Raw genomic sequence first — 72089 nt, 5'->3', positions numbered from 1 at the left:
GTGAATGTGCTTGACGCATCATTTGGGGCCAGCTGCAAGAACCAGGATGAGACAGCCGGTCCCCTGATGACATAAGAAGGGAAGATGGTGGCAGAAAGCCTGGCATGTGACAACGCTGGACTCGCTAGGAGAAAGTATGGTTTCTGAGGACAACCCAGTGGACAAGAAATAGGAAAAAGAAATACACTATATTGTCTGAAGTATTGGGATGCCTGACTTTACATGCACATGAACTTTAATGGCATCCCAGCCTCAGTCCGTAGGGTTCAATATTGAGTTGGCCCACCCTTTGCAGCTATAACAGCTTCAACTCTTCTGGGAAGGCTGTCCACAAGGTTTAGGAGTGTGTCTATGGGAATGTTTGACCATTCTTCCAGAAGTACATTTGTGAGGTCAGGCACTGATGTTGGATGAGAAGGCCTGGCTCGCAGTCTCCACTCTAATTCATCCCAAAGGTGTTCTATCGGGTTGAGGTCAGGACTCTGTGCAGGATAGTCTTATAGACTTTATGGACCTTGCTTTGTGCACTGGTCCAAATCATTTAGTAGAGGGGGGATTATAGTGTGGGATTGTTTTTCAGGGGTTGGTCTTGGTCCCTTAGTTCCAGTAAAGGGAACTCTGAAGGCGCCAGCATACCAAGACATTTTGGACAATTTCATGCTCCCAACTTTGTGGGAACGGTTTGGGGATGGCCCCTTCCTGTTCCAACATGACTGGTCACCAGTGCACAAAGCAAGGTCCCTAAAGACATGGATGAGGGAGTTTGGGGGGACCCTGTCACTATTGTAACAACAATGTTCATTTAATGCCAAGGCAGTGCATTACATATCAGTGATATTACTCATGAATAGGATTTTGCAATACACCTCATGACAAAATGAGATCTATTTTACTCAATATAGGCATCTGTAGGTGTAGTTTTGAACAGTAGATTCATTTTTATATTTACATATATTGTTGACAGGCCTGTCTGCCATGTTTCTACACCTGTTACTGAGGTGGCCATCTTGCTATACCCAATTAGAACGTGATAATGCTGTCTCGTGGAGAGATGTCCGCCATCTTGGTACTCCTCTACAGTAGCATACGCTCACGTAAAGCCTGGGAGCCTATCTCCTCCATCTTAGTACTCCCTCAAATCCATATGCACCATATACTATACAGTAGCTTCGCCATCTTGATACACCCTTGCGGTGATTCAGCTCGCCAGGCACCCGCCATCTTGCTCCTCCTGCGCCCTCGAGTTACTTGCCGCTTAGACCCCTCCTCCTGAAGGCAGACACTAGAATCATGGCGGCGATGAAGATGCTGAATCCTGGGGTCTTGGGTCTAACCGGAGGACAGCCCGCTGAAATGGACTGGATGAACCGGGAGGTCACCACCGGGGTGAGTCCGACCGGAAGTGCCGTGGCGGGCGCTTGGTGGGGGCTACGCGATACCGGGGAAAGCCTGACAGCTAGGCCGCTGGTGGTGGAACCTGTGTGCATTGATTACTAAGGGGACGGCAGGAGGGGGCAGAGGAAGGACAACATATCCCAATCATTGTGTTATATATAGGATAATATACAAAATGTATACTATTTTAATTAAATATATATGATAATATCTAAACTTTTTTTTTTATAGGAAACTATATATAAAAAGTAACGTTTTAATATTTATTTTATATAGTATAATATAAAAAGAATTATAAAATATAATTATATATACAAAATATTTTAATAATTCAATAGGATGATATTCTATATATTTTTTTTTTGTATATTATCCTGTTTAAAACAGTAAAAATTTTATTTTTATGTATATTTTATAAAACCTATGTTATTTGTCTTATATTAATATATAAATATATATATATATATATATATATATATATATATATATATATATATATATATTTTTATATACTTATTTTATTCCAAAGTATATTAAATTATCCTTTGGGAATATATCATATTAAAATATTGTCATCATAATTATACTAAAATTTTAATATAGAAAATGTTTTTAAATATGTGCATATTTGATAATCATCTAATATATAAAAATTATAAAATGTTTATATACAGGATTAAAAAAAATATATATATATATATTGGATGACTGATACACGTATAGATAGATTTGATATGTATTTTTTTTTATACCCCTTGAAGTGTCATGTTTTCCTCTGTGTCATTAGTGAGGTTTACATGAAATGGTATTGATCATCGAGGGAATACACCTACACAGTTTGGGGGGGTTTGTCCAGCCATAGATTAAATTGCATTATCTATGGCCTGCCTTAGAATATAATCTGCCAGAGAGAAGTCCGCTCTATGAAAACCTTGAATACTAGACAGATGGTGATTTGTTCTTCAGCCTAGGAAAAGGAAAGATATATATATATATTTTAGACTGGCTTCTAGCAGGTCTAGTGGACCTTCACCCTCCCCACCCCCACTGTCCATCATTCCACTCCTACCCCTAGTCTCCCTCTCTATTACCGGCACTATTTTCATTGTTTGTCTTAATGTGACTTTTTTTTTGTCTTTTTCTCCACAGACCACAATTATGGCGGTAGAGTTTGATGGCGGAGTTGTTCTTGGTGCTGATTCACGGACTACAACCGGGTAGGTTATGGCGTTGGTAGGGTTGTGGATTTATTTCAGCAGATCGGTATTGGCTCAGATGTGGAGGGTACAGAAGGTGCTCTGGCAGTAGCTCCTGTGTGGGTTCCCCGTCCCCCCTCCTGTGGGTCGTCCCGCGCGGGGTTCCCCGTCCCCCCTCCTGTGGGTCGTCCCGCGCGGGGTTCCCCGTCCCCCCTCCTGTGGGTCGTCCCGCGCGGGGTTCCCCGTCCCCCCTCCTGTGGGTCGTCCCGCGCGGGGTTCCCCGTCCCCCCCTCCTGTGGGTCGTCCCGCGCGGGGTTCCCCGTCCCCCCCTCCTGTGGGTCGTCCCGCGCGGGGTTCACCGTCCCCCCCCTCCTGTGGGTCGTCCCGCGCGGGGTTCCCCGTCCCCCCCTCCTGTGGGTCGTCCCGCGCGGGGTTCCCCGTCCCCCCCTCCTGTGGGTCGTCCCGCGCGGGGTTCCCCGTCCCCCCCTCCTGTGGGTCGTCCCGCGCGGGGTTCCCCGTCCCCCCCTCCTGTGGGTCGTCCCGCGCGGGGTTCCCCGTCCCCCCCTCCTGTGGGTCGTCCCGCGCGGGGTTTCCCGTCCCCCCCTCCTGCCCAGGTCAATTTTCAGCTTTCAGAGCTGTCACACTTTGAATAACAATTGCTCAGTCATACAACACTGTACACATGACATTTTTTTTCGCACAAATAGAGCTTTCTCTGGGTGGTATTTGATCTCCTCTGCGGTTTTTATTTTTTACGCTGTAAACAAAAGAAGAGCGACAATTTTAAAAAAACAAAAAAACAATCATTTCTACTTTCTGCTATAAAACATATCCAATTAAAAAAAAAAAGTAAAAAATCTAATTTCTTCTTAAATTTAGGCCAATATGTATTCTGCTACATGTCTTTGGTAAAAAAAAAAAAAAAAAGTAGTAGTGTCTATTGATTGGTTTGCGCAAAAGTTAAAGCGTCCACAAGCTATGGGTTGTATACTGGAGGTTTTTTTTTTTTTTTTTTTTTTTTTTTTTTTTTTTATACTAGTAATGGCGGCGATCAACAACTTATAGTGGGAATGCGATATTGCGGTGGACACCTTGCTGACACTTTACGGGACCAGTGACCCTAATACAGTGATTAGTACTAAAAATATGCACTGTCACTGTACTAATGACACTGGCTGGGAAGGGGTTAACATCAGGGGGTGATTAAAAAGTTAAATGTGTGCCTAGCCAGTGTTTTTTGTGTGTACTGAGTGTGCTTCTTTCCCAAAGGGATGTTAACCCCTTCCCAGCCAGTATCATTAGTACAGTGACAGTGCATATTTTTAGCACTGATTACTGTATTAGTGTCACTGGTTCCCACGAAGTGTCGAAAGTGCCAGATTGTCCGCCACAATATCACAGTCACTGTCAGGACGGAACTGTGCATTGTTTACATAGGCAGAGCTCCGTCCAGCCCCTCTCCTTGACGATCAGCGGGTACCGGCAGACATCCATTGGACCGGCACCCACTGATTGGCTTCTGCTGTGATCAATAATCACATGCCGCCTACCCAGAAGAGCAGAATCGGGTATATATATATACGTGACTCTGCACAGAACGGCTGCCCTGCAGTAGTAAATCTGCTAAGGGGGCGATCGTTAAGTTGTTATTATAGCTCTGGGACTGACCATGTGACTGCAGTAAGGCTGTGCATGTGAAACAGTCACCCGATTGGTCTGTTTATGTCAGCTGCCCAATGGGCTCATGTGATTTCCATTGTCCACCTCTCTCCTGGGAGCCGTCTGCTTATCTCTTCATTCTCTGTCCATCCATAAGTGTACACATGATGAGCCATTCACTGGGTTCATGTCTAGATCTGACCTCCGATTTAAAGGGAGATATTAAAAACAGATTTTTTTTTTTTTTTAAATTATTGTGTGTGTTTAACCCCCTTCCCGCCCGCCATATAACAGAATGACGTGCGCAAAGTGGTTAAGTTATTCTGACTGGACGTCTAGCACAATAAGCTACGATCGCGTGCAACACGGCGATCGGTGGTGTACTATTTCACTCTGATACACCGCAACTTCGATCGTGGTAAAGAGCCTATGACGTAGGTTCTTTACCACGTGATCAGCTGTGACCAATCACAGCGTGTAACCAGGAGGTGCCGGTAAATGGCTTTCCTCGGCTTGTACTGACAGGAGAGCCGATCGGGGGCCTCTCCTATCGGGGGGGGGGGGGGGGGGTCTGCGCTGATAATCGGCACATTGATTATCAGCTCAGCCCCCATCAGAGGTGCCCACCACATCTGCCAATCAGTGCCCATCAGTAACGGCTGTCAGTACCTCATCATCAGCGCTGCCCATCAGTAATGACTGTCAGTGCCCTTTACAGATACCATTCAGTGTCCATCAGTAATGACTGTCAGTACCTCATCATCAGTGCCACCTATCGGTTCCCATCAGTGCCCATCAATTCTACATATTAGTACCTCCTCATCAGTACTGCCTAATCAGTGCCCATCGGTGAAGGAGAAAACAACATTTTATAACAGAAACGAAGAGAAACTTTTTTTTTTTTCTTTTTTTTTTTTTTAATTCAGTCTTTTTCAAATACCACCAGAAAAAAGCTCTATTTGTGGAAAGAAAACTATAAAAATGTTAGTTTGGGTACAGTGTTGTATGACCGCGCAATTGTCATTCAAATGTGACAGCTCTGAAAGCTGAAAATTGTCCTGGGCAGGAAGGGGGGGGGGAAGTGCCCGGTATTGAAGTGGTTAATATATAACATGTTCTACTTACCTGCTCTATGCAGTGGCTTTACACAGAGCAGTCCCCAATTCTCTTCTTGATTCCCCAGCCGGCGCTCCTGGCCCCTCCCTCCTGCCTAGTGCCCCCCCCCCCCCCCCCCCCCCCCCCCCCATAGCATGCTGCTTGCAATGGGGGCACCCGAGCTGCTGCTGCTGTGTGTCCATTCCCACGCGGAGCTGTAGCTTGGTCCCGCCCCCACTCTCTCTTCTTTTTGGCTGTGATTGACAGTAGCGTGAGTCAATGGCTACTGCTGCTGTCTCAGGCATTGAAGAGGGAGAGACCTGGGATAGCCGAGGCTCCAGTGCACATCTCTGGATCGGGCTCATGTAAGTATTAGGAGTAGGGGGAGGCTGGGTGGGCCTGCTGCGTGCGCACACAAGTGTTTTTTTTTTTTACCTTACTGCATTAAAAACCTTGAGCCTTTAGACCCACTTTAAGTCTGTCACCATATTTTACATTGCGCTCTGTCACCTGGTATGTTCATGGCAGAGAGGGAGTCTATCTGGTGGAAGGTTCACTTACAGAGCTCTTGTCCTTCTCTTGTAGTTCATACATCGCTAACAGAGTAACAGACAAGCTGACTCCGGTACACGATCGTATCTTCTGTTGTCGCTCTGGCAGTGCCGCCGACACACAAGCCATCGCAGACGCCGTCACCTACCAGCTCGGTTTCCACAGGTGAGAATCCAACACGTACTTCATTGTATCACAGGGAAGGTATGGGCTTTGTGAAACATCCATTCTCGCCTCTCTGCTTTAGCATTGGTGTGATGTTGTAGTAGTCCCACATCAGCTCTAAGCCCGAGAATATAGTTTTTATTACAAATAAATTAAAGTGCAAATTAAAATTCTAGCAATGAATTTGCTAATCAGAGATCACATAAACATCACCAGAACCACCAATAGACGCCAATGTGGCCCTTGATAGACGCCAATGTGGCCCTTGATAGACGCCAATGTGGCCCTAGATAGACGCCAATGTGGCCCTAGATAGACGCCAATGTGGCCCTAGATAGACGCCAATGTGGCCCTAGATAGACGCCAATGTGGCCCTAGATAGACGCCAATGTGGCCCTAGATAGACGCCAATGTGGCCCTAGATAGACGCCAATGTGGCCCTAGATAGACGCCAATGTGGCCCTAGATAGACGCCAATGTGGCCCTAGATAGACGCCAATGTGGCCCTAGATAGACGCCAATGTGGCCCTAGATAGACGCCAATGTGGCCCTAGATAGACGCCAATGTGGCCCTAGATAGACGCCAATGTGGCCCTAGATAGACGCCAATGTGGCCCTAGATAGACGCCAATGTGGCCCTAGATAGACGCCAATGTGGCCCTAGATAGACGCCAATGTGGCCCTAGATAGACGCCAATGTGGCCCTAGATAGACGCCAATGTGGCCCTAGATAGACGCCAATGTGGCCCTAGATAGACGCCAATGTGGCCCTAGATAGACGCCAATGTGGCCCTAGATAGACGCCAATGTGGCCCTAGATAGACGCCAATGTGGCCCTAGATAGACGCCAATGTGGCCCTAGATAGACGCCAATGTGGCCCTAGATAGACGCCAATGTGGCCCTAGATAGACGCCAATGTGGCCCTAGATAGACGCCAATGTGGCCCTAGATAGACGCCAATGTGGCCCTAGATAGACGCCAATGTGGCCCTAGATAGACGCCAATGTGGCCCTAGATAGACGTGAACGTGGGCCTAGATATGGCCCTAGATAGACGCCAATGTGGCCCTAGATATGGCCCTAGGTAGATGCCAATATGGCCCTAGATAGACGCCAATATGGCCCTAGATAGGCGCCACTGTGGCCCTAGATATGGCCCTAGATAGACGCCAATGTGGCCCTAGATAGACGCCAATGTGGCCCTAGATAGATGCCAATGTGGCCCTAGATATGGCCCTAGATAGACGCCAATATGGCCCTAGATAGACGCCAATGTGGCCCTAGATAGACGCCAATGTGGCCCTAGATAGACGCCAATGTGGCCCTAGATAGACGCCAATGTGGCCCTAGATAGACGCCACTGTGGCCCTAGATATGGCCCTAGATAGACGCCAATGTGGCCCTAGATAGACGCCACTGTAGCCCTAGATAGACGCCACTGTGGCCCTAGATATGGCCCTAGATAGACGCCAATGTGGCCCTAGATAGACGCCACTGTAGCCCTAGATAGACGCCACTGTGGCCCTAGATATGGCCCTAGATAGACGCCACTGTAGCCCTAGATAGACGCCACTGTGGCCCTAGATATGGCCCTAGATAGACGCCACTGTAGCCCTAGATAGACGCCACTGTAGCCCTAGATAGACGCCAATGTGGCCCTAGATATGGCCCTAGATAGACGCCACTGTGGCCCTAGATATGGCCCTAGATAGACGCCAATGAATTGCAGTCATTAATGTCTAAGTGGGCCTGGTGTAGGTTGATGTATGGGATAGGGAAGCTCGAAGCTCTACATCAGGGGTCCTCAAACTTTTTAAACAGGGGGCCAGTTCACGGCCCCTCAGACTGTTGGGGGGCCGGACTATAGTTTGAAAAAAATATGAACAAATTCCCTGCACATATCTTATTTGTAGGGCAAAAAAAAACCCCAGAAAAAACAATACAATATTTTAAAATAAAGAATAATTTTAATTAACATAAACTTATTAGTATGTCACAGACTCCTCTTTCCACTTCTATACATGTGTATAGAGAATATATTCAACATTTAAATCAAACATATAGCAGCATAAATGACGTGATGAACATCCTGTGAAAAAGCGTGACAAAACAAGCTGGAAGATCCAACAAGTCTGTGTCAGAATACAAAGTAATAAGTGACAAATCCAATAAAAGTCCGTATCTGATATAAAAGATAAATCCCACCACCAATGGCAAATGAGTGCTGAAAAAAAAACACACAGATCTTCAGCGATGACACCTGTGTATCTGCAAGCCGCTCACCTTCCTGCCGCAAGGTATACAGCATTGATAAGTCACAGGTGCAATGTTCAATGATTCCCTCCTGGTTTAGATAGTTTTGATCCTTCTTGAATGGTCTCAGTAGCAGATTAAGGCATAAAGGAAACATAAAACTCATAGCATAATTCCGTAAAATAAACAAGGGTCCCCCTTGTTTATTTTACGGAATTATGCTATGAGTTTTATGGATGAAAAGCAGACCCAAAAGTGATACTCACTTTTTAAATAAGAAGCCTAGACATCAATCCACGAACGCCGAGTTCATAAGCCCCTGAGTATAGTCCTGGTACTGCCTTTGATCCAGAGCCCTTCTGGTGTAAACTCCTCGGTATGTTTGTTTTTTTAAGGATGGGAAAGAGAGATGCCCGTAGCTTGATCCATGTAATTAAGGATTAGTCTTGAACTATACTCTCTTCAACAAATATCCCCCTCTCCTCCGTCACTTTCAATCAGTCGTCCATCATGAAGCCAGTAAATGTCACTAGTGCTTTTCATGTATGTATCACTACAATGAAAAGGGAGGCGATCCCCATGGAAAACAATCTGCTGCGACGGAATTATTTAAAACGAGGGCAATGCCAATGGTCTATCATGGCTCTCTCGTAGGGCATGAAATTCGAGTCCCCGGACGTTAATCGGGTGTTCAGACAGTGTCCTCACTGATACGAACCGATGAAGATGCCGCCCATTTCAAGATCCATTTAATGTTACAGACACAGATGAGGGATTCACTACCGAAGAATGTTTCTCTGTTCTGAACAGAATGGCCCAGTCAAAGTCCAGACCTAAATCCAGTAGAGAATCTGTGGCAAGACTTGAAAATTGCTGTTCACAGACGCTCTCCATCCAATCTGACAGAGCTTGAGATATGTTGCAAAGAAAAATGGGCAAAAATGTCCCTCTCTAGATGTGCAAAGCTGGTAGAGACATCCCCAAAAAGACTTGCAGCTGTAATTGCAGGGAAAGGAGGTTCTACAAAGTATTGACTCAGGGGGGCTGAATACAAATGTAACCCACACTTTTCACATATTTATTTGTAAAAAATTTAGAAAAACATTTATCATTTTCCTTCCACTTCACAGTTATGTGCCGCTTTGTGTTGGTCTATCACGTAAAATCCCAATAAAATACATTTACGTTTTTGGTTGTAACATGAGAAAATGTGGAAAATTTCAAGGGGTATGAATACTTTTCAAGGTACTGTTGGGTTTTTGTGACAAATTGAAAAGGATTTTGAGGAAAGTTCTGGAAGTGTGATAATAATAATAATAGTGCCCTTTCCTGTTCCTGATAGCATTGAGCTGGGTGCCGCCCCCCTCGTACACACCGCCGCCAGTCTCTTCAAGGACATGTGCTACAGGTACCGGGAAGATCTGATGGCCGGGATCATCGTAGCTGGATGGGATTCCAGAAAAGGTGGACAGGTGAGAGAAGACACGGCATGGACACCAAAAATAAAAGCCAAATGCAATCAGCGCAACCCATACCAATGAGTGTAGAAATGATTACAGAATGAAAATATAAAATAAAACAATCCTATTAGTGAATTGTTGCTCACTCACTGCGCAGGTGACTCTACAACACCTCCAAAAAATCTTGTATCTCTCATAGAGTAGCACAATGGCTCTCAACCCTGTCCTCAAGAACGCCCAACAGGCCATGTTTGCAGGTTTTCCTTTATTTTACACAGGTGCTTTAAATCAGAGTCAATGGCTTGGTATTTTGGACAGCTATTTTATCTAAGGGAAGTTCCCAAAACATGACCTGTTGGGGGTGCTTCAGGACAGGGTTGCGAAACAATTAAATTGCTGTGCATCAAATATCATAACAAAAACCCCCCACAAATTCTCCATTCAGTCCTGAGTAACTGTGATATACCAAACGCCGCAGTGCAATTGGTGACACACAAATCTTCAATCTCCCTCCTGTGTCATGTCTGCCTCCACCAATAGGTAGAAAACCTGATCACCTCCTTCTAAGACCTCTCAATGGGTCAAGATGGGCTCATCACACCAAATCTAAAGATCACTTGTGTCCGATAGGAAACCTCCTTCTCCGAGGGGGTATTGTGCTTGTGACAAACTAGGAGCGCAGGGAGAGAGAGCTCACGGAGGCCAATCACACGGAACCCGACACACTGCGTTTATTGGGGAACTCGGGGTACAGGCAGGAGGGGAACTAGTCCACTAGTCCACAGAACAACCAGAAGATGCAGCAATGAAGAGTGATCCGCGGGACGGCAATAGGGGACAGCAAAGGGGAGGTGGTCCACAGGGAAAACAAGGCACAGCAGGGGTTGGAGTCCTTGGCACATTGACAGAGCAGTGTGTGGTGCAGCAGTAGTTAAAGTCCTGGGCACATGGGCAGAGCAGGGTTGTCACAGCAGGGATTTGAGTCCTCAGCACAGGCAGGGCACAGGGGGGAGTCCTGGGCATGCAGAGCAGTGTTTGGTACAGCAGGGATTTGAGTCATCCGCACAGGGGTGGGGGAAGTCCTGGGCACAAAAAACAGTGTTTGTTACAGCAAGGGTCAAGGTCCTGGGCACACGGGCAGAGCAGGGTTGGCACAGCAGGGCTTTGAGTCCTCAGCACAAGCAAGGCACAGGGGGGAGTCCTGGGTATGCAGAGCAGTGTTTGGTACAGCAAGGGCTAAAGTCCTGGGCACATTGGCAGAGCAGGGTTGCCACAGCAGGGGTTTGAGTCCTCAGCACAGGCAGGGCACAGGGGGGAGTCCTGGGCATGCAGAGCAGTGTTTGGTACAGCAGGGGTAAAGTCCTGGGCACATGGGCAGAGCAGGGTTGGCACAGCAGTGATTTCAGTCCTTGGCATAGGCAGGGCACAGGGGAGAGTCCTGGGCACGCAGAGCAGTGTTTGGTACAGCAGGGATTTGAGTCATCCGCACAAGGGTGGGGGAAGTCCTGGGCACAAAAAACAGTGTTTGTTACAGCAAGGGTCAAAGTCATGGGCACACGGGCAGAGCAGGGTTGGCACAGCAGGGCTTTGAGTCCTTGGCACAAGCAAGGCACAGGGGGGAGTCCTGGGTATGCAGAGCAGTGTTTGGTACAGCAAGGGCTAAAGTCCTGGGCACATTGGCAGAGCAGGGTTGCCACAGCAGGGGTTTGAGTACTCAGCACAGGCAGGGCACAGGGGGGAGTCCTGGGCATGCAGAGCAGTGTTTGGTACAGCAAGGGTTAAATTCCTGGGCACATTGGCAGAGCAGGGTTGACACAGAAGGGATTTGAGTCCTCGGCACAGGGGGGGAGTCCTGGGCATGCAGAGCAGGGATTCGACTCATCTGCACAGGCAGGGCACAGGGAGGAGGCAGACCTCTGGCACAGCAATGGTTAAGGACTAGCCAGCAGCAGCAGCGGTGTATCCAGGCGTGTGGGGCTCCAGGACTGATAGGGAGGCAGCTCAGGCAGGGCTCTCCAGGATTTCACTGGATCTGAGACAACGGGGTCCGTGGAGGTCTGGCCGCAGCTTAAGACCACCCACAGCACAGAGAGGGAGGGGGAGAGAAAGCGGGAACCATTTGCCGGTGCCACGCTTCGGCATTGATTGCTGGAGTCGAGCGCGCTCCTGTCTCTAGGTAACTCAATGCATGGCGTTGGGTTACCTGGGCAAAGCGCTACACCCCCCACCTCTGCTCCGGGTCCCGCCTAGGGAGCGCGCTCTTTTGTCTTCGGCGGGCATCGAGCGTGGGAACAGCGGGGGCTGCGCCATGCCCACAAAGACAGGAGAAGGGGAGCGTGCAGTGACAGGCTTGTAGCCTGTGTGTGGGGAATCCACAGGCACAGCTGGGCGAGCCTGGCACTCTGCCCGGGGGGGAACAAAGGGAAGTCCTCTGCAGGGGGCTCCTGGAACGGAGACTAGTTGGTTTGGGCACAGGATGGCAGTAGAGACCATATGACGGGGGTCGGTGCTGCAGAAAGCAGGGAAGCGTCCTTCCATCGTTAGTGCATTTTGCTCATCAGCACAATACCCCCTCGGAGAAGGAGGTTTCCTATTGGACACGAGTGATCTATATAATAGATTTGGTGTGATGAGCCCATCTTGACCCATTGAGAGGTCTTAGAAGGTGGTGATCAGGTTTTCTACCTATTGGTGGAGGCAGACATGACACAGGAGGGAGATTGAAGATTTATGTGTCAATAATTGCACTGCGGTGTTTGATTTATCAGTTACTAAGGACTGAATGGAGACGTTTTGTGTGTTTTTTTGTTATGATATTTGATGCACAGCAATGTAATTGTTACGCTATGCTAATTGAGAGATACCCCATAGCCCCCCCTATCTGTACTCCGTAGTGTTCACACTCCCTGATATCCTGTTTTTCTCACACAGGTTTATACTGTGCCTATGGGGGGTATGATGGTCCACCAGCCATTCTCCATAGGAGGCTCCGGGAGTTCATATATCTACGGCTTTGTGGATTCTACATACAAGACAGGAATGACCAAGGAGGAGTGCATGACCTTTACAGCCAACGGTGAGATCAATGTGACCCTGAGATATGTCTGTCCTCCTCCTGCAGGGTGACATTCACTTCACTTTATTAGGTACACCTTTCTAGTAGTGGGTTGGACCCCTTCAGAAATATCTTCATTCTTCATGGCATAGATCAGGGATCCTCAAACTACGGCCCTCCAGCTGTTGCGGAACTACACATCCCATGAGGCATTGTTAAACTCTGACATTCACAGACATGGCTAGGCATGATGGGAATTGTAGTTCTTGAACAACTGGTGGGCCATAGTTTGAAGACCCTTGGCATAGATACAACAAGGTGTTGAAGACATTCCTGATTTTGGTCCATAGTGACATGGTAGTGTCATGCAGTTGTTGCAGATTTGTCGGCTGCACATCCATGATGAGAATCTCCCGTTCCAACACATCCCAAAGATGCTCTATTGGATGAGATGTGGTGACTGTGGAGGCCATTGGAGTGCAGTGACATCATTGTCCAGTGGTGAGATGATTGGAGCTTTGTGATATGGTGCATTATCCTGCTGGAAGGAGCCATCAGAAGATGGGTACACTGCAGTCATAAAGGGATGGACATGGTCAGCAACAATACTCAGGTAGGCCGTGGTGTTCAAATGATGCTCAGTTGGTACTAAGGGGCCCAAAGTGTGCCAAGAAAATATCCCCCACACCACCACACCACCACCAGCCTGAACTATTGATACAAGGCAGGATGGATCCATGTGCCAAATTCTGAATGCCGCAGCTGAAATTGGGACTCGTCAGACCAGGCAACATTTTTCCAATCTTCTATTGTCCAATTTTGGTGATCCTGTGCGAATTGTAGCCTCAGTTTCCTGTTCTTAGCAGACCGGACTGGCACCCGGTGTGGTCTTCTGCTGCTGTAGTCCATCTGCTTCAAAGTTGGATGTGTTGTGCGTTCAGAGATGGTATTCTGCACACCTTGGTTATAACGAGGGGTTATTTTGGTTACTGTTACCTTTCTATCATCTGGAATCAGTCTGCCCCATTCTCCTCTGACCTCTGACAACAAGTAAGGATGAGCTCAGGCGTGTTCACAACTCCACCTGCCCAAGCCCGTCGGGAAGCTGACACTCCGCAGCGCTAATCGCAGGCAGTGAGACATTTCCGGATCCGCGGCTGCACAGATCTTTAAATGTCTCACTGCCTGCGATTAGCGCTGAGGAGTGTCAGCTTCTTGGCGGGCAGCTGGAGTTGTGAACACGCCTGAGCTCATCCTTATCAAAAAGGCATTTTCCTCCACACAGCTGCAGCTCACTGCATATTCTTTCTTTCGCACCATTCTCTGTAAACCCGAGAGATGGTTGTGTGTGAAAATCCCAGTAGATCAGCAGTTTTGCCACGTTTAAAGTCGCTTAAATCCCCTTCTTGATGCTCGGTTTGAACTTCAGCAAGTCGTCTTCACCACGTCTAGATGCCTAAATGCATTGAGTTGCTGCCATGTGATTGGCTGATTTAGCAATTTGTGTTACCAAGAAATTGAACAGGTGTACCTAATAAAGTGTCCGGTGAGTGTATAACCTCACATGTCAGGGACTATTATACCGTCTTCTGTTTACATGAATGTTTTTCTCTCTCTCTTTGTCTTTCAGCTTTGGCATTGGCGATGGAACGGGACGGGTCCAGCGGTGGGGTTATTCGTCTTGCCGCCATCACAGAGTCGGGGGTGGAGCGGAAGGTTATTCTGGGTAACGAGCTCCCCAAGTTCCAAGTCTCCTAATGTCCATCATCCAGTTCCCTGTCTCTGTAGACTGTTAGCTCTTATGTTTTGTTACTATAATGTTGTGAAACAGAATAAAATATGATTTGTCATCCTCACCGGACTCAGTCATTTCCTTCTCTGTAATGAAAACCAGAAATACGCCAACTGTGTTCACTAAGTTTTCAGGGTACATGTGTTAGCTCTGTCCTCTGTATACATTCACTATTCTGGATGTACTCATTTGTGTCACAGAAGCCAGCAGAGCCTTGAGATCAGAGCATGGTGGGTGTGCTGTGCAGACCCCCCCCCCCCCCCCCCCCCCCCAGTGTATCCCCCGCTCTCAGCTCTGTAGGAGGTATGAACCTGAATGAGGAGGAAGAGGGAGGATTACAGGAGGGAGAGGAGGAAGAGGGAGGACTACAGGAGGAAGAGGGAGGACTACAGGAGGAAGAGGGAGGACTACAGGAGGGAGAGGAGGAAGAGGGAGGACTACAGGAGGAAGAGGGAGGACTACAGGAGGGAGAGGAGGAAGAGGGAGGACTACAGGAGGGAGAGGAGGAAGAGGGAGGATTACAGGAGGGAGAGGAGGAAGAGGGAGGATTACAGTAGGGAGAGGAGGAAGAGGGAGGACTACAGGAGGGAGAGGAGGAAGAGGGAGGATTACAGGAGGGAGAGGAGGAAGAGGGAGGATTACAGGAGGGAGAGGAGGAAGAGGGAGGACTACAGGAGGAAGAGGGAGGATTACAGGAGGGAGAGGAGGAAGAGGGAGGATTACAGGAGGGAGAGGAGGAAGAGGGAGGATTACAGGAGGGAGAGGAGGAAGAGGGAGGATTACAGGAGGGAGAGGAGGAAGAGGGAGGACTACAGGAGGAAGAGGGAGGATTACAGGAGGGAGAGGAAGAAGAGGGAGGACTACAGGAGGGAGAGGAGGAAGAGGGAGGACTACAGGAGGGAGAGGAGGAAGAGGGAGGACTACAGGAGGGAGAGGAGTAAGAGGGAGGACTACAGGAGAGGATTACAGGATGGAGAGGAGGAAGAGGGAGGACTACAGGAGGGAGAGGAGGAAGAGGGAGGACTACAGGAGGAGAGGAGGAAGAGGGAGAACTACAGGAGGGAGAGGAGGAAGAGGGAGGACTACAGGAGGGAGAGGAGGAAGAGGGAGGACTACAGGAGAGGATTACAGGAGGGAGAGGAGGAAGAGGGAGGACTACAGGAGGGAGAGGAGGAAGAGGGAGAACTACAGGAGGGAGAGGAGGAAGAGGGAGGACTACAGGAGGGAGAGGAGGAAGAGGGAGGACTACAGGAGGAAGAGGGAGGACTACAGGAGGGAGAGGAGGAAGAGGGAGGACTACAGGAGGGAGAGGAAGAAGAGGGAGGACTACAGGAGGGAGAGGAGGAAGAGGGAGGACTACAGGAGGGAGAGGAGGAAGAGGGAGGATTACAGGAGGGAGAGGAGGAAGAGGGAGGATTACAGGAGGGAGAGGAGGAAGAGGGAGAACTACAGGAGGGAGAGGAGGAAGAGGGAGGACTACAGGAGGGAGAGGAGGAAGAGGGAGGATTACAGGAGGGAGAGGAGGAAGAGGGAGGATTACAGGAGGGAGAGGAGGAAGAGGGAGGACTACAGGAGGGAGAGGAGGAAGAGGGAGGACTACAGGAGGAAGAGGGAGGACTACAGGAGGGAGAGGAGGAAGAGGGAGAACTACAGGAGGGAGAGGAGGAAGAGGGAGGACTACAGGAGGGAGAGGAGGAAGAGGGAGGACTACAGGAGGGAGAGGAGGAAGAGGGAGGACTACAGGAGGGAGAGGAGGAAGAGGGAGGACTACAGGAGGGAGAGGAGGAAGAGGGAGGTCTACAGGAGGAAGAGGGAGGACTACAGGAGGGAGAGGAGGAGGAAGAGGGAGGACTACAGGAGGAAGAGGGAGGACTACAGGAGGGAGAGGAGGAGGACGGACTACAGAAGGGAGAGGAGGAGGACGGACTACAGGAGGGAGAGGAGGAGGAGGACGGACTACAGGAGGGAGAGGAGGAGGAGGACGGACTACAGGAGGGAGAGGAGGAGGATGGACTACAGGAGGGAGGAGAGGAGGAGGAGGAGGACGGACTACAGGAGGGAGGAGAGGAGGAGGAGGACGGACTACAGGAGGGAGAGGAGCAGGACGGACTACAGGGAGGAGAGGAGGAGGAGGACGGACTACAGGAGGGAGAGGAGGAGGACGGACTACAGGAGGGAGAGGAGGAGGACGGACTACAGGGAGGAAAAGGGGAGGGAGGACTACAGGAGAGAAAGAGGGGAGGACGGACTACAAGGTCTACTTCTTTATGGACCTTGCTTTGTGCACTGGTCCAAACCATTTGGTGGAGGGGGGATTATGGTGTGGGGGTTGTTTTTCAGGGGTTGGGCTTGGCCCCTTAATTCCAGTGAAGATAACTCTTAAGGCGTCAGCATACCAAGACATTTTGGACAATTTCATGCTCCCAACTTTGTGGGAACCGTTTGGGAATGGCCAGTCATGACATGACTGCACACCAGTGCACAAAGCAAGGTCCATAAAGACATGGATGAGTGAGTTTGGGTTGGAGGAACTTGACTGGCCTGCACAGAGTCCTGACCTTAACCCGATAGAACACCTTTGGGATGAATTAGAGCGGAGACTGCGAGCCAGGCCTTCTCGTCCAACATCAGTGCCTGACCTCACAAATGCCCTTCTGGAAGAATGGTCAAACATTCCCATAGACACACTCCTAAACCTTGTGGACAGCCTTCCCAGAAGAGTTGAGGCTGCTATAGCTGCAAAGGGTGGGCCAACTCAATATTGATCCCTACAGAAGAAGACTGGGATGCCATTAAAGTTCATGTGTGTGTAAAGGCAGGCGTGCCAATACTTTTGGTAATATAGTGTATATGTTACTGCTTGCAAGTGGTTACCTGGGATTATGGCTGAAGCCATCAGCCATAACCCCCCCCCCCCTATTTTTTTTTTAGCCGCCAATTTGGCTTTCTCATGAAAGTGTTCTGAGCAGCTAACTAACTGCTGGATCGCTTTCAGAAGTGGCGGGGAGGGGTTGTCCTCCCCCAGTGCCCCCTTCTCCCTGCTCGCCAAGTTTTTCTCGGGTTTACTGTGCTTATCGGCTAGCCCAGAAAACGATCCCACAGTTTGTGCGGCTGGCCATAGAGGTGAACAGAGAGCAGATAGTTTCTGATCACCTCAATGTTCTTGGAGGACCAGAGCGAAGTCATGACATCACTTCCGGTTTAGGGCAGAAGTAAACAATTTTCTTTCTTTCTTTTTTTTTTTTAAAGCAAAAGATCAACTTTTTTTTTTCGATCTTTTGCTTTAAAATGTAGAAGAGAGATTTTGGGGTCTTATAGATCCCCAGATCACCCCATAAAGAGGACCTGTCATACCTTATCTCTATTACATGAGGTGTTAGTAAAAAAATAAAATTAATTAAAGAGACGGTGTAAAAATAAAATTAATAAAAAAGTGTAAAGCGCCCCCATCCCTCAGCACAAGCAAACGCGTATGTAAGTCGCGCACGCCTATGTAAACGGTATTCGCACCACACATGTCAGATATCACTGCGAATCATATAGTGAGAGCAATAATTCTAGCCCTAGATCTCCTTTGTAACCCTAAACAGGTAACCTGTAAAAAATCTATATATATATATTAGTGTTTTTTTACATTAAAATTCATTAAAGTGTATTTTTTTTTTTTTAAATTGCGTTTGAAAAACTGCTGCACAAATACGGTGTGACATAACAAATTGCAAAATATATATATATATAAAATGTAATGGTCTTCTACAGGGAGTACAGGAAGGTAACGAATGTCTCACTTTTCGATCTCGGGGTGTAGGGGGAGGGGAGGTCATACCTTACTCCTGGCTCTATCAGGCTTCCTCAGTCCATAGAACTGGTCTCTCACCGCAGGATCCGGTGTACTCCATGCTTGCTCGCCTCCTCCAGTACAATGCAAGGTAATAAGCTTTGTGGGATGAAACCAAGAGGCTTTGGAACAGCGCTGGAGCCTACCAGAGCCAGGGATATAGGGTAAGTAATACCCAACCCTTGCACCCCTAAATGGGTAACCCTCCCAGAGTGGGGGAGGGGGGGGGGGAGACAGGCGCCCCAAGAAGTTGTTCTACACAATGGCCGGGGGCTGCAGTGTGCGGGACTGAAAGCTTTCATGATGTGCACCAATGTCTCGCTAACCTCATAGTGGTAGAAGGGTTCTGGTTGGTTATATAGAGTGAAAATAATACCTTAATAATAAAGGAATATTCAACATTTCTGTATTAGAAGTTTTTTTTTTTTTTATTGGATATAACTAAACAAATATACCATATATGCCAAACCAATAAAAACAATCTAAAACACACAAACTTATCTAAAACACAATTCATTTATAACAACCAAAAGAAAAAAAATATATATATATATGAAAAAGAGAGCGTAAGTAAGTAACACCTCCACCTCCCCGATTATTGCAAAGTATTCTGCCGTATCCAGTGGACAGCTTTATGCTCAATGCCAGGACAGCAGGATGATAGAAGGACATGGCTGAAAAACAGATCCTTCTATCATCCACCCTGCCGGATGATAGAAGGACATGGCTGAAAAACAGATTTAGGGGATTCATGTTCTCCGGCAATACTGAGTCTGACCACCGGGTGTCGCTATTTGCTTACTAATTGCTAAAACATTATAAAGACAACTTTCTGGATCTTTTCAATGGAGGTCTGAGATAAAACATCAGAACCTGGTTATGTTCAACTATATTGTTGCATATTGAAAAAAAAAAAAAATGTGGCAAAATCTAGCGACAGGATGGGGGCATCACTATCCTGGTAGAAGGGTATGTCAACACATACCCTTCTACCAGGTTAGCGATGCCCCCATCCTGTCGCTAGATTTTGCCACTTTTTTTTTTTTTCCTGACAATGTTTAGTTGTAATGATAGAGCCACGTTTTTGCCTAATTGTTTTCTCTAAAATTCTGCAATATGTTGGAGTTAAAATGTCAGGTCAGTACAATACTGACATCTGCTGGTGGGTACAGTGTACTGCATTTTCCAATCTGTAACTTACAGATCAATACAATACTGACATCTGCTGGTGGGTACAGAGTATTGCACTTTCCAATCTGTAACTGTCAGATCAATACAATACTGACATCTGCTGGTGGGTACAGAGTACTGCATTTTCCAATCTGTAACTGTCAGGTCAGTACAATACTGACATCTGCTGGTGGGTAGAGAGTACTACACTCTTCATACTGTTTCTGTTAGGCCAGTACAATGCTGACATGTGATGGTGGGTAGAGAGTACTACACTCTTCATACTGTAACTGTTAGGCCAGTACAATACTGACATCTGCTGGTGGGTAGAGAGTACTACACTCTTCATACTGTAACTGATAGGCCAGTACAATGCTGACATGTGATGGTGGGCATAAGTACTGCATCATGTTAAAGTGGGGTTCCACCCAAAAAAACAAAAATACCTGAAAAATTCTAAAAAAAAACCAAACATTTGGATATTTTTTTTTTTACTTACCTCTAAATGCCTGTTGCTAGGTGGTCCCTCGTAGTCTGCCTCTTCCTTTGCCTGGGCCGGTGACATCACTTCCCCCTCGGCACAGGAAGGGCTCCGCTCTGCTCCCTCCCTCCTGTCAATCATCTGGGACCCATTACAGGTCCCAGGTGATTGAGCGGCCAATCACGTCGCGCGGCACCGCTCACGCATGCGCAGTGCATGCCAGGCTGTGAAGCCACAGCCCGGCGCCCACAGTTGAAATGCCAGCGCCGACGAGCGGAGGGGGGGGACGAGCGGGGCTTCGATCCCCCGCATCGCTGGACCCAGGGACAGGTAAGTGTCCAATTAAAAGTCAGCAGCTGCAGTATTTGTACCTGCTGACTTTTAATTTTTTTTTTTTTAATGGACCCCCTGGGTGGAACTCCTCTTTAAGCTGTGGCTATTAGATCAGTACCATGCTGACATCTGCTGGTAGGTGGAATGTACTGCATGATGGGAATTGTAACTGTTAGGTCAGTACAATGCTGACATCTGCTGGTGTGTATGAGTACTGAATCACTTTTAGCTGCAACTATTAGATCAGTACAATACTGACATCTGCTGGTTGGTATAATGTACTGCATATTCCAAGCTGTAACTGTTGGATTAGTACAATACTGTCTGCTGACAGTTAGTGGTAAGTAATGCAAGCTGTAATTGCGAATTCAGTACAATATTGACATCTGCTGGTGGAAAGTGAGTATTGCACCCTCTAAGTTTCTCAATGCGAGTTTAGTACAATATTGACATCTGCTGGTGGGAAGTGAGTTTTGCACCCTCTAAGTCTCTCAATGCCAGTTTAGTACAATACTGACATCTGCTGGTGGAAAGTGAGTATTGCACCCTCTAAGTCTCTCAATGCCAGTTTAGTACAATACTGACATCTGCTGGTGGAAAGTGAGTATTGCACCCTCTAAGTCTCTCAATGCCAGTTTAGTACAATACTGACATCTGCTGGTGGGTATGTCGTACCGCATGCTTTAAGCTGTTCATCTCAAATCAGTGTAACTGTGATATCTGCTGGTTTTTAGCGTGTACTACAGTTTACAAGCTTGTAATTGGCATTGACGTATTCTAAAATGTATGCAAGCAAAGCCTACAAAAGGACAGAGGGTATTACGTGGTCCAGTGCTTGCATAGAGTAATGCTGACATCTGCTGGAGGAAGGTAAGTCTTATATCCATAAAAAGCATGCAATCACCACTTTAGCTCCCTGCTGCCACCTTCTGGTAGGTAGAAGGCACTGCGTCTTCCAAGCTTATAATTGTATACATGATGCAAGTTATAGGATAGTTCCACTTGTCTGCTTGCTCCGCACATGTAATCCAACCTCCTTTATTGTCCCTTATGTAAAGGGCCACCAAATATCCTTGTCCGCCTATATAAATCTAGTGTACGGTGAGAGCTGTCAATAGCGTCCTTCCTTCTTCTGCTCAGTAGGTGGAGTCAATGGCGTTCATGGTGGAGTCCATTTCATGGCGGAAGGACACCCTGGCTTTCCCGCTGAAGTAGGCCCGGTTTGGTTGTGAGTCCGTATCGCTGCCCACGGAGTTGGTGGAGCGGAGCCTAGGCTTCTCCTCCACGGGAGACGGGGTAGGTGGCTCTGTGGGGGAGGAGAGGTAAAAAAAAAAAATTAGGAAGAGCTTTGGATAGAGTGGGTGAGGAATAATGAGCCTGCAATGTCCACTTCTCTTCATACACCAGGTAGGGTGTTGTGGGCACTACAGACAGTTCTCGTTTCACAATGATGCCCCACTGCGCCCCATGAGCACTCACCTTCCTGAGTCTTGCTCTTCTTCCTCTCTTTCCTCCTTCCGTACCAAGGGAAACACTGCAGAGCCTTCACCCCCATACTGAGCTGAAAGAGAAATATAGATTATCATTATATATAGATATAACATGGGGGTCCAGGCACCAAATGATCACACAGAGGACCCCTGTACAGATATAGGGGGTCTCAGCACTGAATTATCCTACAGATTACCCCAATACAGATATAATATGGGGGTCCCGGCACTGAATTATTCTAAGTTGACCCCTATACAGATAGAATATGGGGGTCCAATCACTGAATTATCACTAGATGACCCCTATAGAGGTATAATATGGGGGTCTAGGTGCTGAATTATACAGATGACCTGTATACAGATATAATATGGGGGTCCCGGCACTGAGTCATTGTACAGATGACCCCTAAACAGATTGGAGGGGGGGGTCTCGGCCCTTAATTATCCTAAGATGATCCCTATACAGATATAATATGGGGGTCCTATCACTGATTTATCATAAGATGACCCCTATACAGGTATAATATGGGGGTCTGGGTGCTAAATTATTGTACAGATGACCCCTATACAGATATAATATGGGTGTCCTATCACTGAATTATACAGCTGACCCCTATAAGGTATACTATGGGGGCCCCAGCACTGAATTATCCTACAGGTGACCCCTATACAGATATGACATGAGGGTCCTGGCCCTAAATTATCATACACATGACCCCTATACAGATATAATATGGGGGTCCCCACACTGAATTAGCCTATAGATGACTCCTATATAGATATAATATGGGGGGTCCTATCATTGAATTATACAGATGACCCCTATACAGGTATACTATGGGGGTCCTGGTACTGAATTATCCTACAGAACACCCCTACACAGATATAATATGGGGGTCCCAGGACTGAATTATTCTAAGACGACCCCCTATACAGATATAATATGGGGGTCCTATCATTGAATTATACAGATGACCCCCTATACAGGTATACTATGGGGGTCCCAGCACTGAATTACCCTACAGATGGCCCCTATACAGATATAATATGGGGGACCTGGCACTGAATTATCCTATAGATGACCCCTATACAGATATAATATGGGGGTCCTATAATTGAATTATACAGATGACCCCTATACAGATATAATACGGGGGTCCTATCATTGAATTATAAAGATGACCCCTATACAGATATAATACGGGGGGTCCTATCATTGAATTATACAGATATAATACGGGGGTCCTATCATTGAATTATACAGATATAATACGGGGGTCCTATCATTGAATTATACAGATATAATACGGGGGTCCTATCATTGAATTATACAGATATAATACGGGGGTCCTATCATTGAATTATACAGATATAATACGGGGGTCCTATCATTGAATTATACAGATATAATATGGGGGTCCCGGTCCTGTGCTCACCTCCCCGGGTCCTGTGAGTTTCTCTCCTGTAGATACTTGTATATTATGACAGATCTGTGTATACAGAGACATACTTCTCATACCACACATACCTCCTGTCACTCACACTCATTATACGGACGTACAACACCCTATTCCCCTCCCCCCATACTGACACCCCCCCCCCCAGGGCAGCCTCGCCCCACTTGGATCAATAACCAACCACGGCGCCTCTACAGGAAACAAAAACCAAAAAAAATGGAAGAAAAGGATTTAAAACTTAAGAAGTGCCGTGCAACCATTGCTGGGGGGGAAAGTAGAAGGGAAGTGGCTGCAAAGAGGCTGCATGAGATCAGCATCACAGAGAAGAACAAAGTATCAAGGTGAAAACTTACTTACATGCAAGCAGAATAAGTACCTGACCTGGTATCAGACTATTCCAGCCCCTGTACATCAGAGCTCAGACTGGGAGAGGCCGATTAAGTATCAAGAACCAATCTGGTGTGTTGCAGTGAAAGGAGCATGCTGATAGGATGCGCTTGCAAAGTGCCCCAGAGATAAGAGCATGGTGACAGCGAGATGAGCTCATCACTGTGCTGCTTCTCCTTTCACTGTCAAGTCACAGGCTGGGGGGGGAAGCAGGTTGAATGAAGCCGGTCATCACACTGAGGACCTCTAGTGGCAGACAAAGATGACTGCAGGGAAGACCTCTGGATTGAAGGCAAAGCTGATTCTTGTGAGTTCTGCTTGAACTTTCCTGGAGTTCTGCTTTAAGGTCTGATTGGCAAAGGCTCGGTGCAGCAAAAAAAAAGCGGTATTCAACTCCAAACCAAGAATGGGATATATTACAGCTTACCAATCATTAGAGGTGGTGGCTGCTTTAGTTTTCTTTTTTTGTAGGCTTCCCCTGTTCTCACCTGGTGATGTGACCTGTAACACACCTCCTGTATTAGAGCCCCCCCCCCCACACTCTGGGTGAAGGAGCACAGAGGGGGGGCAGACAGCTGCATTGTCAGTCAGGGGGGGGGTTGGTGTTAGTAGATTTAAATACACTAACAAATTGAAGCTGATTTCCAGCTCATTAATCAAACAGTTGTTTTAATTTTTCGGGATGAAGGTTTTATACTAATAAATAAAAGCCGATCATTGTAAGCACCCCCTGTCAGTTCTAAATGGTTTGCCTCATCTCTGTAACTGCTGGAGAGCTTGTTCTTTTGAAAAAAAAAAAAAACACTGGACTGGCTGGATCGCCAGATGAAAACAGAAAAGAAAGAAAGAAAACGAATGCGGCCGTCACATGTAAGAACTGGTAAGCTGCAGTATAATAAATGTTTGCAGCGGGAGGTTCATGTGCAGATTTGTGCTGGCAGATGATTGGCAGGATATTGCTGTTCAATTGAATAAAAGTTTTTTTTTTTTTTTCTTTTTCAGGAGAAACATTGTTGCGAACGTTCAGACTGATGACATCACAGCTCACAATAAATCTTTCCAGAGAGAAGAAAAGCGAAACGACTGTCACCTGACACAGACGGGGGTCAGGGGCCACAGGGATCAGCACAGCGGGGGCCCCCAAGGCTATTCTCAGATTAACTAAATGAGCCTTTAATTCCTATGGGGGGGGGGAGGGGAGAGAGTCTAAGACCCCTCTCACACTGGGGTGCTTTGCAGGCGCTACAACGCTAAAAATAGAGCCTGCAAAGCACCCTGAAAGAGCCGCTGCTGTGTCTCCAATGTGAGAGCCCCGAGGGTTTTCACACTGGAGCGGTGCGCTGGCAGGACGCTGAAAAAAAGTCCTGCTAGCAGCATCTTTGGAGCGGTGAAGGAGCGGTGTGTGTACGGCTCCTTCACTGCGCCTTCCCATTGAAATCAATGGGGCAGTGCGGCTATACCGCCGCTATACTGCAGCAGCGCTTTGCGGTGGTTTTCATCCTTCTGCGGCTGGTTTTTAACCCTTTCTCGGCCAATAGTGGGGGGGGGTAAAAGTGCCCCGCTAGCGGCCGGTAAAGCGCCGCTAAATAATAGCACCGACGCACCCACCGCCCCAGTGTGAAAAGGGCCTAAAAAAAATTGCAGGCTAAAGCACTGAAAAATCAAGTGTTTTAAATCCTGACTTGCGTCGCTTTCCCTTTAAACAAGGCTACTTTCAGACTGGGGCGGGCGTGCGTCGGCAGCAAAGCGGCGCTATATTTAGTGCCGCTTTAACGTCGTTTTGCCGGCGCTATTCGGCTGCTAGCGGGGCGGTTTTAACCCCCGCTAGCGGCCGAAAAAAGGGTTAAAACCACCCGTGAAGCGCCGCTGCAGCGGCGCTTTGCCGGCGGGGTTTGCGGCGCTGCCCCATTGTTTTCAATGGGAAGGGGCACTTTAGGAGCGGTGAATGCACCGCTCCTATAACGCTGCAAAGATGTGACTTGCAGGACTTTTTAGAGCGTCCTGCAAGCGCACCGCTCCAGTGTGAAAGCCCTCAGAGATTTCACACGGGGTGAATTGAGCAGCTCTTTTTTTAGAGCGCTTTGCAGGCGCTATTTTTAGCGATATAGCGCCTGCAAAGCGCCTCAGTGTGAAAGTAGCCTAAAGGATTTAATCCACTTGTAATCCGCCTCTGAGCAAATCTGACCCTCCAGGAAGAGTCAATTTTCCAGCAAAACCCCCCCCCCCCCCTTCCCTCCCTTTGCATACAATAATATTTAATAATATCATTATTATGATTATTATTAATAATAATCATAATAATAATAATATTAATATATTAATATTAATAATATTATGATCATCAATAGCAATAGTAATAATAGTAGTGATAATAATAATATCAACATACACAGTGGGGATGGAAAGTATTCAGACCCCCTTACATTTTTCACTCTTTGTTATATTGCAGCCATTTGGTAAAATCATTTAAGTTCATTTTTTTTCCTCATTAATGTACACACAGCACCCCATATTGACAGAAAAACACAGAATTGTTGACATTTTTGCAGATTTATTAAAAAAGAAAAACTGAAATATCACATGGTCCTAAGTATTCAGACCCTTTGCTGTGACACTCATATATTTAACTCAGGTGCTGTCCATTTCTTCTGATCATCCTTGAGATGGTTCTACACCTTCATTTGAGTCCAGCTGTGTTTGATTATACTGATTGGACTTGATTAGGAAAGCCACACCCCTGTCTATATAAGACCTTACAGCTCACAGTGCATGTCAGAGCAAATGAGAATCTTGAGGTCAAAGGAACTGCCTGAAGAGCTCAGAGACAGAATTGTGGCAAGGCACAGATCTGGCCAAGGTTACAAAAAAAATCTGCTGCACTTAAGGCTCCTAAGAGCACAGTGGCCTCCATAATCCTTAAATGGAAGACGTTTGGGACGACCAGAACCCTTCCTAGAGCTGGCCGTCCGGCCAAACTGAGCTATCGGGGGAGAAGAGCCTTGGTGAGAGAGGTAAAGAAGAACCCAAAGATCACTGTGGCTGAGCTCCAGAGATGCAGTCAGGAGATGAGAGAAAGTTGTAGAAAGCCAACCATCACTGCAGCCCTCCACCAGTCGGGGCTTTATGGCAGAGTGGCCCGACGGAAGCCTCTCCTCAGTGCAAGACACATGAAAGCCCGCATGGAGTTTGCTAAAAAACACCTGAAGGACTCCAAGATGGTGAAAAATAAGATTCTCTGGTCTGATGAGACCAAGATAGAACTTTTTGGCCTTAATTCTAAGTGGTATGTATGGAGAAAACCAGGCACTGCTCATCACCTGTCCAATACAGTCCCAACAGTGAAGCATGGTGGTGGCAGCATCATGCTGTGGGGGTGTTTTTTTTCAGCTGCAGGGACAGGACGACTGGTTGCAATCGAGGGAAAGATGAATGCGGCGGCCAAGTACAGGGATATCCTGGACGAAAACCTTCTCCAGAGTGCTCAGGACCTCAGACTGGGCCGAAGGTTTACCTTCCAACAAGGCAATGACCCTAAGCACACAGCTAAAGTAATGGAGTGGCTTCACAACAACTCTGTGACTGTTCTTGAATGGCCCAGCCAGAGCCCTGACTTAAACCCAATTGAGCATCTCTGGAGAGACCTGAAAATGGCCGTCCACCAACGTTTACCGTCCAACCTGACAGAACTGGAGAGGATCTGCAAGGAGGAATGGCAGAGGATCCCCAAATCCAGGTGTGAAAAACTTGTTGCATCTTTCCCAAAAAGACTCATGGCTGTATTAGATCAAAAGGGTGCTTCTACTAAATACTGAGCAAAGGGTCTGAATACTTAGGACCATGTGATATTTCAGTTTTTCTTTTTTAATAAATCTGCAAAAATGTCAACAATTCTGTGTTTTTCTGTCAATATGGGGTGCTGTGTGTACATTAATGAGGAAAAAAATGAACTTAAATGGTTTTAGCAAATGGCTGCAATATAACAAAGAGCGAAAAATTTAAGGGGGTCTGAATACTTTCCGTCCCCACTGTATATATATATATATAACTCATCTATCTATATCAGTAGCAATAATATCAATAATATTAATAATCATAATATCATCATCGATATCAATAGTCATATTGATAATAATAACATTATCATCAATTTTAATAATATTATTAATGATATCATCATCAATATATATAGTAATAATAGTAGTGATAATAATAAGAATATCAATATTATTATTAATAACAGTATTAATAATAAAATAATATCATCATCAATATTAACAGTAATAATATTATATTATTATTAATAATAACATCAATAATAATATTGATATTCTTATTTATTGATATTATTATTATTATTATTATTATTATTATTATTATTATTATTGATATTGATGATGATAATATTAGTATTAATAATATCATCATCAATATCAATAATAACATCATATTAATAACAATAATATCATCAATATTAATAATAATATCAATAAATCATGATTGATATCAATAGTCATAACAATAATAATAATATTATCATTATTACTATTATTATTATTATTATTATTATTAATAATAATAATAATAATAATAATAATATTATCATCATCAATATCTATAGTAATAATAGTAATGATAATAATATCAATATTATGAATTATTAATAATAAATCATAATAATAATATCAGTATTAATATTAAAAATAATAAATTAATTATTATTAATAATAATAACAACATCAATATTATTATTATTGCTGTTATTATTATTATTATTATTATTATTATTATTATTATTGATATCGATGATATTATTAATATTACTATTGATGTTGATATCAATAATAATATTATTATTATTATTATTAATATCATCATCAATAACAACAGTAATAATAACATCATCAATAATAATACTAATAACAATGTCATCAATATCAATAGTAATAATAATAATAGGTGCAAATCTGCTCCCAAGGGCCATCCAACTGTTTGCTTCAGGACTGGGGGCTCTTGAGAGACAGGGGGCTGTGATGATTTTTAGGAAGCTATGTACAGCCCCCTGCTGGCCCCTCCCACCAGCCATGATCTGCCAGCATTGCATATAGACACACAGAGACCCAGTGATGATGTCAATGGACCTAAAATAATGTATGCCATGAAAATGGAAAGGATTTATTTTAAAAATGTCCTCAGCATGTTTATCAACGAGGAGGAAGGAACCAGGGGAAAGCTAAATAAAAAATAGACTATAGAATAAACTTCAACTTAAAAAAAAAAAAGTGAAAAACGTCTGTTTCCCTTTAAAGGAAGTAAATCGATGTCCCTGCTGCTGGATAGGAAATGACAAACGGTGAGAAATGAGATCTGGAATGTTAATGAAGAGGGATAATCTGAAATTAGGGGTGGTCCAATTAGTCCTGAGATGTACCCAATCCCTAGGGGCCCCTACAAAGGACTGACTGGGGGCCCGTAAGTCTGCAGTCCGGGGATCCCATCTGCTTGTGATTAGCGGGAGAATGAAGGTTGGTGTCTGGAATGGGAATGGTGTCTATGTGCTTCTACAGATGACCTTATAGGGCCAGAAAGCGCTATTCTTCTGATGGAGGAGCCGCGCTATTTTAAGTTACAGCCTCCTGTCTGAACAATACCGGGGCCACCATAGACGGGACATTAATTACAAGTACAACATGATGGCACAATGACATGCTAATGCATACTACCTGTGCTATGGCTCAAGAGCTTACACTCTCACACCAGTCCCTGCCCCCAAGAGCTTACAATCTAAGGTCCCCAATCTTATACACACACACCTCTGATGTGATAGGGGACCTCTGATGTGATGGGAGGACTCTGATGTGGGGGGGGGGGGACCTCTGATGTGATGGGGGGACCTCTGATGTGATGGGGGGGACCTCTGATGTGATGGGGGGGACCTCTGATGTGATGGGGGACCTCTGATGTGATGGGGGGGACCTCTGATGTGATGGGGGACCTCTGATGTGAAGGGGGATCTCTGATGTAATGGGGGGGACCTTTGATGTGATGGGAGATCTCTGATGTGATGGGGGATGGGACCTCTGATGTGATGGGAGGACTCTGATGTGATGGGGGGGTCTCTGATGTGAAAGGGGGACCTCTGATGTAATGGGGGATCTCTGATGTGATGGGGGGCCTCTGATGTGATTGGGGGCTTCTGATGTGAAGGGGGGACCTCTGATGTGAAGGGGGACCTCTGATGTGATGGGGGACCTCTGATGTGATGGAGGATCTCTGATGTGAAGGGGGACCTCTGATGTGATGGGAGGACCTCTGATGTGATGGGAGGACCTCTGATGTGATGGGAGGACTCTGATGTGATGGGAGGACCTCTGATGTGAAGGGGGAATTCTGATGTGATGGGGGACCTCTGATGCGATGGGGGACCTCTGATGGGATGGGAGGACCTCTGATGTGAAGGGGGACCTCTGATGTGATGGGGGACCTCTGATGTGAAGGGGGACCTCTGATGTGATGGGGGACCTCTGATGTGAAGGGGGACCTCTGATGTGATGGGAGGACCTCTGATGTGAGAGAGGATCTCTGATGTGATGGGAGGACCTCTGATGTGAAGGGGGAACTCTGATGTGATGGGGGATCTCTGATGTGACGGGGGACCTCTGATGTGATGGGGGATCTCTGATGTGACGGGGGACCTCTGATGTGATGGGGGACCTCTGATGTGATGGGGGACCTCTGATGCGATGGGAGATCTCTGATGTGATGGGAGATCTCTGATGTGATGGGAGGACCTCTGATGTGAAGGGGGAACTCTGATGTGATGGGGGCCTCTGATGTGACGGGGGACCTCTGATGCGATGGGAGATCTCTGATGTGAAGGGAGGACCTCTGATGTGATGGGGGATCTCTGATGTGATGGGAGGACCTCTGATGTGATGGGGGGCCTCTGATGTGATGGGGGGGATCTCTGATGTGATGGGAGGACCTCTGATGTGATGGGAGATCTCTGATGTGATGGGGGACCTCTGATGTGATGGGGGGCCTCTGATGTGATGGGGGGGGATCTCTGATGTGATGGGAGGACCTCTGATGTGATGGGAGATCTCTGATGTGATGGGGGGACCTCTGATGTGATGGGGGGACCTCTGATGTGAAGGGGGGCCTCTGATGTGATGGGGGGCCTCTGATGTGATGGGGGGCCTCTGATGTGATGGGGGATCTCTGATGTGAAGGAAGGACCTCTGATGTGATGGGGGACCTCTGATGTGATGGGAGGATCTCTGATGTGATGGGGGGGAACCTCTGATGTGATGGGGGACCTCTGATGTGATGGGGGATCTCTGATGTGATGGGAGGTCTCTGATGTGATGGGGGACCTCTGATGTGATGGGGGGACCTCTGATGTGATGGAGGACCTCTGATGTGATGGGGACCTTTGATGTGATGGGGGACCTCTGATGTGATGGGAGGTCTCTGATGTGATGGGAGGTCTCTGATGTGATTGGGGATCTCTTCTGTAATGGAGGACCTCTGATGTGATGGGGGACCTCTGATTTGAAGAGAGCCTCTGATGTGATGGGAGGATCTCTGATGTGATGGGGGACCTCTGATGTGATGGGAGGACCTCTGATGTGATGGGGGGACCTCTGATGTGATGGGGACCTTTGATGTGATGGGGGGGGGGACTCTGATGTGATGGGAGGACCTCTGATGTGATGGGAGGACCTCTGATGTGATGGGGACCTTTGATGTGATGGGGGGGGGGGACTCTGATGTGATGGAAGGACTCCGATGTGATGGGGGACCTCTGATGTGATGGGGGGACCTCTGATGTGATGGAGGACCTCTGATGTGATGGGGACCTTTGATGTGATGGGGGGGGGGGACTCTGATGTGATGGGTGATCTCTGATGTGATGGAAGGACTCTGATGTGATCACATACTATACTATACTCATGGCCCGTGTCTCCTACCTCCTGCACGTGGTGGGGGACACGGGGACCTGACACTCCCAAAACTGCTGAATGCCAAAGAGACTGGTGGAGGCTGCAGTGCTGGGATAGAGAGGAGGCACAGACTCCCAGAGAGGGAATATAATACCTCTTGTACTGGGGAAAAGAGCCATTAGGATTTTTTTTAGAGATCCTTACAGGGTCACTTTAAGGCATGCTAGAGTGACCTCTCAACCAGCAATCAACTTTCAGAGTTATCCTCTCTGCAGTGTAACTTCAGCTCTCTGCCCCCTGCTTTCTGACAGCTCAGACATGCTTTATAAACTCTGGAATTTGAACAGATGTAGAAAAAAAGAGGGCTGTAGATAAACAGGTAAAACCTATGTAGGAGGATTTTTTTTCATCTCTGTGTATCACCTGAGGCCAGTCACTTCACTGGGTACATGTAACGGTTCACATCCACTTTAAGTGTGTCTTAAAGCAGGGAGGCAACAGGGACTTCCTGACCATATGATCCTTGTGATTGGCTGTCACAGTGGTCACATGATTTCAAGCCTGTCTTGCCAACTCCTGATTGCAGAGACTGTGAGCTGCCCGTGACAGCTTGGTCACTGTGCTGGGAGCGTGCATTGGACGTGCTCTCAGGGCAAAAATTTTGGACCCCCTGCCCCCCCCCATGGAAGCGTATGTGTGGAGTGTGGGAGCTAAGGTCCACCCACCCTGCCACTGCATACATATATGTATAAATGTGTATGTATATACTTTTGCTAAGAGGTACACATGCTGTTATGGTCTTCCACTAACTTATATTTAGAACTAGCACGCAGATCAAGAAAGTAAGAGAAAAGTCAGAGAAGAGTCAGAGAAAAGTGAGAGAAAAGTCAGAGAAGAGTCAGAGAACAGTCAGAGAAGAGTCAGAGAATATTCAGAGAAGAGTCAGAGAAGAGTCAGAGAAAAGTCAGAGAAGAGTCTGAGAAGAGTCAGAGAAAAGTCAGAGAAGAGTCAGAGAAAAGTCAGAGAAGAGTCAGAGAAGAGTCAGAGAAGAGTCAGAGAAAAGTCAGAAAAGAGTCAGAGAAAAGTTAGAAAAGAGTCAGAAAAGAGTCAGAGAAAAGTCAGAGAAGAGTCAGAGAAAAGTCAGAGAAGAGTCAGAGAAGTCAGAGAAAAGTCAGAGAAGAGTCAGAGAAAAGTCAGAAAAGAGTCAGAGAAAAGTCAGAGAAGAGTCAGAGAAGTCAGAGAAAAGTCAGAGAAGAGTCAGAGAAAAGTCAGAGAAGAGTCAGAGAAAAGTCAGGGAAAAGTCAGAGAAGAGAAAAGTCAGAAAAGAGTCAGAGAAAAGTCAGAGAAGAGAAAAGTCAGAAAAGAGTTATAGAAAAGTCAGAAAAGAGTCAGAGAAAAGTCAGAGAAGAGTCAGAGAAGAGAAAAGTCATAAAAGAGTTATAGAAGAGTCAGAGAAGAGTCAGGAGTTATAGAAAAGTCAGAAAAGAGTTATAGAAGAGTCAGAGAAACGTCAGAAAGAGTCAGAAAAGAGTTATAGAAGAGTCACAGAAAAGTCAGAGAAAAGTCAGAAAAGAGTCAGAGAAGAGACAGAGAAAAGTCAGACAAAAGCCAGAGAAGAGAAAAGTCAGAGAAAAGTCAGAGGAGAGTCAGAGAAGAGTCAGAGAAGAGTCAAAGAAGAGTCAGAGGTTTCTAATTCGGTGACGCAATGTATGGAAGCCAGGAAAGCAGCATGCCAGCAGATTATGAAGTTGGCCTTGTATTGGTTTAGGATAGTTCAGTTGCTGTTGATGACAGCACTAGGACGGGGATATCAGAAACAGACGTGAATGCCTCATCCAGCGGCGCCCAACATGAGAAAAAGGTGATCACATGAGCCCGCTGAGCTCTTATCTCCTGCATGCCGACCTGTGTCCTACATACATAGAATGTACACGGTGGGGTGTGCTCCTCACACCTGAACCGGACAATCCAGTCTGCAGTTCCCCCGGCTAGGCTGAGGCTGTGACACCCTGAGGTGTGAAGGAGAGGCAGGGGGCGGGGCCCCTGGCTGCTAAAAATGGGACTTGTTGTCAATCTCATTAATATTAAACAGATGACAATACTGGGATTAGTTCCCAGAACAGGTGACACCCTTACACTGCATTTGCATTCCCATTATAGGGTTTGGTAAACGTATGCTAAAAAAATCACTCCATGCATATGTATGTTATTGTGCGTTGTCTCGCCACACACATTCATCTCAATGGGCAGCCCTATGCCTGGGAAATGCAGAAAAGTAGCTCATGTGGCTTTTATGATCTGCAAGCATTGTGCCACGTTTTTCACAGGTTCAAAAAAATGCTAGCGTGTGATTGCAGCCGTGGGCTCCATTGACATGGAAGTCTTGGTGCTCATCCATGTGTGTCGGGGGACATGCGCACTATTCTGCACTTTCCTGACAGGCACAGAAACGCGTTTCTCTCTAGCAGACATGCAGGGGTGCTATTGATTCCTACCGGTGTCTTGCCAAGAAGGTTCCCCCAGCGGATAAGGACCCCCCCTGTACTGCACATGCGTTGCGCTTGCGCAGTACGAACGACTACGGATCCGCCGAAAATTGCCGAAGAAGAACAGCTGATCGTCAGCTCTATACGGCGCCTGCACACTACATTCTACCCTATGTCCACGTTAAAGCCCCACCATCCAAGTGGACATAGAGTGGCGAGGGGCCTGTTACAAAGTGTTTTTTTTTACTATAGTCTTGGCACGCAGGCGCCGTGTACAGCTGACTCCGGTGTTCAGCTTCGGCTCTTTTCGGCGGCTCCCTTGTTGTTCCTACTGCGCAAGCGCTGCACCTGCGCACTACAGGGGGGGTCATTATCCGCCGAGGGGAACTTTCTCGGCAGAACACCGGCAACCCAACACGTCCTCAAACATCTACGTTTCAGCATGCGCCAAATCACAGAATGCCGCAGCATCATACAGTCTGGTGTGGTGGGATTGTACAAAAGCCTTGGAGACTCTTTTCTCCCTGTAACTTGTATGTGGAATAACCCATTAAGATGAATATTTGTATGGCTGGGTAGTATAGTTATGGGTATGGGTAGTATTTGTATGGGTAGTATATGAATAGTTGGGTAGTATGATTATGGGTATGGATTGTATTTGTATGGGTGGTAAAGTTATGGGTACAAGTAGTTTGGATAGTATTTGTATGGGCAGTAAGGGTAAGTAATATTTGTATGGGTAATATGGGTGGGTAGTATAGGTATGGGTATAAGTAGTATGGTTGGGTAGTAGGTAGTATTTGTATGGGTAGTATAGTTATAGGTAGGAGTAGTATGGGTAGTATTTGTATGGCAATACAGTTATGGGTATGAGTAGCATGGGTAGTATTTGTATGATAGTATAGTTATGGGTATGAGTAGTAGGTAGTAGTTGTATTGGGTAGTATATTTATAGGTAGGAGTAGTATGGTTAGTGTTTGTATGAGCAGTATGGATAGGAAGTATTTGTATGGGTATCATAGTTATGGGTATGAGTAGTATGGATAATATTTGTATGGGTAGTATAGTTATGGGTATGAGTAGTATGGGTATTATTTGTATGGGTAGTATAGTTATGGGTATGAGTAGTATTCATATGGTAATAAAGTTATGACTATGAGTAGTAGGTAGTATTTGTATGGGTAGTATAGTCTTAGGTAGGAGTAGTATGGGTAGTATTTGTATGAGCAGTATGGATGGGAAGTATTTGTATGGGTAGTATAGTTATGGGTATGAGTAGTATGGGTAGTATTTGTATGGGTAGTATAGTTATGTACATGAGTAGTATGGGTAGCATTTGTATGGTAATATAGTTATGGGTATGAGTAGTATGGGTAGTATTTGTATGGTAGTATAGTTATGGGTATGAGTAGTATGGGTAGTATTGATAATATTTGTATGGGTAGTATTTGTATGGTAGTACAGTTATGGGTATGGGTAGTATGGATAATATTTGTATGGATAGTATAGTTATGGGTATGAGTAGTATGGATAATATTTGTATGGGTAGTATAGTTATGGGTATGGGTAGTATGGATAATATTTGTATGGTAGTATAGTTATGGGTATGAGTAGTATGGGTAGTATTTGTATGGTAATAAAGTTATGGGTATGAGTAGTAGGTAGTATTTGTATGGGTAGTATAGTTTTAGGTAGGAGTAGTATGGGTAGTATTTGTATGGTAATAAAGTTATGGGTATGAGTAGTAGGTAGTATTTGTATGGGTAGTATAGTTTTAGGTAGGAGTAGTATGGGTAGTATTTGTATGAGCAGTATGGATGGGTAGTATTTGTATGGTAGCATAGTTATGGGTATGAGTAGTATGGGTAGTATGGATAATATTTGTATGGGTAGTATTTGTATTGTAGTACAGTTATGGGTATGAGTAGTATGGGTAGTATGGATAATTTTTGTATGGATAGTATAGTTATGGGTATGAGTAGTATGGATAATATTTTTATGGGTAGTATAGTTATGGGTATGAATAGTATGGGTAATATTGGTATGAGTAGTATAGTTATGGGTATGAGTAGTATGGGTAATATTGGTATGAGTAGTATAGTTATGGGTATGAGTAGTATGGGTAGTATGCTTGGGTAGTATAGTTATGGGTATGAACAGTATGGGTAATATTGGTATGGGTAGTATAGTTATGGGTATGAATAGTATAGTTAGTATGCTTGGGTAGTATAGTTATCGGTATGAGTAGTATGGGTAGTAGTATTTGTATGGGTGGGTAGTATTTAATTCTACATATTGCCAAGTGATTGCCCCATATACAGCTCTATGCAGTTATTTACAGCAGTGAATGAAATATTCATTCTCTGCCCCTCCTGTTTGGGGGGTCTCACTCCTCCTGCTGAACTACATGAAATAGATGAGACAGCCCTTATAATGACGGTTGTAGTGGGGGGGTGTATATCCCATGACTACCTGCAGAGGGGGAATCACACTATTCTACATCTAGTGGGATGACCTCAGGCTGACATTCCAGTATTGGGTGGAGAGGTCTTTGTAGGGGCCTCCTGGCTGTGGTATTGGTATGGGTTGGGGGAATAAGGAATGGATGGGATGAAGAACCTTCTTTGTGGGGAAGGTGCTGCTCCATGTTCCCTTCAGTGCTGCTCACAAAGGTGCAGGCATTAGGTCATGTGACCTCTGTGGAATGAGAAGATTGGAGCTCAGAGTGGCTGATCGGTGCCAATCAGGAAAGGCCTGAGAGTTTGATGATGTGGGCAGCACTGGAGGGAGCCTGGCGCAGCATTTCCACCATTTCAGTCCACGAATATTGATGGAAGTTGGCCGCTCACTGAACTCCTTTCATGGTTAAGTCTTCCATTGCTGATAGGAGGCAGAGTAGCAGGAAAGTCTTCATGGGGATTTTACTATCTATTTCAGATAGGTTACAAAGATTCAAGCTTACCATAAATAGTCTTATCACTGCGCATTACTAAATATCTCTGTTTCCATGTGGAGTGTCATTGTATGTATTTGCTGTGCCTGGCTAGAGCACTTCTTATCTCTAATGACATGAAACACCCACAATGCTCCTGATAGCCAGAAGGGAAGGATGGGAGCTCATGGGGCTTTCATTATTTTACTTCCAAGAAAGAGGAATCTTTTAAAGGCACAATCCACCTTTTGGACCATGTTTCATTTTTTACGCCCATATTAAGGTGAACAGGAAACGTGGAAATAATGATACTACAAGTCCCATCTTCAACTGCATAGCACGATGACGTCACCACAATTTTATTCCAGAGGCACTTTGCATCTTCCTGGCGGATCCTGCTTTTTTATTTTTCTCTGCCTATACAGTTGCATTATCAAGGCCTAGAAATAATGATACTACAAGTCCTTGTTTACTATGTGATTTGATTCCTCCATCTGTCCTCCCCTCCTGTTTGGTGCTAGTTATTTCAGCAGACTCAGAGCTGTCACTCTATAGTATTCCTTTTGCTCCTCCCCTGGAAGCTACATTTAGCAAGGAGAGGGGTGGAGGAGCTGGGCCAGCACAGACAGTAATTAGACACTCCCAGAGGAGGATGGGGATATGATTTGATAATATTTTATTGCCCATCGCTGCATTTCCAGGGTCAAAAGAATTCTGGGGGGACTATCACTGGAAAAGCTGGTGGCCGAGGATGATCACCTGCACAGGGTCAGCCATAGCCGAGAGACACATGTGGCGTCCGAGCCACTGGCAGATGTGGAGGAAAGGAGACGGCTGTGTAAAGGAATAAAGCCAGCTTTGTCTCATCTCCCCGGCTCTGGATGTTATAAGCGGAGCGTTAATGGGAAATTCAGATAAATATTTGTGTGTCTGTAATCCCCGGGAGCCCACACTGCCCATTAATGGAGGAGGAGGAGATGCAGCCATTTTCCAGAGCTCCCTTAACCCCTTTCCCCCCATGGAACATGTGAGATGTGAGGACCAGACGGTCTGTATGTAGAGGAGAAGGTTCTCTATATAATGAATAATTGGAAGTGTTTGTGTACTGTATATTATAGACTTGTATGGATATGTGTTTTCTATTTTTGGGGCTCTAGACCAGTAAGGTTCAATTTCCACATTTTTGGCTTTCTCCGTACTGTCCGGTCTTTTTTTTTTTTTTTACTTTTTGCATACTTTTTTTTTTATCTGAGCTTTTAAGATGGATCTTGCTGGGAGGAATATCAGATTTGGTGCCAGTATATTGAAGGGGGCTGTAGGGGGAGCTACAATCTCAGTCCCCAATCTCTGACAAGTCTCCTGCAGGATGTCTCTCTTCAACCACACCTGTCTGACTACCTGACCGTTTCTTGTATTATTTCCAATGTCTCCGACCATCTACTGTACTTTTTCCATTCTCTGACCATCTACTTATAGTATGTCTTGTCTCTGACTGTTCGCTGTAGTGTGACCAGTCTTTGACCATCTACTGTAATATGTCCAGTCTTTGACCATCTACTGTAATATGTCCAGTCTTTGACCATCTACTGTAGTATGTCCAGTCTTTGACCATCTACTGTAGTGTGTCCAGTCCTTGACCATCTAGTTTAATTTGTCCATTTTTTAACCATCTACTGTAGTATATCCAGTCTTTGACCATCTACTATAGTATATCCAGTCTCTGACCATCGTATATAGTATGTCCATTCTTTGACAATCAACTATAGTATGTCTGTTCTTTGACCATCTACTATAATATGCCCATCTACTGTACTATTTCCATTCTCTGACCATCTACTTATAGTATGTCTTGTCTCTGACTGTTTGCTGTAGTGTGTCCAGTCTTTGACCATCTACTGTAATATGTCCAGTCTTTGACCATCTACTGTAGTGCGTCCAGTCTTTGACCATCTAGTTTAATTTGTCCATTTTCTAACCATCTACTGTAGTATATCCAGTCTTTGACCATCTACTATAGTATATCCAGTCTCTGACCATCGTATATAGTATGTCCATTCTTTGACAATCAACTATAGTATGTCTGTTCTTTGACCATCTACTATAATATGCCCATCTACTGTACTATTTCCATTCTCTGACCATCTACTTATAGTATGTCTTGTCTCTGACTGTTCGCTGTAGTGTGACCAGTCTTTGACCATCTACTGTAATATGTCCAGTCTTTGACCATCTACTGTAATATGTCCAGTCTTTGACCATCTACTGTAGTATGTCCAGTCTTTGACCATCTACTGTAGTGTGTCCAGTCTTTGACCATCTACTTTAATTTGTCCATTTTTTTAACCATCTACTGTAGTATATCCAGTCTTTGACCATCTACTATAGTAAATCCAGTCTCTGACCATCTTATATAGTATGTCCATTCTTTGACAATCAACTATAGTATGTCTGTTCTTTGACCATCTACTATAATATACCCATCTACTGTACTATTTCCATTCTCTGACCATCTACTTATAGTATGTTTTGTCTCCGACTGTTCGCTGTAGTGTGTCCAGTCTTTGACCATCTACTGTAATATGTCCAGTCTTTGACCATCTACTGTAGTATGTCCAGTCTTTGACCATCTACTGTAGTGTGTCCAGTCTTTGACCATCTACTTTAATTTGTCAATTTTTTTAACCATCTACTGTAGTATATCCAGTCTTTGACCATCTACTATAGTATATCCAGTCCCTGACCATCGTATATAGTATGTCCATTCTTTGACAATCAACTATAGTATGTCTGTTCTTTGACCATCTACTATAATATGCCCAGTCTTTGACCATCTACTGTAGTGTATCTAGCCTTTGACCATCTACTATAGTATATCCAGTCTTTGACCATCTACTGCAGGGATATGCAATTAGCGGACCTCCAGCTGTTGCAGAACTACAAGTCCCTTGAGGTATAGCAAGACTCTGACAGCCACAAGAATAACACCCAGAGGCAGAGGCATGATGGGACTTGTAGCTCTGCAACAGCTGGAGGTCCGCTAATTGCATATCCCTGATCTACTGTAGTATATCCAGTCTTAGACCATCTATTATAATTTGTCCATTCTTTGACCACCTACTGTAGTATGTTCAGTCTTTGGCCATCTATTATAATTTGTCCATTCTTTGACCACCTACTGTAGTATGTTCAGTCTTTGACTATCTACTGTATTATGTCCAGTCTTCGACCATCTACTGTATTATGTCCAGTCTTCAACCAGCTACTGTATTATGTCCAGTCTTTGACTGTCTAATGTATGTCCTGTCTTTGACCATCTATTATAGTATATCCAATTTTTGACCATCTACTATAGTATCTCCAGTCTTTGACCATCCAATGTATGTCCAGTCTTTGACAATCTACTGTAGTATATCCAGTCTTTGACCATCTACTGTAAGATATCCCGTCTCTGACCATCTACTATAGTATATCCAGTCTCTGACCATTTACTGAAGTATATCCAGTCCAGTCTCTGACCATCTACTGTAGCATATCCAGTCTTTACCCATCTACTATAATATATCCAGTCTTTGACCATCTAATGTATGTCCAGTCTTTGACCATCTACTATAGTATATCCAGTCTTTGACAATCTACTGTAGTATATCCAGTCCTGACCATCTACTATAGTATATCCAGTGTCTGACCATCTACTGTAGTATATGTATATCCAGTCTAGTCTCTGACCATCTACTGTAGAGTATTTAGTCTTTGACCATCTACTGTAGTATATTCAATCTTTAACCATCTACTATAATATATTCAGTCTTTGACCATCTACTATAATATGTCCAGTCTTTGACCATCTACTATAGTATGTCCAGTCTTTGACCATCTACTATAGTATATCCAGTCTTTGACCATCTACTATAGTATATCCAGTCTCTGACCATCTACTGTAGTATATCCAGTCCAGTCTCTGACCATCTACTGTAGCATATTTAGTCTTTGACCATCTACTATAATATGTCCAGTCTTTGACCAAATACATAGCGTGTCCAGTCTCTGGGATTTGGACTTGAGGTGTATTTTGTGGCAAGAGTTTGGTGTATTTTGTGGTCAGAGTTGGGTGTATCTTGTGGTCAAAGTTGGGTGTATTTTGTGGTCAGAGTTTAGTGTATCTTGCGGTCGGAGTTGGGAGTATTTTGTGGTTTGAGTTGGGGGCATTTTGTAGTCCGAGTTGGATTTGGGTGTATTTTGCAGTCGGAGTTGAGGAGAAGAATGTTGGATGGAGAAAAGAATGTTGGAAGGATGGAGGGATCTTGAGTTTGAGAGGTTTTGGTAACAGCTGCATTGTGTCCGCTGTGTAAATAGGGAGACTGTGAATAGATGGAGGGGGATGGGAAAGAGCTGAGCTGGAATTGGGGAAGAGGGGACAGAACTGAAAGAAAAAGTTTTACAGAAGAACTTCAAAATGTATTTTAGGGCCCTTCATAAAATTCATTCTAAAAGGGAAAACAAAAAAATTGCTGTTCCAATGTATCATTGAATATACTGTATACCCGCACAACAGAGAGTCCCTATGGTGAGCGTTCCCTCCTTTAAACTAAGAAGAAGACGTGTATAACATTCGATGAATACACATGATGTAAAAAGCTCAAAGCACCAATAAACTTACATAGGGTTGTCCATGGCTACATAGCTTTAGAATGGCCGTATGAACCAAGAGTGTATCAAACCCATATATTCCAATGCCCAGGAAATGGTTTAATCTGACCTCCAGCCTTCCCTGGTCTTATTTTGCCATGTCTTGTACCTGTGCGATCTGTCCCCACTCCCCAATTTACCTGGACAGTCCTGTATCTTGGCCCTCTGTCCCACCAATGCTGTGTCCCGGCCAGTGAGAAGGCATCCCAATTATAAGCCAATCCATTCATAAATCATAAATCAGCCAATTCATTATGAATGAGCTGCCAATGCACCACTATGCGTTAGTGCATATGTTAAAGTGGTTGTATACCCCCAATGCGGAAGTTGTACCTATAGGTAAGCCTATAATAAGGCTTACCTATTGGTACTGTAAATGTCCCCTAAACGTGCGCCGTTTAAGAGGTATTTACCTTGTAGTGCGCTGATGATGTAATCGGCACATGCGCTGTGAAAAAATGGCCCTCCTTGCCGTGACTGACGGCTCCCGCACGCATGCACGTGAGTGATGTCACACCACTCCAGCCAATCACAAAGCGGGAGTCCAAGGCCCCAGAAGGAAGAGGGGCGAAGATAGATGCGGCCACCAGCGGGGACATCGCGGGCTTCGTTTGCAGGTAAGTGGCACATAATGGGCTAGTATGCGATGCATACTAGCCCATTATGCTTTTACTTTGTAGGGGAAAAATGAAGAAGTAAAACCCATCAGGGTTTACTTCCTCTTTAATGCAATAAGGCAGTCCATTTGAAAGGCAGCCCATTTATAAGCCAGTCTATTTATAAAGAAGCCAATTCATGAGGCAGCCAATTTGTAAGACAGCCTATTCATTATGAATGGGCTACCAATGTGATAAGACAGCCCATTCATAAGCCAGTCCATTCATAAAGCAGCCCATTTGTAGGCAGCCCATTTATAAGCCAGTCTATTTATAAAGCAGCCAATTCATGAAGCAGCCCATTCATAAGACAGCCTATTCATTATGAATGGGCTACCAATGTGATAAGACAGCCCATTCATAAGCCAGCCCATTCATAAGACAGTCCATTAATTATGAATGGGCTGCCAATGCATCACAATGCATAAAAAATGTAAATGATTGTGGTGGAGTACGTTATAGCACATACAGTATGTTAATGCTCACTGTGATAAGGCATCCCATTCATAAGCCAATCCATTCATAAGGCAGCCCATTTATAAGGCAGCCAATCCATTATGAATGGGCTGCCAATGCAACACTATACATTAAAAACTGTAAATGATGGGATATGCATTGTGGCGCAGTGCATTGTGCTCTACTGTACAATAAATGGCATTGCCATGCATTGTGGCATATGCGTTAACATGTGTGTTTTGGCGGGCGTTGCCACAACGCACAAATGTGAATGAGCTCTTCCTCTCACTTTGTGTCTTCAGGAGAAAAATAAATAAATAAAAGCAAAAGCACCCAATAGGGGTTCTAACCCTTCAACACTCCATCCAAAAACTAACAAACACTCTGGTTTTAGATACATCCTATCAGAGTGTATATAAGACCTTGAAGGATGTGTTCAGACTGCAGAGGATGTAAGATCTGTGGAAGTAAAATGATCCGACTCTGACCTCTCCGCAGGAGGACTGACCCCAAGAGCTCACATTCTCCCCCTCCAGGCACCCCCCCCCTCACCTTTATCCTGCGTCTACGGGCCAGAGGGGCCCTCCGCACGTCCTCACTCCACAGAATTCCCACCAGGACCCGCGCAGAGAAAACTGGTTTGTCCACATCCTAAAAAAGCAGCCGGGCCGAGGCTGTGTCATGTTACCGTCCTGTGAATGGCGCCTCTGTCCGCTTCTACGAAATCTGACTATATATGTATAGATGGGGGGAGGAGGGGGAGATGTACACGGTATTTATCATACCGTCATATTTTGGGTCAACTGGGAGTTTTCTTTTATCGGGAAACTATTTTTAGATTGTTTTAAATTTTCTGATAGTTAACGGGAACACATCGATGTTCGTTTTCAATTGCAGCGCCGAGAGGGTTGGAAAATCGCCCTCGTCTTTTATCAGAACGGACGTAATTTTAACAGCGAATGCGGTTACCAGTTGAGAATAATGTAATGTACTGTAGTCCACATGGGCAATGCGACACTTATTGAAATCAAACGTTGAAAATGAAAAGGATTGGCACGGCTATCAAACAAAATACGATATGAAATTTGCCGGGTCGATGATGGTACCATTCAGTGGCGGTGCGTCCATTAAGGGCGCCGCCCCCTCTCTCCAGCCACCCCCCATATGCATAATGCAATGCATGAATCTATCCATGGCCACCACCACCGCCCCCTATTCAGGCGTCCGGCCCCTTTTCAGAGGCCGGGGTGCCTGAATGTCTGCGTTTGATGGGACAGTGGCTGCATTTCTGGGCACAGTGGCTGCGTTTGATGGCACAGTGGCTGCATATGATGGGCACAGTGGCTGCAATTGATGGGCACAGTGGCTGCAATTGATGGACACAGTGGCTGCATATGATGGGCACAGTGGCTGCAATTGATGGGCACAGTGGCTGCAATTGATGGGCACAGTGGCTGTGTTTGATGGGCACAGTGGCTGTGTTTGATGGGCACAGTGGCTGTGTTTGATGGGCACAGTGGCTGCGTTTGATGGCACAGTGGCTACGTTTGGTGGTACAGTGGCGGCAATTGATGGGCACAGTGGCTGCATTTGATGGGCACAGTGGCTGCATTTGATGGGCACAGTGGCTGCATTTGCTGGGCACAGTGGCTGCGTTTGATGGGCACAGTGGCTGTGTTTGATGGGCACAGTGGCTGTGTTTGATGGGCACAGTGGCTGTGTTTGATAGGCACAGTGGCTGCGTTTGATGGGCACAGTGGCTGCGTTTGATGGGCACAGTGGCTGCGTTTGATGGCACAGTGGCTGCGCTTGATGGCACTGTGGCTGCGTTTGATGGCACAGTGACTGCGTTTGATGGCACAGTTGCTGCATTTGATGGGCACAGTGGCTGCAGTTGATGTTTTTTAGCTTCAATGGAGGATAGGTGAGACATCAGTGGCTCTAATAGACCCCCGATGTCTAATTAAAGAGAACCTGTCACCAAAAATCATATCACATAGGGGACTCCAATAAAGTTTAGTCAAAAAAAGTGTAAAAATAAATTAAAAGTTATACCCAAGCACTTTAATATCCCCCCGAAATTTTTTTATGAGCCACCCCCCTCCCCCACGTATGCACACATATGAATATAAATGCATGCGTTGGGTGTGCCTACATACAAACACATTGATTGTGCTACACGTTACGTTATCGACACTCACGCCAGAGTGACAGCGACAGTTCCCAGACGTTATTCACCGTTATCTCTACACTGATGACCTGTAGGGGGGCTATTACACCCCCATCCACACTTGTGTGACTTGTCCTGGGACTTTGGACATCGAAGTCAAATGACAAGTCCTTCCCCCCATGTTTTCCAATGATAACCATTCATATATACGTGCGACTTAAAAGTTGCAGCGACTTCCAAGTAGTTCATGCGCAACTTTGTTCCGACTTTCATGCAACTTGAGGGGCCATAGAGGTCAATATTAACCCTCAGAAGCTGCATGAAAGTCGCAGAGGCACAAGTCCCATCCAAGTCCCATCCAAGGCACGTCCAAGTCACGTCCAAGCCACGTCCAAGTCTCATCCAAGTCTCATCCAAGTCACATCCAAGTCACGTCCAAGTCACGTACAAGTCACGTCCAAGTCTCATCCAAGTCACATCCCAGTCACATCCTAGTCACATCCAAGTCACATCCAAGTCTCATCCAAGTCACATCCAAGTCACATCAAAGTCACATCATCCAAGTCTCATCCAAGTCACATCCAAGTCACGTCCAAGTCTCATCCAAGTCACATCCAAGTCATGTCCAAGTCTCATCCAAGTCACATCATCGAAGTCTCATCCAAGTCTCATCCAAGTCTCATCCAAGTCACATCCAAGTCACATCCAAGTCTCGTCCAGTCACATCCAAGTCTCGTCCAGTCACATCCAAGTCTCGTCCAAGTCTCGTCCAAGTCACGTCCAAGTCTCGTCCAAGTCACATCCAAGTCACATCCAAGTCTCATCCAAGTCACATCCAAGTCTCGTCCAAGTCACATCCAAGTCTCGTCCAAGTCACGTCCAAGTCTCGTCCAAGTCACGTCCAAGTCTCGTCCAGTCACATCCAAGTCTCATCCAGTCACATCCAAGTCTCGTCCAAGTCACATCCAAGTCTCGTCCAAGTCACATCCAAGTCACATCCAAGTCTCGTCCAAGTCACATCCAAGTCTCATCCAAGTCACATCCAAGTCTCATCCAAGTCACATCCAAGTCTCGTCCAGTCACATCCAAGTCTCGTCCAGTCACATCCAAGTCTCGTCCAAGTCACATCCAAGTCACATCCAAGTCTCGTCCAAGTCACGTCCAAGTCACGTCCAAGTCACGTCCAAGTCTCGTCCAGTCACATCCAAGTCTCATCCAGTCACATCCAAGTCTCGTCCAAGTCACATCCAAGTCTCGTCCAAGTCACATCCAAGTCACATCCAAGTCTCGTCCAAGTCACATCCAAGTCTCGTCCAAGTCACATCCAAGTCTCATCCAAGTCACATCCAAGTCACATCCAAGTCTCGTCCAGTCACATCCAAGTCTCGTCCAGTCACATCCAAGTCTCGTCCAAGTCACATCCAAGTCTCGTCCAAGTCTCGTCCAAGTCACGTCCAAGTCTCGTCCAAGTCACATCCAAGTCACATCCAAGTCTCATCCAAGTCACATCCAAGTCTCGTCCAAGTCACGTCCAAGTCTCGTCCAAGTCTCGTCCAAGTCACGTCCAAGTCTCGTCCAGTCACATCCAAGTCTCATCCAGTCACATCCAAGTCTCGTCCAAGTCACATCCAAGTCTCGTCCAAGTCACATCCAAGTCTCGTCCAAGTCACATCCAAGTCACATCCAAGTCTCGTCCAAGTCTCGTCCAAGTCTTGTCCAAGTTTCGTCCAAGTCACATCCAAGTCACATATATCAAAACGAAAAATACAGCGCTGTCTAAAAGATACTTCCAGAAGAGACAAGATAGCATTACCCTGTCTGTTCTAGAAGGTACAACAAATGCGGTCTTGCTGCAGTTTAAAATGTGAGATACCCACAATAAGTAAAATGTCAGAACGAAGAAACTGCGCTATATGAGACCAAATACAAGGTATAAATTCACTACAGGTACTGAGATAACCAAAATGAGAACTTCAATTGCCTAAATAAAATCAATTTGCTTCGCAGTAATCTATATATAGAATAGTGCAAATGATCGCATCATAAAGCAATGAAAAAGTGCCCCTGGACGACGTCACCTTTGACGAAACAGCTTAGGGAGAGCGGCGTGCTGACGCCACCAACACAACGTGCAGTCCCGGAAGCAATGGGCGTTCTTTCGAGAGAGCTGGCCAGCTCGGATGTTTATTTGATGCCATTCTTTTTCATTTTTCCAGTAAGTGCAATACATTTTAATATTATTAAAGAAGTTTACGATTTTACACTATGGCAGTTTTTTCCTTTTTATTGGGTTAATTGCTGACTGAGAGACACTTGGGAAAAACTGGAGATGAGGAGAGCTGCTATGTAATTGGTTCACCGAGAGACTGTGGCTGGGTCATAAGCCTAAAAGCGAAATTGATCTCCTTAAAAAGAGATCTGGGCAGCTGGTAAGAGGCGGTGATTTTCCAGGTGGAAGGACTTTCCTATCTTGCATCACTTTTCCTATGGTGTTTTTCAGTTTGAAGTCACTATCATATATGAAGGAGAGACTTTCCTATATTGTGACCATTGAATGATTAACAACCATACCAGCTCAGACATCTTTGAAAACAACAACCTCCTCATGTACTTTTTCATTGCTTTATGATGCGATCATTTGCGCTATTCTATATATAGATTACTGCGAAGCAAATTGATTTTATTTAGGCAATTGAAGTCCTCATTTTGGTTATCTCAGTACCTGTAGTGAATTTATACTTTGTATTTGGTCTCATATAGCGCAGTTTCTTCGTTCTGTCATCCAAGTCACATCCAAGTCTCATCAAAGTCTCATCAAAGTCACATCCAAGTCACATCCAAGTCACATCCAAGTCACATCCAAGTCTCATCCAAGTCACGTCCAAGTCTCGTCCAAGTCTCGTCCAAGTCACATCCAAGTCACATCCAAGTCACATCCAAGTCACGTCTAAGTCACGTCTAAGTCACGTCCAAGTCACGTCCAAGTCTCGTCCAAGTCACGTCCAAGTCTCGTCCAAGTCACATCCAAGTCTCATCCAAGTCACATCCAAGTCTCATCCAAGTCACATCCAAGTCACATCCAAGTCACATCCAAGTCTCATCCAAGTCACGTCTAATGCCCTGTATACACGATCGGATTTTCTGACAACAAATGTTGGATGTGAGCTTGTTGGCTGAAAGTCCAACCGTGTGTATGCTCCATCGAACATTTGTTGTCGGACTTTCTGCCAGCATGTTCTCAAATTTTCCACCAACAAAACTTTAATTTCCGATCGTGTGTACACAAGTCCTACGCACAAAAGTTCACGCATGCTCGGAATCAAGCAGAAGGAGCCGCACTGCTTATTGAATATCCTTTTTCTCGGCTCGTCATACGTCTTGTACATCACCATGTTCCCATGTTCATAATTGTTGGCCAACATTTGTGTGACCATGTATATGCAAGACAAGTTGGAGCCAACAACCTTCAAACAAAATTCAAAGGTTTTGTTGTTGGAAAGTCCGATCGTGTGTATGGGGCATAAGTCTCGTCCAAGTCTCGTCCAAGTCACGTCCAAGTCACATCCAAGTCACATCCAAGTCACATCCAAGTCACATCCAAGTCTCATCCAAGTCACGTCTAATGCCGCGTACACACGGTCGGACTTTTCGTCTACAAAAGTCCGACAGCCTGTCCGACAGACTTCCTGCGGACTTTCGGCGGACTTGCAGCAGACTTTCTAACGAACGGACTTGCCTACACACGACCACACAAAAGTCCGACGGATTCGTACGTGATGACGTACACCGGACTAAAATAAGGAAGTTCATAGCCAGTAGCCAATAGCTGCCCTAGCATGGGTTTTTGTCCGTCGGACTAGCACACAGACGAGCGGATTTCGGGGTCCGTCGTAGTTACGACGTAAAGATTTGAAGCATGTTTCAAATCTAAAGTCCGTCGGATTTGAGGCTGAAAAAGTCTGCTGAAAGTCCGGAGAAGCCCACACACGATCGGATTACCAGCCAGCTTTAGTCCGTCGGCGTCCGTTGGACTTTTGTAGACGAAAAGTCCGACCGTGTGTACGCGGCATTAGTCTCGTCCAAGTCACATCCAAGTCTCGTCCAAGTCACATCCAAGTCTCATCCAAGTCACATCCAAGTCTCATCCAAGTCACGTCTAAGTCTCGTCCAAGTCACATCCAAGTCTCATCCAAGTCTCATCCAAGTCACATCCAAGTCTCATCCAAGTCACATCCAAGTCACGTCCAAGTCACATCCAAGTCACATCCAAGTCACATCCAAGTCTCATCCAAGTCACGTCTAAGTCTCGTCCAAGTCACATCCAAGTCTCGTCCAAGTCACATCCAAGTCTCATCCAAGTCACATCCAAGTCTCATCCAAGTCACATCCAAGTCTCATCCAAGTCACATCCAAGTCACGTCCAAGTCTCGTCCAAGTCTCGTCCAAGTCACATCCAAGTCACATCCAAGTCTCATCCAAGTCTCATCCAAGTCTCATCCAAGTCACATCCAAGTCTCGTCCAAGTCACATCCACGTTTCATCCAAGTCACCTCCGAGTAACATCCACATCACATCCAAGTCACATCCAAGTCTCATCCAAGTCTCATCCAAGTCACATCCAAGTCTCATCCAAGTCACATCCAAGTCACATCCAAGTCACATCCAAGTCTCATCCAAGTCACATCCAAGTCTCGTCCAAGTCACGTCCAAGTCACGTCCAAGTCTCGTCCAAGTCTCGTCCAAGTCACATCCAAGTCACATCCAAGTCTCATCCAAGTCACATCCAAGTCTCATCCAAGTCACATCCAAGTCACGTCTAAGTCTCGTCCAAGTCTCGTCCAAGTCTCGTCCAAGTCTCGTCCAAGTCTCGTCCAAGTCTCGTCCAAGTCACATCCAAGTCACATCCAAGTCACATCCAAGTCTCATCCAAGTCACGTCTAAGTCACATCCAAGTCACATCCAAGTCACATCCAAGTCTCATCCAAGTCTCATCCAAGTCACATCCAAGTCTCGTCCAAATCTCATCCAAGTCACATCCACGTCTCATCCAAGTCTCATCCAAGTCACATCCAAGTCTCATCCAAGTCACATCCAAGTCACATCCACGTCTCATCCGAGTCACCTCCGAGTCACCTCCGAGTCACATCCACGTCTCATCCAAGTCTCATCCAAGTCACATCCAAGTCACATCCAAGTCTCGTCCAAGTCTCGTCCAAATCTCATCCAAGTCTCATCCAAGTCACATCCAAGTCACATCCAAGTCACATCCAAGTCACATCCAAGTCTCGTCCAAGTCACATCCGAGTCGGTTGCGGAGTTCTCTTTTTTCCTTCATTTTTTGGAAAAAAAATCTTCAGCCTATTTCTATATCCTGACGCAGGTTGTGACACGTTTTATGGGGGCTGAAAAACGATGCGACACGTCCGAATCCTTCACCCAGCAATGTGATGGTTTGGTGAGAGATGGGAGCAAAGACCGCCATGGTGCTGATCAATGCAGCTGTGTGACACACACGTTACAATCTGATTGTACAATCTTCTCTAAGGTGATCATACATTATACAAATCTACACTATACAATCTGAGTGTACAATATAGCGTATGGCGGCTGTAAAGAAGATGGTGCAATCAGATTGCATAGTATAGTGTAGATTGTTCTTTACAGTTCTTTACTATCTGATTGCACCATCTTATTTAAGGCAGCCATACGCTATATGGTGCAATTAGATTGTATAGTGTAGATTGTACAATTAGAATGTATAGTGTAGATTGTACAATCAGATTGCATAGTGTGTGGCCACTCAGTCTTAGGCGCACCCAGCAGGACACAATACACATCACACATTCATTCCCGTCTATGGCTGGGATTTGCAGCTGCCAGTATTTTGTCTCTATATTCCACTCCTGACCCTCCTGATGATTAAATCCCCGAATGGTTTTGTTGAATCTTTTATTTCTCTCTATTTGCTTTTTGGCTTGTACTAAATGTTGAATTTCTGTTGCGATCGATCTCTTCTGATTGGAATAATCAATCAATAGTCCACAACCCATGCGATCGATATATATTCCACACACAGGGAAGTGGATCTTGATCGAGACTTGCGGCTTTGAAATCGCACTACTTCAGCGCGACTTCAAAGCCACAGATCAGTACGATTCGCACCTCCGATTTCATTGCGGCTTGCAAATTCATTTAACAAAAGATCGATGCAAATCACAATGAAACAGGGGGGAAAAAAATAGTGCAGGAACCTTTTCCAAAGCCGCTGCGACACGAGTTGTGGCGATTTGAATGGTTCGATTGGTGACAATGAGGTTGCGACTTGTCATGCGATTTGCACCTTCAATTTCATTGCGGCTTGTGGCTTCATCTAACAGAAGTCTATGGAAGTCTCAATGAAATGGGGGGAAAAAAGTAGTGCAGGAACCTCAACATTGAAGTCAATGGCCCTCAAGGCTCCGTTCGCACTGGTGCGACTTGTCATGCAACTTTGGACATCAAAGTCGCATGACAAGTCGCATCCCGTGTTTTCCAATGATAACCATTCGGCTAGGATTCCACTATTGCGACCTGAAAGTTGCATGATTTTGCTGCGATTTTGCTGAGACTTGAACCAATGCCTGTGTATCCTTGAGGTCTATGGACCTTAAGTCGCATCAAAGTCGGACCGAAGTAGTGCAGGGACTACTTTTCGTGAATCAATGCGGCGCCACAAAGTCGGCGTCGCACCGATTCAGATGGTGCCGCTGCCAGCAACAGGCGCTGATTTGGCATGCGATTTGACCTGTCAAATCGCATGTCAAATCGGTCTTGATGTGAATGTGGGCCGATGGGCATTTATTTATGTGCGTTCTGGCATTGGCATTGTTGTTTTTACAGTAAAAACACTCCCTGTAATGTAAAATTGCCAAAAGCGGCTAAAAGCTGGTTACAGCGTTTGTGTTTTGCGTTTTTTTACAGTCAAACAGCCTCTGTTCCTGGACGCTCTGGCAGGCGTTTATTTTTTAATTACTAAACATGGGCAGAACTAAAAAATTTGTTTAGTTTCGTTTCGATTCGTTATTTACAGAAATTCTCTTTAGTTAAATCTGTTTCATTCGTTTATACAGTTTTCGGAATTCGTTTTGTTTTTTCGTTTTCGATTCGATTCGAAAAGTTTTCCAATTTCCAAAAAGAATAAAAAAGGAATAGAATAGAAAAAATTTTTTTTTTTTCTATTCTATTAGTTTATTTTCTATTCTATTTTATTCTCTTTGGAAATTGGAAAAGTATTTGAATCCGAAACGAATTAGAATTTTTTTTCCGAATTTTTTTTTTTCGTTATTTTGGATTCGTTTAGATTCGGTACCATTCTAATTCGGAAATTTATTTTTATTTTTTTATTTTCTATTCTATTTTATTCTCTTTGGAAACTTGAAAACTTTTGTTTGTTTTACCGCGATTTGCGGTTTTTATGCTTTTTTTTGGGGTGGAAAATTTGTTGTTGGGCAGATTTAAATAACGCGAATCACGGCAAAATCGCCGTAAAAACACGGTAAAAAAAACGAAAAACACACTACATGTTTTTCTGCGGCTTCTATATCGAAGCAAAAAAAGCCCAAAAAAAAGCACCGACTTGCGTTTAAAGAAAAGTCACCGACCCTTTCCAAAACAGGCAGAGGCATGCGTTTTTGATGCAGTTCAGTGCTTTTTTTTTTTACCCCTCTTTTTTTCTTAACCTTAAATAAGGACGCACTGGTGTGAACTATGCCATTGAAAACCACATAAACTACTTTCCATGCTTTATTAATGCAGAAAAAAAAAAACGCACTGGACTACATGTGGTGTGAACCGGCCCATAAGGACATGTGTGTTTTTGGTGCGTTCCAGTGCGTTTTTGATGTGTTTTACCTTGTTCCAGTACAGTCCAGTGCAGGAAAAATGCAGCGTGTTCTACTTTTTTTTTTTTTTTTCTGGAACTGGAACGCACTGGTGTGAACTATGTTGTTAAAAAAAAAAACATATACCCGTATACACCTACTTTCCATGCGTTTTTGATGCAGGAAAAAAAAAACGCATTGGACTGCATATGGTGTGAACTGGCCCTATATAAGGATATGTGTGTTCCAGTGTATTTTTGGTGCGTTTTAGGTGCGTTCCAGTGCGTTTTTGATGCGTTTTACCCCATTCCAGTAAAGTCCAGTGCAGGAAAAATGCAGCGTGTTCTACTTTTTTTTTTTTTTTCTGGAACTGGAACGCACTGGTGTGAACTATGCTGTTAAAAAAAAAAACATATACCCGTATACACCTACTTTCCATGCGTTTTTGATGCAGGAAAAAAAAAACGCATTGGACTGCATATGGTGTGAACTGGCCCTATATAAGGATATGTGTGTTCCAGTGTATTTTTGGTGCGTTTTAGGTGCGTTCCAGTGCGTTTTTGATGCGTTTTACCCCATTCCAGTAAAGTCCAGTGCAGGAAAAATGCAGCGTGTTCTACTTTTTTTTTTTTTTTCTGGAACTGGAACGCACTGGTGTGAACTATGCTGTTAAAAAAAAAAAAAAAAAACATATACCATCTACACCTACTTTCCATGCATTTTTGATGCAGGAAAAAAAACGCATTGGACTGCATGGGGTGTGAACTGGCCCTTTACTCTGGTATTTTGTCTGGGACAGATCTCAGCTGAATGGAATTTCCGAAAACGATCCTGGAAATCGAATGTACTTGTTGGCGTCCCCTGCAGCTGTTATGGTGTATATACAGAATATATTATATTATATTGATACATTGTGTGTATATATATATATATATATATATATATATATATATATATATATATAGATGGTATACAGCTGGAGGGAGCACAGAGTCGCCTTGTCTGCAACTTTTTTTGCAAAGTCAGCAAACCCCCCGTCTCCCCATCCCCGGACACACACATACACGATCCCGATCTGAGTCGCACACACACACACACACGGTACGGTTTGTCGCACTCACCCTGCGTCCTCGTCTCTCTCCGCTCACCACGATCTCTCCTCTGCTAGATTCCGAGTCTACGTGAGTCTATGAGAGTGTATGAGAGTCACATGACCCCCCCCCCCCCCTCCCTCCACACTCCCTACCTAATCACTGCTGCCTTATCTGTACACACAAGGACATCCCCTTTAACTCCTCCCCCCCCCCTACACACTCTCTGCACCGAGGACCCATCCACCGAGGACGCACGTCGCCGAACGCTGGTCGCTGCACACGGGCGTTTTTTACAAACGATATCAAAATCTTAATGTCTCAAAATATCAATATCGATCTAAAAAAAAAAAAAAATTTGGATTGTTTCAGGGCGTTTGCAATCACAATAACACACAACGAAAATCCTACCGGAAAAAAAAAAAATCGCAACTTTGAGACCCCCATTCACACCTCGAAGCTCCAAAATGCTGGAGGAGGAAAAAATAAATAAAAATCTATGGTTCTATATGGAGTTGGTTTACAATCCCCACTCCAAGTCGTCTGAAGCTCAAAAAAAAGTTCTGGAGCTTTTCTTTTTTTTTTTTTTTTTTTTTGTAGCTCGAATCGGAGAGTTTTGTGGCGCATTTTTTAATTCTCATAGAAATTAATGGAAACACGCCGTTTGGCACGTTTTTGCACGAATTTCTGCTCAAATGCAAAGTAGTAAAAAAAAAATAAAATAAAATAAAAAAAATTGTGAAAATATATAAATAAATAAATGTAAAACAAATACAGATATAACAAAAACAAAACCAAAAAAAAGACATAAATAAATAATAAATAAAATAAATTCATATTATGTAATAATTACATAAATATATAATAATTAACCCCTAACCTTAAAAAAAACTAAATAAATTATTATAATAATAATAATAATAATAATAATAATAATAATAATAATAACAATAATAAAATAAAAAATGAACTCCTGAACAAAAAAACATTTATTATCACTATTAATAATAATACTACTAATTCTAATAATAATAATTTATTGTATTTATTTCTTATTTATTTAGTATTATTTTTACTTATTTGTGTATTTATTTTACATTTATTTATTCATATATTATTACTATTTGTAGTAGTATTATTAACACCCAAACCCTAACTAAAATAAGTAAATAAATAATAAAAAACCCTAACTCCAACCCCTAAACCTAACCCTAACCTAATCCTAACCCCTACCCTAAACTAACCCTAACTTAATCCTAACCCTAACCCTAAACCCTAACTCTAACCTAACCCTAACCTAATCCTAACCCTAAACCTAACTCTAACCTAACCCTAATCCTAACCCTAACCTAACCCTAATCCTTACCTAACCCTAATCCTAACTCTAACCTAACCCTAATAATAATCTAACCCTAGCCCTAACCCTAATCCAATCCCTAACCCTAACCTAATCCTAACCCTAATCCAACCCAAACTCTAACCTAACCTTAACCTAACCCTAACCCTAATCCTAACCTAACCCTAACTCTAACCTAACCCAAACCTAATCCTAACCCTAACCTAACCCTAACTCTAACCTAACCCAAACCTAATTCTAACCCTAACCCTAATCCTAACCCTAACCCAACCCTAACCTAACCCCAACCCTAATCTAACCCTAACCTAACCCTAACCCTAATCCTAATCCTAACCCTAACCCAACCCTAACCCCAACCCTAATCCTAACCCTAACCCAACCCTAACCTAACCCCAACCCTAATCTAACCCTAAACCTAACCCTAATCCTAACCCTAACCTAACCCTAATCCTAACTCTAACCTAACCGTAATAATAACCTAACCCTAGCCCTAACCCTAATCCAATCCCTAAACCTAACCTAATCCTAACTCCAACCCTAAGCTAATCCTAACCCTAACCTAATCCTAACCCCAACCCTAACCTAACCCTAACTTAATCCTAACCCTAACCCTAATCCTAACTCTAACCTAACCCTAATCCTAACCTAACCCTAATCCTAACTCTAACCTAACCCTAACCTAACCCTAATCCTAACTCTAACCTAACCCTAATCCTAACCTAACCCTAATCCTAACTCTAACCTAACCCTAATAATAACCTAACCCTAGCCCTAACCCTAATCCAATCCCTAACCCTAACCTAATCCTAACTCCAACCCTAACCTAATCCTAACCCTAATCCAACCCTAACTCTAACCTAACCTTAACCTAACTCTAACCCTAATCCTAACCCTAACCCTAACCTAACCCTAACTCTAACCTAACCCAAACCTAATCCTAACCCTAACCTAACCCTAACTTTAACCTAACCCAAACCTAATCCTAACCCTAACCCTAATCCTAACCCTAACCCAACCCTAATCTAACCCCAACCCTAATCTAACCCTAACCTAACCCTAACCCTAACCCTAACCCCAACCCTAATCTAACCCTAACCTAATCCTAACCCTAACCCTAAACCTAACTCTAACCTAACCCTAATCCTAACCCTAACCTAACCTTAATCCTAACTCTAACCTAACCTAACCCTAGCCCTAACCCTAATCCAATCCCTAACCCTAACCTAATCCTAACTCCAACCCTAACCTAATCCTAACCCTAATCCAACCCTAACTCTAACCTAACCTTAACCTAACCCTAACCCTAATCTTAACCCTAACCTAACCCTAACTCTAACCTAACCCAAACCTAATCCTAACCCTAACCCAACCCTAACCTGACCCCAACCCTAATCTAACCTTAACCTAACCCTAACCCTAATCCTAACCCAACCCTAATCTGAACCCCAACCTAATCCTAACCCTAACCCAACCCTAACTCTAACCTAACCCTAATCCTAACCTAACCCTAACCCAACCCTAACCTAAACCTAACCTAACCTATGAACAAATGATGCAACAGATGATAGTTTTCTCTATTGGCTAATAACAAAACGCAAAAGCTCAAAAACACTGTAAAAAAATGCACCAAAATTGCTTGTAAAAACGCACAAAATAACACCAGTAAAACGCTCAAAGACGCTATGCTCAGGTATGAATGCAGCCTGAGGCTGTTTTCACACTGATGCGTCTTGCTGCACTTTTAGCATGCTAAAAAAAAAGCAACAAAAACGCAATCCTTTTAAACCCTATGGGACTCTTTACACCAGTGTGGTGCATTTTGAAAAGTCCTGCATGCTGCATCTTCCATGCGGTTTTCAAAACCGCACCAAAACCCCAGATCCCCATTGAAAATGAATGTAAAGCATGGCAAAAAACGGACCTGCATTGCATTTGCTTACTTTTTTTGTCGTGTGTTCAACTCTCACAGGTGCATACTGGGTAATAGGCACTCAGAAAACGCATCAAAAAAACGCATGTGCGTTTTTTTATAGCATTTTTTTTCAGTGTGAAAGCAGCCTTAGACGTCAAACTCTCCCTTCCCTCGGAAGCCTGATCTGCGTTAGAAGCTTCTGAAGCGCGATCCGGACAGGCACCGCCTCACCTCCTGTTTTAACCCCTTTTTTGCCAACAAATGTGTCGCAACCGCGTTTGCGGCTCTTTCCCATTTGCTTGAAAGTGTAGTGTTCGGCGGTCCTGCCTCCCAGCAACCACTACACGTTGGATAAAGTTTGCTTGCGGGTGCGAAAAAAATGTGCATCGCGCTGGCGGTGCTATTGATTGTTAATGGCACTGCAAAAGCAGGAAATAAATGCACGAAAACGCTGCAAAACGCACAATAAAAATGTACAAACTGGAACAAAACACAAAATGCCCCATGAGCTACTTTGCCACGTTTTTCAGAGGTTGAAACCATTAAGCCGCTCTAGGCGTGTCGCAGGAAAAAAATGTGCGTTTAAAATGACGAGGTGCGAATGAGGCCTTAGAGGGGAACAAAGCCGCCATTGTTCCATGTCCTTCAACGTGTGACAATGCGTCCCGGGTCACATGGCGGTCGGCTCCATTTAGTGGCCAAAATGCAGCATTTTTTTTCTGATTGTGTATTTCAAGAAAATATCAAATTATGACCACTAGATGGAGCTGGTGATCATCAGAATTAAACATATTACACACCTAGTGGGGAATATTCGTTACGCTTTTTTTATAAATAGATCCCTTCAAGTACTGTTAGGGCTCAGTCACACGTGCTTTGCTTTCTGAAGGGTGTTCTGTGTTTTGATCGCTCTTCTCATTGACTGTCACTGTCTGCTTTAAACCCTTGAGCCCCGCACTAGCGTGCCGCAACCATTTTCATTGCACACATTCAGTGGGCACTGCGCCAGCCAAAAGCAACAGGGGGTATTATTCCTGCACATGTACACTCCTGGCCACTGCCTCTGCAGCTAAAGTTGGGGGGGGGGGTGGTAAAAACCTCCACAACCTCAACCTCAGGTATGAATGGCCCCTTCAGTTTATGAGTAACCCCTCATAATGGTCACAGCAGGTCTACAGACCCAGGAACTCAGCACAGGGATGGTGGGAACCCCTCATAATGGGTACAGCAGGTCTACAGACCCCAGAACTTAGCACAAGAATGGTGGGAACTTTTCACAATGGTCGCAGCAGGTCTACAGACCCAGGAAGTCAGCACAGGGATGGTGGGAACCCCTCATAATGGGCACAGTGGGTTACAGACCTGGGAACTCAGCACAGGAATGGTGGGAACCCCTCATAATGGTCACAGCAGGTCTACAGACCACAGAACTCAGCACAGGAATGGTGGGAACTCCTCATAATGGGCACAGCGGGTGTACAGACCTGGGAACTCAGCACAGGGATGGTGGGAATGCCTCATAATGGGCACAGCAGGTCTACAGACCTAGGAACTCAGCACAGGAATGGTGGGAACTCTTCATAATGGTTACAGCAGGTCTACAGACCCAGGAAGTCAGCACAGGGATGGTGGGAACCCCTCATAATGGGTACAGCAGGTCTACAGACCCCAGAACCTAGCACAGGAATGGTGGGAACCCCTCATAATGGGTACAGCAGTTCTACAGACCCCACAACCTAGCACAGGAATGGTGGGAACTCCTCATAATGGTCACAGCAGGTCTACAGACCCCAGAACCTAGCACAGGAATGGTGGGAACTCCTCATAATGGTCACAGCAGGTCTACAGACCCCAGAACCTAGCACAGGAATGGTGGGAACCCCTCATAATGGGTACAGCAGGTCTACAGACCCCAGAACCTAGCACAGGAATGGTGGGAACTCCTCATAATGGTCACAGCAGGTCTACAGACTTAGGAACTCAGCACAGGGATGGTGGGAACCCCTCATAATGGGCATAGCAGGTGTACAGACCCGGGAACTCAGCACAGGAATGGTGGAAACCCCTTACAGTGGTCACAGCAGATCTACAGACCAGAGAAATCAGCACAGGGATGGTGGGAACCCCTCATAGTGGGCACAGCAGGTCTACAGACCCCAGAACTTAGCACAGGAATGGTGGGAGCCCCTTATAATGGGCACAGCAGGTCTACAGACCCGGGAACTCAGTACAGGGATGGCGGGAACTCCTGTGAGTGCCTTTGGCATTAAACACTTTCCTCAACATGCACTTAATACGGTACCATAAGATAATACAGTATTTTCCTGATTGTGGTATTACAGGAAAATACTGCAGTATGGCCACTAGATGGAGCTGACAATCAGAGGAATTAACGATGTTCGATAAATTGCAGGGATTATTCTTGATGGCTGTGCGGATGCGGGGGGGGGGAATATTTTTTTTTGTTATCATTTTTTAATAAAGAGATCCCTTTAACTCCTTTTTTGATACACTGAACCAGAGCGAGCCGGTTGTGGTCATTGAAGTAGGAAAGGCCAGTCTGCCCATTGTCTCCGGTACTATCTAGGTCTAGTGATTGAATTGACTTGTTGCCTGGGTCCTCTGGCTCCACACAATGTGTTATGGCTGAGAAGACAGAGAGGTGCAGTAATTACATTTCATGGTTTACAATTGCCTTGTCTGGAATGTGAGATAAGCTGTTTGTCCAGGTGAAGGAGGCGGCATTGTATTAGGGGTCACCCTTAACCGTGTTAAACCGGCCCGACTACTAATTAACATCTTGTTAGTGGAGTCACTAATGAGTGAGGAGTGATTCTCCCTAGGGGGCGCTCACGCTTCTCCAGATGTTACTTCTATATACAATGCAGGAATCTGATTCGGTCCTGTTCATCCGGATCACGTGTGTGTTCGCCGCGTCTGTAGGAGGTGTAGTGCGTTTAGGTCGGGGGAGGGGTAATCTCAGCCCTCCCAAAAAAACTCCTTGTTTAAAAATTGCCTTTTATCGCTACTGCGGGGGAGATGGCCGATCGAATGTAAAGCTGGCCGCACACCGTGCAACATTCGAACGTTCGTGCGGATATTCAGGAAAAACGTTTATCAGAGCGTTACGGACTGGGCAAATATTGGTTGAAAACCCTGAATTTTTTTCGATCTACAATAGATCGATCGATTTTGGGACACATGTGCGCATTCCGGAATGGAAACCACAGTTCGAATTTCGTTCGTTGTGCTGTGTGGGGCCAGTAGAGGGAGCTACTGATTGTGCAACACTGTGGTTGGCTGTACAGTGCTGACGTCATCGGGGGCTGTAAATGGGTTGAGCTGTGTGGGGCCAGTAGGGGGAGCTTCTCATTGTGCAACGCTGTGGTTGGCTGAACGGTGTCAACGTCATCAGGGACTTTAAATGGGCTGTGCCCCATGGGTCCAGTGTGGGGGGGGGGGGGGGCTTCTGATCATGCAATACTGTGGTTGGCTGTACAGTGCTGACATCATTGGGGGCTGTAAATGGGTTGTGCTGTGTGGGGCCAGTAGGGGGAGCTTCTGATTGTACAACACTGTGGTTGGTTGTACACTGCCAACGTCATCAGGGGCTTTAAATGGGCTGTGCCCCATGGGTCCAGTAGGGGGAGCTTCTGATTTTGCAACACTGTAGTTGGTTGTACAGTGCCGACGTCATCAGGGGCTTTAAATGGGCTGTGCCCCATGGGTCCAGTAGGGCGAGCTTTTGATTGTGCAACACTGTGGTTGGCTGTACAGTGCTGACGTCATCGGGGGCTGTAAATGGGTTGTGCTGTGTGGGGCCAGTAGGGGGAGCTTCTGATTGTACAACACTGTGGTTGGTTGTACACTGCCAACGTCATCGGGGGCTTTAAATGGGCTGTGCCCCATGGGTCCAGTAGGGGGAGCTTTTGATTGTACAACACTGTGGTTGGCTGTACAGTGCTGACATCATCGCTTCCTGATGGCCCTCCCTGGAATAAGATATTAGTTCCCACCCACTCTAGTGCCTCATATATGGGAATATCAGCCATAGACGGGCTAACTATTAGAAAATCAGTAGATTGACCCAAAAGCAAATATTTTGGCTGCTGTATGGCCGCCGGGTTCAGGGGACTCATCACAGCAGAATAACTCCCATTGGGTGTACTGGAATAGGAAAATCCTTCTCTGGCAAAGTCTTCAGCATTGGACACATCGGGGTGTGTCGGATGGCTGCCTCCCCCGCTGCCCTCAGTGGTTTCTCCCACTGGCTCCTACATCTCTGCAGGCCATGGGGGGGCTGGTGGGAGGAACCATTGAGGGCAGAGGGGGGGGAAGCAGACATCTCACCCATCTTCTCCAAAGGCTGTATTTCCTGAACTCAGCGCAGTTTGGACCCTTCATCCTGCCGGAGGAGTAAAAATTCAATGAACACAAATGTGCGCTGAGGTTTGTTAAAATTCTTCAACTGAAGCAATAACATTTTTTAACTAAAACGGATATTTATATATATATTTTTTTTTTTTCAAAGTGGAATGATACTTTAAGTGAATCAGGACCATAGAGTTGATTTGGCATGCAGAGAATTTCCAGTAGTTTTGACTGGCCAGCCCTGGTTGCTTTGTTTCCCATGCACACATGCCCCAGTGATCACCAAAATGTTATTGGCAGTCTTACCCTACAACTAAGCAGTACAAGGACCTGATCTGTGTGAATTGGGGCAAAGTGAACTGTTATTAGACAATTTTCTCTCCAGGTCGAATGTTATTCATTCGTACAGAATAGACGTGAATATGAAAAGTCCTGCATTATGGCCACTAGATGGAGCCGCTGATCACCAGTACCACCCAGCGGTCATATTAATACCAGTAATAAATAAAATAAATAAATAATACAGTATTTTCCTAAATTCTCTCTATGCTATATCTATGAATAACATTCGACCTGGAGAGAAAATAGCCTAATAACATTTGATTGGCGCAGAAGGAATGTGCCTGCAGTTTCACAGGATGGAAAGCTCTGTGAACTTTTTTTATAAATACACGCCTATTATTTATATTTTCTTGGAGGTCTATAACCCCCAGACCAGGGAGAGGGACATTTGTGGAGTAACGAGACGACAGAGAGTACAGGAAATTAGTATTTTCTGCTGTGGTTTCCATCTCCATACATCCTCAGGACAGGTTCTCTTTAGAAGCTATCATTTCTGCTTATCACCCCACAGCCAGGAAATTGGTATTTTCAGAGGGGTCAGTCTCCATACATCCTCAGGACAGGTTCTCTTTACCCATCTTTGTTTCTATTTATTGGCCCTCAGCCAGGAAATTGGTATTTTCAGAGGCATCAATCTCCATACATCCTCAGGACAGGTTCTCTTTAGAAGCCATAATTTCCGCTTATCATCCCACAGCCAGGAAATTGGTATTTTCAGAGGGGTCAGTCTCCATACATCCTCAGGACAGGTTCTATTTAGAAGCCATCATTTCCACTTATCATCCCACAGCCAGGAAATTGGTATTTTCAGAGGGGTCAGTCTCCATACATCCTCAGGACAGGTTCTCTTTAGAAGTCATAATTTCGGTGCCAGGAAATTGGTATTTCCAGGAAATTGGTATTTTCAGAGGGGTTAGTCTCCATACATCCTCAGAACAGGTTCTCTTTAACCATCATTGTTTCTATTTATTGTCCCTCAGCCAGGAAATTGGTATTTTCAGAGGGGTCAGTCTCCATACATCCTCAGGACAGGTTCCCTTTAGAAGCCATCATTTCCACTTATCATCCCACAGCCAGGAAATTGGTATTTTCAGAGGGGTCAGTCTCCATACATCCTCAGGACAGGTTCCCTTTAGAAGCCATCATTTCCACTTATCATCCCACAGCCAGGAAATTGGTATTTTCAGAGGGGTCAGTCTCCATACATCCTCAGGACAGGTTCCCTTTAGAAGCCATCATTTCCACTTATCATCCCACAGCCAGGAAATTGGTATTTTCAGAGGGGTCAGTCTCCATACATTCTCAGGACAGGTTCCCTTTAACCATCATTGTTTCTATTCGTTGGCCCTCAGCCAGGAAATTGGTATTTTCAGAGGTTCCAATACAGGGGACAGTTAGGAGGAATGGTACCTGTGTTGGGTTATATGGCCGCCCAGCAAAAAAAAAGGGCGACGCCCCCTTTTTATACCCTCAGTGCCACTGCCACGCCTCCTGCCTGTTTTTTTGGACTCTATGCTGCCCTCTTTCTTCCTGAAATCAAAGTACCTCCCCCATCCCACCTACAGTATGAACCATGAACCACCATTGCAAGGCTGATTTCTGATTTCAGCCGGTGTGCGGTGACATGAGGACAGATCCCAGGGAATTAGATGTGGACAGTTTATGTGCCTGGCTGAGGACCATACACAGCCTCTCCACCACCCACACAACTATTCTGACTCCTCTCCAGGGCCCCGCCCCCTCCGCATTCCTCGCCGCCCGCACTGCGCACTTCTCTCCTGTAAACAGGTCTGTGAGCCAAGATTCCTCCACACACACCTGGCTGCCCCACAGGAACCCCTTAAAGAGAACCTGTGTTCAGAGTGACACCCCTGAAAATACCAATTTCCTGGCTGAGGGCCGATAAACAGAAAAGATGATGTTAAAGAGAACCTGTCCTGAGGATGTATGGAGACTGACGCCTCTGAATATGCCAATTTTTGGGCTGAGGGACGATAAACCGAAATGATGATGACGGTTAAAGAGAACGTGTCCTGAGGATGTATTGTGAGTGACACCTCTGAAAATACCAATTTCCCAGCTGAGGGACGATAAACAGAAATAATGATCCTTAAAGAGAACCTGTCCTGAGGATGTAAGAAGACTGACACCTCTGCCCCCTCCTTCTGAAAATACTAACTTCCTGGCTGAGGGACGATAAACAGAATTGATGACGGCTAAAGAGAACCTGTCCTGATGACGCATGGAGACAGAAACCACTGGCCTTTTTGTAAAAATACTTATTTCCTCGCTGAGGGACCATAAACAGAAATGATGATCCTTAAAGAGAACCTGTCCTGAAGATGCATTTAGACTGAAACTTCTGAAAATACTTACTTCCTGGCTGAGGGACGATAAACAGAAAGGATGATGGCTAAAGAGAACCTCTCCTGATTATGTAAGGTGACTGACACTGCTGGCCTTTCCTAAAAATACTAATTTCCTGGCTGAGGGACGATAAACAGAAATGATGACGGATAAAGTGAACCTGTCCTGAGGATTTATTGTGATTGAAACCTCGGAAAATACTATTTTCCTGTCTGAGAGCTCATAAACAGAAATGTTGACAGTTAAAGGGAACCTGTCCTGAGAATGTATGGAGAGTGACAACTCTGAAAATACTAATTTACTGGCTGTGGGACGATAAACAGAAATTATGACGGTTAAAGATAACCTGTCCTGATGATGCATGCAGAGTGACACCTATGAAAATTCTAATTTCCTGGCTGCGTTGAAACTGAAACTTCTGAACATATAACTTCTTGGCTGAGGGACGATAAAGAAATGATGATGGCTAAAGAGAACCTGTCCTGCTTATGAAAAGTGACTGACACTGCTGGCCCTTCCTAAAAAATACTAAGTTACTGGCCGAGGAACAATAAACAGAAATTATGGCTTCTAAAGAGAACCTGTCCTGAGGATCTATGGAGACTGATGCCTCTGAAAATACTAATTTCCTGGCTGAGGGCCAACTAACAGAAATGACGATGGTTAAAGAGAACCTGTCCTGAGGATGTATGGAGACAGAAACCTCCTGGATGAGGGACAATAAACAGAAATGATGATCCTTAAAGAGAACCTGTCCTGAGGATGCTTTGAGACTGAAACTTCTGAACATATAACTTCCTGGCTGAAGGACGATAAAGAAATGATGATGGCAAAGGAGAACCTCTCCTGATTATGTAACGTGACTGACACTGCTGGTCCTTCCTAAAAAATACAAAATGACTGGCTGAGGAACAATAAACAGAAATTATGGATTCTAAAGAGAACCTGTCCTGAGGATGTATGCAGACAGAAACCTCCTGGCTGAGGGACAATGAACAGAAATGATGATCCTTAAAGAGAACCTGTCCTGAGGATGTATGGAGACAGAAACCTCCTGGCTGAGGGACAATAAACAGAAACGATGATCCTTAAAAAGAACCTGTCCTGAGGATGTATGGAGACAGAAACCTCCTGGCTGAGGGACAATAAACAGAAACGATGATCCTTAAAGAGAACCTGTCCCGAGTATGCGTTGAGACTGAAACTCCTGAACATATAACTTCCTGGCTGAGGGACGGTAAAGAAATGATGATGGCTAAAAAGAACTTCTCCTGATTATGTAAGGGGACTGACACTGCTGGCCCTTCCTAAATAATACAAATTTACTGTCTGAGGAACAATAAACAGAAATTATGGATTCTAAAGAGAACCTGTCGTGAGGATGTATGGAGACAGAAACCTCCTGGCTTAGGGGCAATGAACAGAAATGATGATCCTTAAAGAGAAACTGTCCTGAGGATGTATGGAGACAGAAACCTCCTGGCTGAGGGACAATAAACAGAAACGATGATCCTTAAAAAGAACCTGTCCTGAGGATGCTTTGAGACTGAAACTTCTGAACATATAACTTCCTGGCTGAAGGACGATAAAGAAATGATGATGGCAAAAGAGAACCTCTCCTGATTATGTAACGTGACTGACACTGCTGGTCCTTCCTAAAAAATACAAAATGACTGGCTGAGGAACAATAAACAGAAATTATGGATTCTAAAGAGAACCTGTCCTGAGGATGTATGGAGACAGAAACCTCCTGGCCGAGGGACAATAAACAGAAATGATGATCCTTAAAGAGAACCTGTCCTGAGGATGTATGGAGACAGAAACCTCCTGGCTGAGGGACAATAAACAGAAACGATGATCCTTAAAGAGAACCTGTCCTGAGGATGCGTTGAGACTGAAACTCCTGAACATATAACTTCCTGGTTGAGGAACGATAAAGAAATGATGATGGCTAAAGAGAACCTCCCCTGATTATGTAAGGTGACTGACACTGCTGGCCCTTCCTAAAAAATACAAATTGACTGGCTGAGGAACAATAAACAGAAATTATGGCTTCTAAAGGGAACCTGTCCTGAGGATGTATGGAGCAAGAAACCTCCTGGCTGAGGGACAATAAACAGAAATGATGATCCTTAAAGAGAATCTGTTCTGAGGATGCGTTGGGACTGCAACTCCTGAACATCAGGGGCGTAACTACCACCATAGCGACCCTTGCGGGCGCTATGGGGCCCGCAGCTGAGTGGGGCCCAATGAGGATACGAGCACCGCCGGCACAGTCTCCCAGCCAGGGGAAGAGAGAGGAAAGGAAGAGGCGAGCTGTCCGTATCAGCAGAGAGCTGAATTGCCCAATGTAAGAGCTTTCATTAGAACTTCCAGTGTTCCTGGGGCTCACGTCACATAGCTCCAACTTTTGACCCGGTGCCTTTGATAGACAGAACGCCGATCCAATGCGGGACATGTGACCTCATCAAAGGCGTCAGGCCAAGAGGTGGGGCTATGTGACGATGAGCCCCGGGAAGACAGGAAATTTAAATGAAAGCTATTACAGCAGGCAATCCCACTCTCTGCTGATCCGGGTGGCTTGCCTCTTCCTCTGCATAGGTGGGGCTGTATGGGGCACAGGCAGACCGGCTGTATTGGGCTCAGGTCACGCTGTATTGGGCACAGGTCACGCTGCATTGGGCACAGGTCACACTGCATTGGGCACAGGTCACGCTGCATTGACACTAGGGCAACTGTGGGGGGGGGGCTGTTTGCAGGGGGGCCCCATACAACATTTTGCTATGGGGCCCTGCTATTTCTAGTTACGCCCCTGCTGAACATATAACTTCCTGGCTGAGGGACAATAAAGAAACGATGATGGCTAAAGAGAACCTCTCCTGATTATGTAAGGTGACTGACATTGCTGACCCTTCCAAAAAAATACTAATTTACTGTCTGAGGGACAATAAACAGAAATGATGATCCTTAAAGAGAACCTGTCCTGAGGATGTATGGAGACAGAAACCTCCTGGATGAGGGACAATAAACAGCAATGATGATCCTTAAAGAGAACCTGTCCTGAGGATGCTTTGAGACTGAAACTTCTGAACATAAAACTTCCTGGCTGAAGGACGATAAAGAAATGATGATGGCAAAAGAGAACCTCTCCTGATTATGTAACGTGACTGACACTGCTGGTCCTTCCTAAAAAATACAAAATGACTGGCTGAGGAACAATAAACAGAAATTATGGATTCTAAAGAGAACCTGTCCTGAGGATGTATGCAGACAGAAACCTCCTGGCTGAGGGACAATGAACAGAAATAATGATCCTTAAAGAGAACCTGTCCTGAGGATATATGGAGACATAAACCTCCTGGCTGAGGGACAATGAACAGAAACGATGATCCTTAAAGAGAACCTGTCCTGAGGATGCGTTGAGACTGAAACGTCTGAACATATAACTTCCTGGCTGAGGGACTATAAAGAAATTATGATGGCTAAAGAGAACCTATCCTGATATGTAAGCTGACTGACACTGCTGGCCCTTCCTAAAAAATACTAATTTACTGGCCGAGGAACAATAAACAGAAATGATGGATTCTAAAGAGAACCTTTCCTGAGGATGTATGGAGACTGATGCCTCTGAAAATACTAATTTCCTGGCTGAGGGCCATCTAACAGAAATTATGACAGTTAAAGAGAACCTGTCCTGAGAATGCATGGAGACTAAAAATGCTGCTGGCCTCAACTTCAGAAAATACTCATTTTCTGGCTGAAAGATGATAAACATTTTTTAGGTGTTTTGATGTATAGACAACAGGTATTGGGAAGCCATGATCATTGGTTGTCAACTCCATCCTCTCCAAATCCCAAATTCAAAAACATATTGGAAAAACACGTCAGTGTGTGTCAATAATGCATGTCAACGCACAAAGGAGACGCACATTATAGCATGTCAAGGTACCTGCCTAATGTCACAAAAATTTAAAAATCTAAACGAATGGAAAGTTTTTATTATTATTATTAATTCATTACGTTCCATTCGTTTAGATGTGGCATTCGTTATTACGGATAATCCGTAACTTCAGATAAATTCGTATTCGTTACCTTTACTAATAGCCAAATTTGAAAGGAAATTGCAATACCTATAATTTAATAGTAATAGTTAAGTTATTATTAGTTGGTTATTATTTCAGATTTTCGGGTTTTCGAATTTTCGTTCTTATATTCCATTACCCAGGGCTGGACTGGGACAAAAATTTGGCCCTGGACTTCATCCAGACTGGCCCACTTTGACAGGTCTCTCCCATGCCGGCTGGACAAACCCGCCTCCCCCGGCCTGCCACCCAAGCCCCCCCCCCCCCCACTAGCCATTAGCCGTTCTACATTATTTCTCTTATAGGCAGTACCAGTGGGGAAGTTAGACATTATTTCACCTGGGGCAAAGAATCAGTTTGGCGCCCCCCCCCCCCAATGGGACAAGATTAGGCAGGAAAATGAGGCCACCCTCCTTCCGGATCGTATGATGAGCTTCTCAGTGTTGACCCCTGAGCATCATGTCTGTATTCAGGCGCGCTGCATAACTAGCCAGGGAGAGGAGGTGAGCACTGTGGGGGGGACAGAGGACCGGAGGGAGGCGGTGGTCCACTGTCACTGAAATAGGCCCACTGAGCCATCGGCCCACCGGGAAACTCCCTGTAGTCCCGATGGCCAGTACATGCCTGCCATTACCTATAATTTAATAGTTAGTTATTATTATTTTGAATTTTTGTGTTTTTTGGATTTTCGAATTTCCAAATTTTCGAATTTAAGAATTTAAGAATTTTCGAATTTTTGAATTTACGAATTTTCGAATTTACGAATTTTCAAATTTTTGAATATTCGAATTTACGAATATTTGGAAAAATTCATTAAACGGGTTTTCATTAATTCGGATGTATTCGAATTTACGAATATTCAGAAAAATTCATTAAACGGGTTTTCATTAATTCAGATGTTTCTGAATTGGAAATGCGCGGTTTGGACAATATCAATATTTGTTAATGGCACCAATCCCCCCCCCACCCCCCCCCACCCCCCGCTCCACCGCTGTGGTGTGAAGATAACCTTACACTATCAGCACTATCAGTCAGGGCCTGAAGAGACAAATACAGGCGATGAGAAATTCCTACAATTAATTCTGAGCATTTCATAAGCCTACAAGAATGTCGCAGGATTCCGCAAACTCGTAAGCGCGCCCGTTCACACCCAGGAGCCAATAGGTTTTCGTTGTTTATTTGCTCCCTGCATGGCAGCAGTCACAGATTTCATCATTTCATTCCAATATATTAAGCCTAGCCTGCTGCATCTGCTGAAAACAAACCTGACCCGTATAAAAGCCGTCTTATTATTTCATATCGCTAAATAAAATCAGCGAACGCCTTGAATTTCCATGATTGTAATCACAGTGCAACTAATCTGCAGAGAAGGTAACAACACAGCTCATTAACAAAATGCTGGAGCAGAGCATGGAAACCCCCCCCCCCACTGCATTGTGGGAGAAAGATTATTTTCCCCACAGCTGTTCCTGCAGTAATTCTTCTTCTCTACCACTAGATGTCCCCAGTTTTCCCAAGTTGAATGATGGCACAGGCAGAGATTGTGGGAGGTTATACGCTTACAAGATTTCTGGCAGGATCTACACTTTTTTTTTCACTCTTATCAAACAGATCCAACAAAACACTTTCAATGGTATATTCAACAGGCCAAAAGAGAGCAAATAGGAGACATTCATTGTTGGTATTTACATAGAGTTAAGCCTGGTACACACGATATCAGATGAATTATCGTCCGCTTTTTGTTGCATTCTAATTTCATATTGAAAACCAATAGGTTACTAAAGTTCTGAAAATTCTCGTAGACAGAATACAACTTCATTTTGTATTGTAAATGTTTTCTTTGGTTTCTGAGCATGCGTGGTCTTGGTATTCCGATTTATATATATATATATATATATATATATATATACTGTGCTGATTAAACGAAAATCGTTCAATCCGGTATCGTATGTGAAAAGTTTTCATGTTTGTCCCTTCCTGATAATTTTACATGAACTGTCAAGATCAGCTCCCGAAAAGCTGTGTACTAACAATCAGATCATCATCATGCGATCGCTTCGAAAGCGGAATAGCTGTTCATTTATTAAAACTGCAGGTAAATGTTTTCTGTGTGATTTGGGCAAAATTGAATGTTCTCAGGCGATATTCTCTACCATTTGAATGTGTGAATGTGGAAAATGTTGCATTATGGACACTAGATGGTGCTATCACAGGACATAAGCATACTGCTCAATGCCACCTAGTGGCCATAATGCAGTATTTTCTGTATTCTCATATTAGAACTGCAGAGAAATTTGTCTTTGGCAGAGAACAAATTTACATGCAGTTTCAATGGACAAACAGCTATTCAATCTTTTGCAACCTCTACCGAAGATTTTCTTTACCTTTTTTTTTTTTGTCACATGATATCTGGGCAACTGTAAACGCTAATTTTCAGGAAAAAATATAACATGAATGCTAGTCCAACACACACATAATATTATACTTATTTTTTGGTAAAAGGGAAAGAAACTTGCTTGATTCCACCATCAACGCAGACAGTGTTCCCTCCCACCGAGCCATTGTTTTCTCCCAGCGGGGGAAGCCATCCCCACCGGTTATGATTATTGCTAGCCACTATAACAGCCGGTAGCGATAATCGCATGTAAAATCCAGCAGGCTGGTTGTACCCACGTCGATCGACCTATCGACTTGAGTATGTTCAGCCTGTCTATACATAGTTCGAGTCTCAGCTGGTTCCTGCTTAGAGTTGGGCAAACAATTTGCGGGGGAACTCGGCGGGATGTTCGCCCCCCCCCCAAGCGCCCCACAATGCACTGCGCACTGCATGGTGTATTCTAAGCCCTGGTTTGGAAAAGCTTTGCCCAATCAGGGCACGGTGAATAACAGTTTTTTAGGGAGAGGGCCAGGAAGCCGGCCGCGGTGTCCTTAACAGCGGATGAAAATGGGCTTCCCCGCTGACAGCTGAAAAAAAAACAAACATTGCTGGCAATAGAAAAAAAATGGCGTGCCCCCCCCCAAAGGGCCTGGTATGGATTTTAAGGGGAACCCCCACGCCAAAATTAAAAAAAATAGTGGCATGGGGTCCCGCCCAAAATCTATACCACACCCTTATCCGGGCATACAGGCCAGGAAAGGGAGGGGACGAGCGAGCGAGCGAGCGGCTGCCTCCTCCTGAACTATGCCAGGCCACATGCCCTCAACATGGGGGGGGGGGTTTGGGGCAGCCCTCCACCCCAAAGCACCTTGTCCCCATTTTAATGGGGACAAGGGCTTCTTCCCCATAACCCTGTGGTTGTGGGTGTCTGCAAACAGGGGGGCTTATCAGAATCTGGAAGCTCCTTTTAAGAAGGGGGCCCACAGATTCCGCCCCCAATGTGAATGAGGGTGCATTATAGCCCTACCCATTTACCAAAAAAAGTGTCGAAAAGAAATAAAAGCATAGACACAGTTTTTGACAATTCCTTTATAAAAAATATAAAAACAATGTCCCTTGATGTAGATCCATCATCGATCCACTGCCCACCGCCACCGCCAGACCCGAAAAAATTAAAAAAAAAAGCTCAGATCGCGAGGAAGTTTATCGCCGACTGCAGGCTGA

At 45.0% G+C, this 72089-nt stretch overlaps 2 protein-coding genes across 3 annotated transcripts; one reads left to right on the top strand and one right to left on the bottom strand.

Moving 5' to 3' along the window:
* Positions 1 to 1230: 1230 nt before the first annotated feature.
* PSMB6 (proteasome 20S subunit beta 6) lies at positions 1231 to 14686 on the top strand. Its single transcript, XM_073623016.1, has 6 exons — positions 1231 to 1386; positions 2545 to 2612; positions 5931 to 6062; positions 9658 to 9787; positions 12707 to 12851; positions 14461 to 14686. Exons 1-6 carry the CDS (start codon positions 1291 to 1293, stop codon positions 14586 to 14588), a joined length of 699 nt encoding a protein of 232 aa, XP_073479117.1. The 5' UTR covers positions 1231 to 1290; the 3' UTR covers positions 14589 to 14686.
* Positions 14687 to 19719: 5033 nt separating this feature from the next.
* Positions 19720 to 54236, bottom strand: LG03H17orf114 (linkage group 03 C17orf114 homolog). Of its 2 annotated transcripts, none has more exons than XM_073623014.1 (3): positions 54088 to 54236; positions 21924 to 22000; positions 19720 to 21750 (listed from the first exon to the last, which is right to left on the bottom strand). In XM_073623014.1, the coding sequence occupies exons 2-3, from the start codon at positions 21997 to 21999 to the stop codon at positions 21581 to 21583; spliced, it is 246 nt and encodes an 81-aa protein (XP_073479115.1). In that variant the 5' UTR covers position 22000; positions 54088 to 54236; the 3' UTR covers positions 19720 to 21580. The 2 variants fall into 2 exon arrangements, with proteins under 2 accessions (XP_073479115.1, XP_073479114.1); XM_073623013.1 differs by having other exon boundaries at positions 21924 to 22005; positions 54088 to 54225.
* Positions 54237 to 72089: the final 17853 nt, after the last annotated feature.

The sequence above is a fragment of the Aquarana catesbeiana genome, linkage group LG03 (assembly GCF_042186555.1).
Source record: "Aquarana catesbeiana isolate 2022-GZ linkage group LG03, ASM4218655v1, whole genome shotgun sequence".
Classification (NCBI taxonomy): domain Eukaryota; kingdom Metazoa; phylum Chordata; class Amphibia; order Anura; family Ranidae; genus Aquarana; species Aquarana catesbeiana.
This window is presented reverse-complemented; position numbering and strand designations above follow the sequence as displayed.

Coding starts and splice junctions, on each gene's coding strand:
- PSMB6 (XM_073623016.1), top strand. CDS start 1,291: ATGGCGGCGATGAAGATGCTGAATCCTGGGGTCTTGGGTCTAACCGGA. Junction 6,063..9,657: donor TACCAGCTCGGTTTCCACAG/GTGAGAATCCAA, acceptor TGTTCCTGATAG/CATTGAGCTGGGTGCCGCCC. Junction 12,852..14,460: donor CATGACCTTTACAGCCAACG/GTGAGATCAATG, acceptor TTTGTCTTTCAG/CTTTGGCATTGGCGATGGAA.
- LG03H17orf114 (XM_073623014.1), bottom strand. CDS start 21,999: ATGGGGGTGAAGGCTCTGCAGTGTTTCCCTTGGTACGGAAGGAGGAAA. Junction 21,751..21,923: donor GAAGAGCAAGACTCAGGAAG/GTGAGTGCTCAT, acceptor CCTCCCCCACAG/AGCCACCTACCCCGTCTCCC.